This window comes from Zingiber officinale, chromosome 7B (assembly GCF_018446385.1).
Source record: "Zingiber officinale cultivar Zhangliang chromosome 7B, Zo_v1.1, whole genome shotgun sequence".
In the NCBI taxonomy this organism is placed as follows: Eukaryota; Viridiplantae; Streptophyta; class Magnoliopsida; order Zingiberales; family Zingiberaceae; genus Zingiber; species Zingiber officinale.
Window position 1 is genome coordinate 34,631,488 of NC_055999.1, and position 72,089 is coordinate 34,703,576.

Below are 72,089 nucleotides of genomic sequence, written 5' to 3' on the forward strand. Positions count from 1 at the left end.
GGGTAGCAGCTCGGCTCGATCAATTTGCAGCTGATCGAACGCCTTCTTGAATATGATGTTGACCGAGCTCCCTGTGTCAACGAATATGTGGTGAATAGTGTAATTTGCTATTACCGCTTTAATGAGCAGAGCGTCGTCGTGGGGCACTTCAACTCCTTCTAAGTCCCCGGGTCCGAAAGTGATTTTCGGTCCACTTGCCCGCTCCTGGCTGCAACCGACCGCGTGGATCTGGAGCTGCCGGATGCCCGCCTTTCTGGCTCGGTTGGAGTCTCCTCCGGTCGGCCCACCAGCAATAACGTTGATCTCGCCTCGGGAAGTATTGCTTCTATTTTCCTCTTCCCGAGCGGACGGTCGGGATCATTCTCTCGACGCTCGGTGATTCTCCTGCCTTGGAGATCGGTGCCGATCAGGCGTCTGTTGATGTCGCCTCTCGGTGCGGGTCCGGTCGGCTTCATGGGTCCTTTGTCTCCTGTCGCTGGGAGGAGACCGTCGTTCGGCATTCCTAGGAACGGGATTAGCCACGAAGGGAAGACTTCGACAATCTCTCGTGTTGTGCGTATCCGTCCGGTGGAAGGAGCAGAACATAGGGGTCCATCTCTTCTTTGGCTTGGGCCGAGCGGCAGCTACTTCTTGAACTTGGGACCTCACACGAGGGGAGCGGACTGCTTCAGCCCTTGGTCCTCTAGGCGGCTGATGAGCGGCCTGCTGTCTTCGGTCAGCCTGAATAGGCGCCCTCTCGGTTGGAGTTTCCTTTTTCCGGGCGGCTTGCACTTCTTCCACGTTGATGTATTCATTGGCTCGGTGTAGCATGTGATCATAATCTCGGGGCGGCTTTCGGATGAGCGACCGGAAGAAGTCCCCATCCACAAGGCCTTGCGTGAAGGCATTCATCATCGTCTCCGATGTGGCCGTTGGAATATCCATAGCCACTTGGTTGAATCGCTGGATGTAAGCTCGAAGCGCTTCTCTAGGCTCTTGCTTGATGGCGAACAAGCTGACACTTGTCTTCTGATAACGTCGACTACTGGCGAAGTGGTGGAGGAAGGCCGTTCGGAAGTCCTTGAAGCTAGTGATGGATCCGTCCGGCAGCCTCCGAAACCATCGTTGAGCCGATCCCGAGAGAGTGGTAAGAAAGACTCGGCACTTTACTCCATCTGTATATTGATGGAGCGTAGCTGTGTTATCGAACTTACCCAGATGATCATCTGGGTCTGTGGTTCCATTGTACTCGCCGATCGTTGGAGGCACATAGTGCTTGGGCAGAGGGTCTCGTAGAATAGCCTCCGAGAATTGGCGATTGGTCCGCTCGGGGGATGAGTCCGCACGGGGGGCTTTCCCTTTTCTGTCATCTCGCCTTGGCATTTCGTCTGAAGAAGATCCTCTATCTCTTCGAGCTGGTACGGCTTGAGGGGTGCGAAATAAGGCCCGATGGAATGCAACGGTGGCTTGGGGTGCTTCTGCTCGGCCACCCGACGCAGATGTTGCTTGTTGCTCCGGCCGCTCGGCGGCTGCTTTCTATTTTTGCTCCACAAGTTTGGCGGCCCTTATCTCGACTAGAGCTTCGAGTTCTTCCGTCGAAAGCGCCACCGTGTGTTGTCGTCCAGCCTCATCCATTGTTTCCAGTCGGATGCAGGAGCGTTCCCATAGACGGCGCCAAATTGATCCTGTCCGAACCAGGAGTCAACGGAAGCTGGGGGTGTGGCGCTTCTTGCTGGATCCTCGAGTGCTCCGGCGAACCTGCAGCAAAACCGAGCCGGGAGGGGTGTCCCGGCGACGGCCCTCCGACGCTCGAGTCAGGCGAGGAATAACAAAAAGGTGGCCTCAGGATCCAGATTCGCGTACCTCTAGTGAAGAAATGGAGACCTTATATAGACCTCTAGAAGGAGCCTGGGCGCGCCAATCAAAGCAATCACCTGCTTTCGACCATGCCCAGGTATGGTTCTGTCAGAAAGACGTCCATAAGGCCATACCGCTACTGTATCAACCTCTCCATGATGTGACGGCGAGATCCTCCATCGTGCACTTTTGTGTACGGCGTAATCATTAGACATGCCTTTACTGACATCCCATATCCTGAGCCGAACGAATAGGCCACTCGGCTAACCCTCGTACCCTCGCCCTTATCCTGGCCGAACGGACCATCCGCTCGGCCCTTCGGTCCCAACCGGGCAGAAGTCCCGCTCGGCCATTCGGTTCTCCCGCCTTGGCGTCGGAAACCCAAGCCCATGGCTGGGTTATCTTTAGTTCCGCTCGGACCTACTCAGCCGCTCGGCGCGGCCATTAACCGCTTAGTCAGCCCTCCACCTGTCTTCAAGCTGAGACCCTTCAGGAAGTGGGTCCCCCATTCTTACCGCCGGATCAATATGCATCTCGCATTTGTGATTAGTGCTACACCTCTATAGCATCAAAAAAAAATTGAATAAGGGATAAAAAATAGTTGTCGTGAGTAGAAACTAACAATTCACTCCTTTGAGACTGAGTTAGGTTACTGGGGAAATGAATGTTATGTTTCTCTTGATTCCGAGTAGTATCCTTTGAGACCTTGTGTAATTTAAGGAAAATGAACCAAGTGTGTGGCAGGTAAATGTCTATCACCGGGAACATTAGGAACTCAATTATATGACGACTTAACTAAGACAGAGAATTAAAACTTGAAGAATTTGAGTTACTTATTGCACCGAGCACAAAGAACATATGATTAGGCCATACTTAGGTTACTCCACAATCGTGCTTATTGATGAAACTAGTTGATAGATTTAGGTGAATGCACTAGGGATTATGAAACACTGCAGGAACTCATGAACATAGTTTGCAGCGTTTAGCTTGAGGATGAGTAAAGGTTCAAGTGTGGGGGTGTGATGTGCATAAATATTATGATCGTTTATGCATGTTTTAACACACATTCACTTGCTTTATACGTATATATTCTTTGCATGATCATCTCTTTTATCATATACTCATCATAAATACTCTTTTGTTCGGAGATCTGCTCTTTGTTTGGTTTTATGTTGACAAGGATAACTTTCGGAGCAAAAACAGCGATTGTAGACGCACCGGAACGAGATAGAGAACACCGTTGTGCAACCTCGCACGACCGTGTGGCCAAACAGAGGAAGAATAGTGCACGGTCGTGCGGCCAAACAGAGATGGATCCGTGTATGGTCGTGCAAGCCTGCATGGTCGTGCCCCCCATGACCGCAGCCAAGCAATGCATGGGCATTCAATCCTGCATGGTTGTGTCCCAGAAGTAGAGCTCTAGATCCACACGGCTGTGCCAATTGGCACGGTCGTGCAGCGTGGCCAGAAGCAAAAAAGGGCACAGGCGTGCCACATCTGCACGGGCATGCCGTGGCGCCGCGCCCTAGCATATAAAAGGGGTTCTAACCCTTCTCCTCGGAGGACCGAGTAGCCAAAGGGGGAATTGCCTTGGTGTCGTTCCACGCCATTCAGGACATCCATCCAGCGATCCTTCATCACCACATCAACTCCAAAAGTAAAGGATTGGATCCGAAGATCACTCGTCGTCGTTGGATAAGCATACTTTCTCTTTCTCTCTTCTTGTTTGAGGATTGTATGTTTAATTACATTATGTCTTCGGATTTTTCTCCGGCGTCTATAGAGTAGATTCCTTGTTCTAGGATTAGGGAGTAGTTGTGGATTTGTTTTGATGTAAAACTCTTATTTATGCCTTTATTCATTGGATGATTTCGCTTGCTTTGTTTCAATTGCTAGATTTCCATAACGTATTAATTGATTTTATAGGAATTGCTAATCTTGTGGAGAGAGTATCTTAGATTGTATACCTGAGGGGCCCTAGTGATAGGGGTAATCCGTTCACGGACATATAGGGTACTTCCTTGAAAGGAGAGACAACTTCTCCACAAGGAAGTAAGAGACCAAACCAAGCCCTTATTTCTATTCTTAATGACACCAATTAGAGTTATGTTCTTGTGATCTACTGAGGCACCCTAGTGACATGGGTTAACCGTAACAGGATTTCGTAGGGATTTTCTCTATTTAGTGCTTAAGGATGGTTGCTTTAGCTTCCGGCGAATGCATGTCGATGGATAATGAGTAAAGGATAGAACGTGATACATCAACACCACCATAATGAAACCGAACTCCTAGAACTCTTCATAAACCAAGTTAATTACTCTCTCTTTACTAGTTCTCGTTTCCGCTTCCCAATCTCTTTTCTTTAGATAACTTACAACCATCGGTAGTTTAGCTAATCCTAAGTGAACCTTTACTAGTGCTTATAACCAGTCCTCGTGGGATCGATAATCTTTATTACTGGCGATGAATCCGTGCACTTGCGGAATCGTAACATTCACTAAGAATTATGATGCACTATGCCAACACATGTGTCTATATTGCAGATTTTTCCTTAAGGACAAGCAAACGTTTAAGTTTGGGGTATGATGTGTATAGATTATATATATTTTTATACACTATTTGATGCACATTTACCTTTATTTCATGAGCATGATTTACGTTATCACACCCTATTTCATCATCATATCAGTATAATTACTCTTTTTATTTAAAGATATGCTTAATTTGTATTTTTATCAATAGGATATATTTTTGGAGTGAAAATGGAGCAAAAACAAACATTAGAGCAGCTTTAGAGGAAAAACAATAAACGTGATTATACCCCCCTAGTATGATGATGTTTTAAGAACTGACATGGTCATGTCTCATGAGACACAGCTGTGTCTTCCAGGAGCCAACTAGAGCCTATCTAGAAACTTACACGGCACGACCATGTCTCTCTTCAGCCAGACCAATGTCAAGGTCGTGTCCAAGGGACACGACCCTGCTTTAGTCTAGAAGATTCCACGAGTAGGCCTTGCCCTAGAGGTACGGTCATGCCTCCTTTTCCAGAGCTTCCCGCAGCCCGGTCGTGCTCAAGAGGCACGACTATGCCTCCTTTTCCCATGGCTTACATGCCACGATCATTCCCCTTAGGCATGGCCATGTGGCGTGGAGGCAGGGTCGTGTCTCCCAAATATAAAATGGGATCTTCTTCTCCTTTTAAAGGGAGGAAGGATATTACCCTCTAGGGAAACCCACGAGGTCCAGTTCCGCATCAAATTTTGGAGATCCATTGATGATTCGAGGCCATTTTCAGCGATCCATCCATCTTCCTAGCAGTGATCTCCTTCTCAAATCCTCTAATTCATCCAGCTAAGATTTCTCTTCTCTTCTCTCCCATATTTGAGTTATAGTACACGATCATTCATGTCTTTGAATTTTATTTCCCTTATTATGGAGTGGATATTTGAATTCTAGGATATAGAAAGTAATTATAATTTGTTGTTAATATATACACTATGGAATTGCTAATTTCTTAGTTCAATGATATGTTTATGCTTTATTCTTATTTGATTAAATATGTGTGAGTGATGAATGTTGTTATGTCTGTTTGATTGAATGGATGACCTTGAAATAGAGGTCAATTCTCTACAAGGGATTGTATAATTAGAGCTTAATGAGTTTGTCCCTATTCCATCTATTCCATGTTAGGAAGTGATTTGTGTAATTTAGATTATACGACCGTGGGACTCTCATGTGATAGGAGATATCCCTTTAACTGGACTTTCTACGTTACCTCTTCCACTTAATGACATTGAAATTCAACAGGATAAATACTCTGATGCAACTATCATGGGGTTGTACTGGTATTTAGTTAGAATCCGTACAAGAGAATAAACATAGGGGGTAGAAGATGAATAATTCATAGTACATCAATTAGCATTACGATGAAACTAAAATCCTAGAATCATTTCCTAACCAACTTTTCAATTTCACTTATATCTTTCGAACCTCTTGCTCTTCTCTCTCTTACTCACACACACTCTCTCTCACTCTCTTTTGCTTTTTGCATTCGTGACCTCAACTAACTTTCATTAGTCTAGATAACTTATTTTGCAAACTCAACTATTGCTTAATGCGCAATCCCCCTGAGGAATCAATATTTTATTATTTGACGATATAATCGTGCACTTACAGTCATACAACACAACTTTCTTTAATTTGTCATTTCACTAGAGGAAAATATCTTATAGTGCATCATAGCTGGGTTAAAATTTTAGATGTCTAATTAACTGTTGGAGTATCTAACCTCGACACCAAATTGCTGGGGGCAATTCTTATATTTTTTATTTCAACAAAAGGTTCTTGATGCTAATCAAGTAAATTAATTACATTCTATACACAAATTAAATAAGAAAAACGTGTTAGTTTTAAAGAAAACAACTCAAAAATTAATCAAGATAATGCTTGGTTGGAGTGATTAGTTAACTTAGATATCAAACCTCCTGAACTCCAACTCTTGTTAAATTAACTCGGTACGTAGTTTCAAAGCAATTAAACAAAGTGTGATAGAGACGCAGGGGGACCATCGTGTCCCCATATTGATCTCGCTTTCGACCTTCGACTTTAAAGTTGTGGGCATGCTTAAACATTTTTTAAATTTTTTTAATTTTGTTGGTCTTAGACTCTTTCACTTTGATGATGGCATGCACTCAGTGACTAAGCTAAACCACTATGAATTTAATTCAATTGGCGTGCAAGTCTGGACAAGACCTAAAATATTTTTAAGTGTAATTTAATTATAGTTATCTGATTATAAAATATATATAATCGATAATAACAAGATATAGTATTTGCATATAATTAGCTAGAGGTGAACATTCATGCCTCTAACCGACAACTTATTCAATCATTTTCACGTCGACTACACGAATAAACTTTTCAGCGAAGAACGCACTATTTTAAACATACAAAATGCCTACATTTTTAAAGCTCATTTTGGAGATGTTTACATTTCCATTAAGACAATGTATGGTAGCCCATGCCTTGCAGTTTCTTTCTAATTAATTCTTGTAGTGAAGTTTTTTAATTTTTGTTTTTTATTTTTTTAAATTGCCTTTAAAATTTACATCCTACTCGTCTTTTAATTTTGCCAAGTACTTTAACAAGCATCCAATCGACTTCTTCCTTCTTTTAAAAAGTTTTGGTCGATATTTATTTATTTATTTATAATTAATGTCAGATATATTAATTTTAAAGATAATTAGCTTTAGACATTTGTTACTAATGATAAATCAAAAACATACCTATTATTCCAATATTTTTAAATCAATCACATATTAAAAAAAGTTATCTATTAATTCTTAAAAATTGTAACTTGATTCTTAAATATTTTGAAAATCAAAAATATATTCCACCAGTGCACTATCACCTAGGACAGGCTTTAGTGGCCTTCACACATCTTCATCAAGTGAAGAATTAGGCTGAGTAGGAAGTGAGAAGGATCGACAAGTGTTGTTTGTTTTTAAGTTGCAAGTTATACCGAGCCAGCACAGAGACCGCCGGAATTCCTTAATTTGACCCGTTCCTTTCCATCACTTGTAATGTTCAATCCACTAACTATTTTTTAAAAAAATAAATACATGATTTTTTTGCTCTTTATTATATATTTTAATGTGCAGTCTTCTCGTCCCCACTGGCGTGCATATAAAAAGGTCGTAATGAGTTTTGCCATCTTATTTTTATTTACTTATTTTTATAATCCAAGTAAATTCGGAAGGGTCCACGCCCAGTAACTAAAATTCGAACATATTTGAAAGTCTGTTAAATATTTTTGTGGACCTGCCATCTTCTTTTTAGGACTTTAATTAATAAATTTCTTTGCGGCGTCTTTTGTTTTGTATGGACCTGCCACGTATTATAAGAGCACTAGACTTGGAGAGGAGTTTGTTGGCATGAATTGGTAAGTGAATGTAAGAGAGCACCCACTTCATGTTGAGTCGACTAATAGGCAATGGAGCTTCTATTTCACTCATTGTTACTTTGTCTTTTTCATGTTTGACTTACTGGTATATATTTGAATAAGGTTTATTTGAAAATTTATGTTTCTATGATGATTGTTTGTTTAAAAAATAGAGAGCACACAAAAGGTTTAATCTTGGGAAGAAAATATATGAATCTTAATATGCTCAATAAGTGTAGGAGGATAGATAGGTCTTTACCCTTTGAATCTTATCTTGTGGAGATATATTTATTTATTGGTTGATCAATAGATATGATGTTCATAACTATTTATGTCTTTATGTAATCATTTATGTGTTACATGTTTTACTGAGGATTCACCCTAATACAATTTAATTTTCATAAGTGTGTTCACTCTTAACAATGAACGTGCCTAGGTCCGTAAGAAGTTCAAAGAATTTTGCATTTCAAATTTCTTCAAAGCATCTTCACTTATTTCTAACATAGATAATCTCTTAAAAATAATCCACATTACTCTAATATACTTAGTCAGTACAATTAAGTTATCATATTGAACCTGTAACGCCCGCCCTTCCAGGTAGCACTAAGACCACCCCAGAGGGACGGACGTCACTAAAACATGAACATCAATTATACTAATGCATATGGATTCATGGCAGCGGAAGACATATATAATTAATTATTTTTCTTTTTTCATATCATAACATATACCATATGCATCTAGTTCTTTTAACATGGCATGTGAAGTCAAACGTACCAACATAACATGAGTAGGATATCATACTAGCTGAACATTATCATAAGCATAGGTCAAACATTGTTCACATGCACAACTTAGATAATTCAAAACTTAAATAGATCTATCCACCAGCACTTCCACACACATCCTCATTGCCTTTCCTGCTCTGCTCCCCTTAAACAATCCATTCCTTGCCTTTATCTGCAGTACAAGGAAAACGTGTAGCTATAAGCCAAAGGCTTAGTGAGATCCTTGCCTACCCATAAATCCGAAAAACACATAACATAACATAACATGTAGAAACCATAGCATAGCATAACATAGCATGGAGAATCATAACATAGAACATATCTTATCATGTAAAAACCATAACATCTCATAACATAACATGAGGGAAAACAGAACATAATATATCATATCACATAAGGAGCATAACATATCAGAGTATAGCATGTGAGTGTATATCATGATTCATATCACATTCTGTAAGCACATATCATGAAGTCTATCATATCATGTAAACATGTATCATAACTCATACCTGTTCATAAGGGTGCATAAACATAATTTCATAAATATGTGCATGTAGATACACTATGTATATTTTTAAAACATGTATCATGGAATGCACATATGCATCATGCTTCTTTCAAAACATATAGTATACATACTTGAATATCATATCATCATCATGAGAAGGGCCCCGGCTTGTACCACATGTAAACATAAATGCGCGCAATCCCTAGGACAGGGTAGCTAGCCCCGAACCTACTAGGGATCTAGGTCCGTTCATAGTCCGTCGACCTAGGGGCGTACTGAGGAGCCCATCCCTTAACGAGGTCCGTTCATAGTCCGTCGACCCCGGGGCGCTTATGGAGCTCACCCTTGGTACAAGCCATACAAAGTAAAATATCATGCATATCATATCTCATCATATCATACATGTCATAATTCTTGTCATATCATGAAGAGAGCTCTTGATCCCCAACTTAAGGGAATCATCTCTTTACCATAGCATGAAGAGTGCTCTTGATCCCAACTTAAGGGAAGCAACTCTTTTTCATAACATGAAGAGTGCTCTTGGTCCCAACTTAAGGGAAGCAACTCTTTTTCATAACATGAAGAATGCTCTTGGTCCCAACTTAAGGGAAGCAACTCTTTAGGCTTTTCTTCTTACATAAGTCATTCACACATGCATTATATAACATGTTCTTATCATAACATAAAGTATAACATGTTATTTTGTTATCATCAAACTTGGCATATCATCTCATGAACTTAGCATAACATATCATGAACATGGCATATCATATCATGAGTCTAGCATATCATATCATGACCATAGCCTATCATGTCATAAGTCTATCATATCATATCATAAACATGGCACATCTTATCATAAGACATAGAAATGCAACATATCGTAAAGCATATTTTCATCACATCATAAAGCATGAAAGCTTAATCTACTTATATATCAAAGGCTACATATCATGAAAATGCATAAGCATGTTTGGTTAGGTTTAAACTCTTTCCTAACCCAATTAATCCATCTTGGCCGAACCATATCAGTAGGTTTCAACCTCATTTCATTCCATATGAAGCATAGAACTTATCCACATAACATGTAAACTTGATCTAAGCACATACAAGGCATTATACTTCATGAATAAGCATGTTTGAGTTCAAAACTCTAACCTTAACCCATTTATCTCAATTTGGTCGAAACATATCAGTAGGGTTCTTATATCATTTGGTTCCATATGAAGCATAGAACTTATCCACATAACATGTAAACTTGATCTAAGCACATACAAGGCATTATACTTCATGAATAAGCATGTTTGAGTTCAAAACTCTAACCCTAACCCATTTATTTCAATTTGGCCGAAACATATCAGTAGGGTTTCATATCATTTTATTCCATAAGAAGCATAAGACTTAAACATGTAACATGCACATTTAGTCTAAGTACCTATAGAGCATTGTACAAGTACCTACAAGGCACTATACTTCATGAATAAGCCTATTTGAGTTCAAAACTCTAACCCTAACCCATTTATTTTCATTTGGCCGAAACATATCAGTAGGGTTTCATGTCTTTTTATTCCATAAGAAGCATAAGACTTAAACATGTAACATGCACATTTAATCTAAGTACCTATAGAGCATTGTACAAGTACCTACAAGGCACTATACTTCATGAATAAGCCTATTTGAGTTCAAAACTCTAACCCTAACCCATTTATTTTCATTTGGCCGAAACATATCAGTAGGGTTTCATATCATTTTATTCCATAAGGAGCATAAAACTTAAACATATAACAAGCCCATTTAATCTAAGTGCATACAAGGTATTGTACTTCATGATCTAAGCATATTTGAGTTCAAAACTTTAACCCTAACCCATTTATTTTCATTTTGGCCAAACATATCAGTAGGGTTTCATACCATTTTATTCCATAAGAAGCATAAAAACCTTGGTTATAAACATGTAAAAATTCATACATCACAAAGAGGTACAACTAGTATGGTTTCTATCTAAAATTCTTGACCTAAGGCCTTATAATCAATTTTGGCCGAACCATATAGATAGGTATCTCTTTTTTTTTTTTCACAACATGAAGAATGAAGACTTAACTAACAACATGTGAAATTCATATATCATAGAGTAGAAAAATTAAGCATGTGATCAAAGAAAACTTGTTCTAGGTCCTCTCTTCCATCCTTGGCCGAAACATGCAATAAGGCTCTAAATTTCTCTTTTTCTTTTTCTACAACATGAAGCATCTCTTATCACTTGTTAACCCTAAGTGACTACCTATTCTTTATCTTGACCACATTCTTGCAAGAAAAATTTTAGAGTTTCGAAAAACATTTTAAACCGAAGCTACTTGTACTGCAGTGAGGGGATACTCACTTCCTTGCGCTTGTTTTCCTTAGAGATTTAACCTTTGTTGTGGATCCTTCCTAGAGAGGGGAAGCTTCCTTGCTCCTTGGTCTCGGCAAGAAGAGGAAATGGTGAAGAAGAGGTCACGGTGGAGGAGGGGGGAGTAGGAAGGTGAATGAGGAAAAATGCCAACTCATTTTAATTTCCTCCTTTTATTCATCATGAGAGGAGGAAGGAAAAAATATATTTTTCTTCCTCCTTTATTTTACTCTCTTCATAATTAAGAGAAAAGTCTAGATGCATCCCTTCTTGGTGAGTAAGAAAAGAATATTCTAGAGCATCTCTTCATTAGAGAGGAAGAAGACAACTCTCACTTCTCCTTCTAAGAGAAGAGCCTTTTCTTCTTACATTCAATTATGGTTTCCCTCTCTTTTCTAACAATAATTTCTCTTGGTCTAGTGGTTATCTTATTCAGGCATCTAATGAGAGATCTAGAGTTCAAGTCCTAGACCTTATATATTTTTATTTCTATTTTATTTGTTTAAGTGTTCGGCTAGGAGCAAAATTTAACTAAAGCATATATATTTTTTTCTTTATTCATGATAAAATATTCTAGAATTTTGCTAAGGACCCTATGGGTGTTACAGAACCTAGTTCTTAGTATTATATCTACAAATATATATATATATACATTAAAGAGAAGGGTGTAGTTCTAAATTTTAACATATTTTTATTTCTATTTTATTTGTTTAAGTGTTCGGCTAGGAGCAAAATTTAACTAAAGCATATATATTTTTTTCTTTATTCATGATAAAATATTCTAGAATTTTGCTAAGGACCCTATGGGTGTTACAGAACCTAGTTCTTAGTATTATATCTACAAATATATATATATATACATTAAAGAGAAGGGTGTAGTTCTAAATTTTAAAATGTATTGGAAATTGAACATTTTCCTCTTTCCCCGTTTTCTTCTTCCTCTTCTTTTTATTCTGTCCCTAACCTTAATCTTCCTCAACCCACATTTTCTTACCTTCAACCCACATTGCTACTACCACACGCCGTTGTCATTGTTATACAATCTGCAAGTGCATGGTTATCGTCAAGTAATAAAAATATCAATCTCATAGGGAATATTGATTAAGTACCAGTTGATTTCAAATGGAAAATTATCTAGATAATCTGAGGTTGGTTGGAACTTGAAAGAAAGAGATTAAAAGAGAGAGTTGGGAGAGAGAGGGGAAAAAGAGAGAGAGAGAAAGAGAATGATTTGGTTATGGGTGGAGATTTTAGGATTTCAGTTTCATTATGATGCTAGCTAATATTTATATGCATTGTTTATCTATCTTACTCCATGCTTATATTCATGTAGAGTTTCTAACTAAAGTCTAGCACAAACCCGCGAAGATCATATCAGAGAGTTTACCCAAGTTCTAATGCTATTAAGTAAAGAAGCAACTCTGAAAATGTTGGTTGGTCCTAGGAAGATCGTACCGGCTCCACTGTATAAAAATTTTGTACAAGTGTCGAACCTTTCCTGAACAACCTATTGTGTTTGTAGGATCGAAAAGAATTTAGATATCTCCACAATTGCATGATATTGTCCACTTTGGGCCTAAGCCCTCATGGTTTTGCTCTTGGGCTCTCCCCAAAAGGCCTCATGCCAATGGAGATATCTTTTCTCTTATAAACTCATGATCTTTCCCATGGGAAACCAGGTCTTTCTGCCCCTCGGTCCACCCGACCTACTAGGACTTCCTTGCCTAGTCACAACTAGGACTTCCTGCCTGGTGTCTGGTCCTCTTGATCCGAACATAGGAGCCCCCACTTTCTTTGTTCGAGGTCAATATTGTACCCACATGGATCAATCAGACCATAGCTCTTGTGCACAGTCGGGGGTTAAACCTTCTGGCAGTCCGGGCTCTGATACCAATTGTAGGATCGAAAAGAATTTAGATATCTCCATAATTTCATGATATTATCCACTTTGGGCCTAAGCCCTCATGGTTTTACTCTTGGGCTCTCCCCAAAAGGCCTCATGCCAATGGAGATATCTTTTCTCTTATAAACTCATGATCTTTCCCATATGTTTCCAATATGGGACTATGTTTGCAACCTTGCAACCCCAACAGTGTTCTTTAGAAATTAAATTCAGAATCGCAAACAGAACTTAACATTATCGATTCTAAATTTAACTTATCTGTTCTTAATGGTTTAGACTTAGATCGTAAGCGGAACTTAATACTTTTGATCCAAGTCCGACTTATGTTACAAAGTTAATTAAATATTTATTTCTAAAATTGGCTCCCAGGTCAAATATGGTGAGGCACTAGACCTTCTTGGGTATGGGATCATCCAGCACTGCCTCGATAAAACCTTTTATAGAAATTTAATATTTAATTTCCTAAAATAACATTAGGTTTAACCAAAAAGAACAATCGAATCACAAATTCAAAAAAAAAAACACAAACTCGAATCACAAATTCGAAACTCTAGAATCATATGTCTCTTGTGTTTGGAATTCATACAAAGAAAAACTAGTATGATGCGGAAAATAATTACTAGTTATACCTTTCTTTGTAAGCAAATAACCTCTTGATCTTCTACTGTATTCCTCTTCTAATCTCGGACGTTGTGTGGGCAACGATCTTCCGAGACGAGAACCACCAAGCTCCTTCTTCTCCAAGATAGATTCGGCCACCACTAATTCTCCAAGAGATGTAGAGGTCCGGCCAACACCACCAAGCTCCAAGGGATGCTAGAAACAAAGCCTTCTTTCTCTCCTTCTTCTCCTAGCTAGAACCGGCCACCAAGGACTCCTCTTGTGTTGATGCCGCCGGCCACAAAGGAGGAAGAGAAAAAGAGAAGAGCTAGAAGCAATAGGGTCGGCCACCACTAAGGAAGTGAGGGAGGGAAATAGAATAGAGTTGTTAGCCATGAAGGCACCCCTACCCTCTCTTTTATAATCCTTAGTCTTGGGAAATAAGGAAATTTAAATAAAAACTTCCTTAATTCCTTTTGCCATGAAAAGGAAAATTTAATTGATTAAAAATCAATTTCCTTTTCTTTATTTACATGGCAGGCCACCTACAAGCTCCAAACAAGGAAAGTTTTAATACAAGAATTAAAACTTCCTAATTTGTTCCCGAAATTTTTAATAAAAAATTTCTCTAATAATTTATCCCTTCATGATTGGTTATAAAAGAAAATTTCTTTAAATTAAAATTTCTCTTTTAAAACATGTGGATGATTTCCAAAAAGGAAAGTTATCTCTAAAATTAAAATCTCCTTTCAATCTACAAATAAGGAAAGATATCTAATCTTTTCTTAATCCTTTGTAGAAACTTATAAAAGGAAAAATTTATAATTTTAAAACTCTCTTTTAAATCATGAACATGGTTACAAAAAAGGAAAGTTTTCTCAAAATTAAAATCTTCCTTTCAATCTACAAATAAGGAAAGATATCATATCTTTTATTAATCTTTTGTAGAAAGCTATAAAAAGGAAAGATTTAAATTTTAAACTCTCTTTTAAAACTATGGAATCCACTTTAAAAAAATTTTAAAAATAAGATCCTTTTAATATGATGTGGCCGGCCACACCAAGCTTGGGTTCAAGCTAGGGCCGGCCACACCATCTTACTCATCCTAATTGCTTTGGTCGGCCCAAGCTTGGGTTCCAAGCTTGCTTGGCCGGCCCCATTAGGATGGGTATAAGGTGGGTAAGAAGTGGGTATGTGGTGGGTATAATTCTCTATATACAAGAGGCTACGATAGGGACCGAGAGGAGGAATTGGTTTTGGTCTCCCGATGAAATTAAGCTTCCTATGTTCGCCCCGAACACCCAACTTAATTTCATCAGTAATAATTCATTCCACTAAAGAATTATTATTGAACTACCGCATCAATCCCAAATTACATTTTGGGCTCCTTCTTATTATGAGTGTGTTAGTCTCCCTGTGTTTAAGATATCGAATGTCCACTAATTAAATGAGTCACTGACAACTCACTTAATTAATATCTCAATCCAAGAGTAGTACCACTCAACCTTATCATCATGTCGGACTAAGTCCACCTGCAGGGTTTAACATGACTCTCCTTATGAGCTCCCCTTGGGGACATTATCAACCTAGATTATTAGGACACAGTTTCCTTCTATAATCAATAACACACACTATAAGTAATATCATTTCCCAACTTATCGGACCTTTTGATTTATCGAGCTAAATCTCACCCTTTGACAAGAAAGAAATAAATACTAAATATATGTGCTTGTTATTATATTAGGATTAAGGGCACACACTTCCATAATAACTAAGGTCTTATTCTTTTATTAAGTCAGTATAAAAAAAACTTATCTTAAATGGTCCTACTCAATACACTTAGAGTGTATTAGTGTAATTTATTAGTCAAGATAAACTAATACCTAATTACACTATGACTATTCCAACGGTTTGTTCCTTTCCATCTTAGTCGTGAGCAACTGTTTATAATTTATAAATAACTGATAACATGATCTTCTGTGAATGACACCACTCACCATGTTATCTACAATACAAATTAATTGAACAACTATACTTAGCAAATAAATGTAGACATATGACCAATGTGATTCTTTTATTTCAAAATAGATGTTTACAAAAAGCTAGGCTTTTAGTATAAACTCTAACAATTTCCCACTTATACTAAAAGACTATGCTGTCATATATCCTGCCATACATTTGATTCCCAACCCTTCAACATGCTCATCAAAAGCTCTTGCCTTAAGGGTCTTAGTGAAAAGATTTCTCAGGTTATCACCTGATGCAATCTAGGCGGCAACAACTTCTCCTTGTTATACGATGTCTCATATTGGGTGGTATTTGCACTCTATCATGTTTACTTGCACTACAACAAAAACCCTCATAGACATCGGTTTTTCACCGATGTCTATTACATTTTCGACCGATGTCTATGAAGGCGATGTAAAAAGTCTGTCATTTTAGACATCGGGTTAAAACCGGTGTAGTATCACTTAATGACTCCAGTGTTCGAATCGGTTATTAACCTGTGTAGTATCACTTAACGACATTGTTTCATCAACGGTGTAAAACCGATGTAATCTTATATGTTAATAACACCAATTTTGGCAGCGGTATACGACCGATGTAAAAATAGTTAATAACATCGGTTTTGCAGCGGTGGAAAACCGATGTAATATCAATATTGTTTAACGGCATAAATTCAATTTTCAAAACAGTGAAAAACCGATAAAATACACCAATATTATTCTTACAATAGTATCCATAAAATACACAAATATTCACAAATTACACATATTCTTCTTCCAACAATATCCATAAAATACTCAAATATTCACAAATTACATAAATATTATTTTTACAACAATATCCATAAAATACACAAATATTCTTTTTACAATATCAAAAGGTAATAGATATTGTACACATCAAGGTAGTATCCGCAATTTACATTCCATGCAAATGCATGCATCATCCAAAATTTTCAAAAATCAAATATCTTTCCTACTCAAATGTAATCTAGCATGCATTCAGCCCACTTGAACCGCACTTCATCAATTTCAACTCTGGAGTACTTGAGATTTGTAAACTGTAAAAACACATAAATAATATATTAGTAAACCAAGACCAAAAATCATAGTTGAAAAAAGCAGTAAGAGCACTAGGTAACAAGATGACTAATTTGAATGCTTAAAAAGAGAAACATTCATCAATTATCTCAACCACATCATATAGTGATAGATCTATCATTCCTGGGACTTAATATAATCCAAACCAAAAATTTTAATCTAACTACATAAACAACAATTTTAATCTTTCAAATTTAATTCATTAGTAGTCGATCCAAATGGCATAACTGTTTATCACTTAGAGTATATGGAAAGTAAATAAATTCACTTTTATCACTAAGAGTACATGGAAAGTAAATAAATTCCTCAGCAGCAATAAAGATGAGTAACATCAATTCATTTATATGATTTCCAATGATACAATAACATCAAAACAAGTTTTTATTTCAAGGAGAAAATAACTAAAATGCTAACTAGTCAACATGAATTTCAAACCTTATCCTCTTCGAGCTAGGCTTATGAAATCATTTTTAAGAACAAAATCGACAAATTCAAGACTGTTCTTTCAACCAGACAGAAACTTTGTAGAACTAGAGGAAATCAAATGAAAGATCAGATCATAAACCCCAAGCGCAATAACTGGAGCAACGAATATCTAAAAGGGATCTATCTACTTGTTCATGTTTTACCCAAGTTCTGGATGCTCCAAGGAAAAAATGGAGGTTTGAGGGCTAAAAAGGAGCGTCAAGGGTCAAAAACAGTGTCTAACTGGAGTAGTTTTTTTAAAAAAAAAATACACAACATAAACTAAAAAATATCAACTATAACATCCCAGGATCGGTCCTAATCAGTGTTTGACCTTATCAAGTACAAATGTACAATACATTATGTTATATATATCATCTAAGGGGAGAGAAATTCTTAAATATGAGAGAGAATACCAAAACAAAGTAACATGTTGTTATCAAAGAAATGCATTGAAGAAAACCAGCTGACGACACATTCATATACATATTCGGTAGTAGTGAGTGCAATAGCTAAAGACTTGAAAAATGCCCTACCTTGCATATGAACCGGTTAGCTTTGCAACTTCCTCTTCCATCCTAGAGAGAATTGCATTTTGCTCTTCATTGGAAGCACTCACGAACTCCTTCACTAAAGCATCTAAGCTTGCCACAATACCAGCCTGCATTAGTCAAACCAATCTTTAAATACGACTGAAGAACAAAGTTTGTCAATATGATCCTTCACAATCTATCACTCACCTGGAAAGTAAGTTGAGCATTCGCATCACGGCTAGTGCCACATTTCTCATTAATAAATTTAACAAAATCATCCTACTCCCGTTCAGCCTCATAATCTTCACCAGCTTTGTTTTCCTTGGGAAAAAACTTCAAGGTAGGATAACCACTAACTCCATACCTGAAATGCAGAAGGCATCCTGCTTAACAAACTAATTTCAGAATGACAAAGTTGAAAATTATGGTCCTCCCACATAGGAAATGACTAAATAGTCTTTAGTATAGTGAATTTTTAAATGGAATCATTCATATCAAACCAAATTATTGATAACACCCTATCATAGTAAGGATGATATACCCAAAAAAAATGACTAAAGAGGACTTCATCATGATAATTTGAGAAATAATAATGATTAAGCACAAAATATAGTAGGTCATAATGCACATTTTTCACACAATTTTCATGTCAGATGAATGTTGGATAAGGTTGGAAGTTTAGCATTACACTTCTTCTCAAACATCAACGAATTCAAATATTAAATTTGTAGAAAACAAGAATTGTGAGTGAATCTGATCCTCCTCTCAATCAGATGTTGATTCTGCATTTAAGGTATCAACTGACATCACAATACCACAATTCCCCAAATCTAAATCTAGTACATAGGTGATTAGAAATACAAAACTCTCAGTTTGACAACTATTTATCAATATGTAAGTTTCAAAATACATATAATTCAATAACTGATACCTACTTTCAACTTACTCTAAATTAACATCATATAATATTTCTCCAAAATCTAAATAGGTAGCAGAACTAATGAAGCATTCAAGGTACACAATTGACTGAATCCACATCAATGAATCAGGTTAGATCTAGTAATCTCATAATTAAAAACATGGCAAATATGACCTTAGGCTAATCTAGGTCTTAAGCCCTGTCTCAACAAAAATACTCATAGGAGCAAGATGCTTGCAGTGGCCACACCTGTTTGAAGATAAGAAACTTAGTCGTCTACAGTGGATAAGGAAAAGTATCTAATGCTACAAATGAAGAGAAAAAAAAGAACCTCAGCAAATACACTAACCATGGTGCATAGAATTCAACAAGAACATCTTTATTTACGTTGCCTTATGGGCTCGTGGTTCCTTCGAGTTTGCTACTGCACCAAATAATTTTGGGCAAACTAGGAATCACATCTAAGTCCATCATGAGGTTACTGAGCCATTCAGCTTCTATGGCTGCTTCTGAGGCTGCCACATGCTCAGCTTCTATGGTGGAGTCCGAAAAACGCCTATGCTTAACACTCCTCCATAGTTATGACTTCACCTCCTAAAGTAAACACAAAACCCCGAGATTGACTTACTATTGTCCCTTCTGATTTGTAGTCAAAATCCGTGTAACCCACAAGGAGTAAATCATCTACTTTGTAAGCTAGCATATAATCTCTAGTCCCTCTAAGGTACTTTTAATATATACTTTACAGCAGTCTAGTATCCCAGTCCTGGGTTACTTCGATATCTGCTAACTATGCCCTGGGTAAAATAGATATTCAGTCTCGTACACAGCATTACATACATTAGGCTTCCTATAGCCGAAGCATAAGGAACTACCTTCATGTCCTCTTTCTATTTTGATGTCTTCGGAGACATCTCTTTAGATAAAGATTCTCCATGCACAAAAGGTAGAAAAACCTTTCATGGAGTCTTACATGCTTAAACGAGCTAGGATAGTATGAAGCTCGGGATAAGCACGACATTCTTTTCTTGTGATCCCTTTGTTCCCGAGAATATGTGCGCACTCTCCCAAGTCCTTCATTTTGAATTGTTTGGACAATCATACCCTTACTTCCGACAACACTTTGATATTGTTTCCAACTACCAAAAATGTCATCTATGTATAGTACAAGAAATACCACCACGTTTCCATCACACTTCTTGTATACACAAAATTCCTCTAGTCACTGAATAAATCCATAGGTCTGGATTACTTTATTAAACCGGATGTTTCCAAGACCTTGAAGCTTTACTTCAGTCCATAGACCGATTGAGCTTACATACATGATGCTCTTTGCCCTTTGCAATGAACCCCTCTGGTTGCTTCATATAGATGCTTTCTTCAAGACTTCCTTTAAGGAAAGTTATCTTGACATCTACTTGTCAAATCTCATAATCCATATGAGCAACAATAGATAAAAGAATCCAGATAGACTTAAGCATGGCTACCGATAAAAAATTTCCCTTTTTCAACAAGTCTTGCTTTGAAAGTTTCAGCCTTCCCGTCTGTCCTTCTTTTTCTATTGTGGACCTAATGGCTTTTACACCATTTGGTTATTCTATAAGCTCCCAGACTTTATTAGAATACATATATTCTAATTCTATATTCATTGCTCTTTGCCAAGATGCTGCTGTTGGTGCAACATCCCTCAGGTCAAGGTTGACCTGGTTGACCAAGCTGAGTCTTGGTTTGAGTTTAGATGTTTGACAATAAGAAATTGATTGAAGAAGAGTCAAGTAGGTCAAGGTTGACTGGATACTTGACTGGGAAGTCCTAACTGGGATGTTAGGCAGAAGGAAAGTCCTAGTGAGTGAAGCTAGGCAGATTGAAAACCCTAGTGAGTGAAGCTAGGTGAAAGTCCTAGTGAGTGAAGCCAGGCAAGGGAAAATCCAGATGGATCAAGGACGATCGGACATCTGGTGTTGGGAAGTCCAAGTAGGTCAAAGGATTGACTGGATACTTGGCACGAGGAAATACAGATAGGTCAAAGGGATTGACCGGACATCTGGTGGAAGTCCAAGTAGGTCAAGGGAGTGACCAGATACTTGGCATGAATAGAAAAGTCCAAGTGGGTCAAAGGGATTGACCAGACACTTGGTTGGAAGTCCTAGCAGGTCAAAGGAGTGACCAGATGCTAGGCATGATGTACCAACAGGTCAAGGTTGACCGGATGTTGGTTTGAGAGGTTTGGAACTTGGTTTTGGGCAAAAACCAAGTGTTGGATCGATCAGTGGATCGATCCAGGCCTTTTCTAGCGAACAGAGAGCCTCTGGATCGATCCGTGGATCGATCCAGATGTCCCAATCGATCAGTGAATCGATCGGGACGATGCTGCTTCGCGCGATAAGCGCTGGATCGATCAGTGGATCGATCCAGGCGTTACTCCATAGCACAGAGGCACTCTGGATCGATCCGTGGATCGATCCAAAGCCTCCCCGATCGATTGGGAACATTCGAATCGATCGGGATCCGACCGTTAGCGTCGATAAAGGCCGCAGGCGCACGATTCCTTCAAAACTCTTCACCGATTCACTCTAGATCTCTCGCCAGCTCCTCCACAGCACTCACAAAGCTCAGATCGCCAGTTCTTGAAGGATCTTTGAAGTTCTCCAAGTCAAGAGGCGGATCAAAGCCAAGAAGAGAAGCTAGGGTTAGGGTTTATACTCATTGTAAGCTTGTAAGCTTGTATTTCTTGTATCCTTTCCCTCTCTTCTTGTATTGAGTCTTGTAGGGCTTCTCCGCCTTTGGTAGTTACCATAAAGGAGTGTTATTCATAGTGGAGGGTGTGTGCGTTGGTGTGGATCCTTGGATTAGTCACCTCTTGTGAGGTGGATACCAAGTAAACCAACCGTGTTAGCGTTGTGTGAGTGTTTCTTTGTATTTCCGCTGCACATCTTTGAAGAAACAAGCAACGCCGAGCACCGAGCGAACGCGACGAGCTATTCCCCCCCCCCCCCCCCCTCTAGCTACTTTTGGTCCTAACAGCTGCATCTTTATCTTGGAGTGCTTCATGTCCGGGGACTGGGTTCATGTTCACCAGGGATCAAGTCCAAAGACTCTCCCAAAACATAAATCATTCAGGTTGCCTAACAACCCTCCCACTACGACGAGGCACTTTGTGCAATTGTGTATCATTTGTGATACATGTTGCAGTTTCTTGTGGTACTTCATCTTGTACTGTTTGTACTAAATTAGACGTGTCCTTTATTATTTAAGAACAAATTTACTTATGGGCTTTTGGTTCATTACATAATCCTCTTCTAAAAATCAGGCATTTGTGCCAACAATGTCCTTCTGATTTTTAGGACTATAAACCTCCTTTCGTTTTTCTAGGATAACAAGTGAACTCCTGTCCAACTTATCAGTATCTCCCTTCAGTACATGTGCTGGACTATCCCAGATCTGAATATGCTTTAGACTAGGCTTACGCCCATTCTACAAATCTATTGGAGTAGAGGGTTTTGACTTAGAAGGTACTATGTTCACTTCCGTTTCCAGTGTATATCCTTGAAATGAATTTGGTAATTTTAAAAAACTCATCATTAATCTAACTATTTCCACAAGAGTCTTATACCTTCTACTACACCATTCTGTTGGGGTGTACCAGGTGTAGTTAGTTGGGATTAAATCCCGACTTCTGATAAGTGACTCCTAAACTCTCCTAAGAGGTACTCGCCACTACGATCTCATCGTAGTGTCTTGATACTTTTACTTTGATGTTTCTCCACATCATCCTTTTACTCTTTGAACTTATCAAAGTGCTTAGACTTGTGGTACATCAAGTAAATGTACCCACATCTCGAATAGTCGTCTATAAAAGAGACGAAATATTCGAAACTACCTCTACCTGGATAGTCATAGATCCACACAAATCAGAATTCCAACACATCTTTGGCTCCTTACCCCTTAGACTTAAAAGGCTTCTTGGTCATTTTCCTTTCCAAGTAAGACTCGCAGGTTGGAAAGTTTTCCACCACCAATGAACCTAAAAGTTCATTGACTATTATCCTTTGAATCCTACTCAAGTTAAAATGACCTAGCCTTAGATGCCAAAGATATGATTGGTTCATTTTCAAAGGTTGCTTTCTCTTAGAGTTAGAAGATGTGTTATTAATTTTCATTTGTTGCATCGTGGGAGTTATTGGATTTTAAATTGTCAACCAACGTACCATAACAAATAACTTTCATATTTTCTTGATAACAACTTTGTTACCAAAATAGACAGAATATCTATTCTTTAATAGTTTAGAAACCAAAATCATAATCTTTCTAAACTTAGTATGTAAAGACAATTTCTCAAAATCCATGTTTTATTCCTATTAGAGGATAAACATCTCCCACTGCAACAACTTCTATGTTTGCAGCAGTGCTCATGTAGACGGTATTTTCCCTTTCATATAGTTGTCAGGTTTCCTGGAACCCCTGCAATGAATTTCAGACATGATCAGTGGCTCCCATATCAACACACCAGGTACCAGTAGATAACACCACTAAACATGTTTCAACAACTAATGAATTAAATACACTTTTATTGTTCTCATTTCTGAGAGGACAGTACACCTTAAAGTCCAAGTTTTATTTCCAATCATAATTGGGACTACTAAGTCTATTCTATAGTATAACAACTAGGGGATTGACAAACATTTGAAATCCTAAGAATCAAAAAAATACTTGGTCAAGACCAACACTTTAAAAACCCCATGAATTTTGCATGCCACGATAGTGTGGACGTATACAAAATCAAAGAGGAGATTTTATCCATTATTTTTATTATCTCATCAACCTAACTTTATGACAAACAAAATTAATAGTTGGTCTATCTTTGATCAAATATTTGGTCAAAACTTTAAATTTAAAATAATATTGATTCCTCAAAACAATATCATTTAAATTCACCAACACCTCAAACACCGGGAATTATGCATGCCACGATAGTGTGAACGTATACAAATTCAAACATTTGTAAGAGAAAGGTTTTACCCATTAATTATCTTGTCAATAAATCTTTATGACAAATAAAATTACCTCAAACACCGTGAATTTTGTATATCATGATAGTGTGAACGTATACAAATTCAAACATTTGTAAAGGGGGTTTTCATTTTATTAACTTGTCAATCTATTTTTATGACAAATTAATAGTTGGTTTTCCTTTGGTCACACAAATAATAGCAGTGACTCCGATGGGGAGGATACTATTAAATGCGCCTAAGTGTATACCATTACTTGATACTAAATCCATTAAGTAGGATTGTACCCCTTCCGATGGGGAAGATCACACGCTCCTAAATAATTTCCCATAACCATCCATAAAAGAAGTTTGATCCAGTGATCTGCAAACAAACTCATCTGATATGAAGGCACTCAGAGCCAACGCGCAAGTTTGTTTGCATCACTTACAAACCAATAATGGAGACCGTGGAATCTATCTACTAATCCCTCTCCCAATTAGTTATTTAAGGTGAGAAATTTTAACCTATCAAGCATACATCACATGCACACACACATCACAGTAAATAAGAGCAATAAATATGGAAATTAACTTTCCAACTATTATGGTTTCTTCCGTCACTGTTCTTCGTGTGCTCCAACCCTGGATGCTGCCATATTTAGCCACCGCCATCGGGTCCATGTCGTTGGGTCTATCGAGCTTCCTTTTCTGCTGCGCCTCTGGTCCTCTAATAGCACCACACTTCACAAGGATACGATCCGTGATAAAAATATAATTTTACATATATTGATCATATATTCCACAAAGGAATGTACATGTATTCTAGATCGAACAAAAAAGTAAAATTTTAAAACTAATACAGCTCCTGCTGTATTTGATATATACAATCATGCACACACAAAATAATACCCTTGACATGTCCAAGGGATGAGGGAGACCAAGAGTCATGACTCTTGGTATTACATGGAGGTATATAACCTCTCATAAGGTGGTCGACCACTTAATGGTGGGGCATTAAGCATTTTGTGTGGTAATTGAAGTCTTCTTCTTCCTCCTCTCTTCTCTCTTCTCCCTCTCATCCTCCATTGTCGTGACCACCAAGAGTGCTAGCACACTCTAAGTGGTTCTTCTCCACCTTTTGTCCGTGTGGATACTTGTAGAGGAGTGTTCACTTGACACTCTATGAGATACGACATCCTTTTGGACGAGCGGGATAAGCGAAGGGCTTCGCTACAAAGGTATACTCTCTTTTCATGTAGATCTCAGGTAGATCTAGTGTAGAAACATGTACATGATTTAATTTTAAATATATCTTCGCACGGATCCGTAGCTAGAATTTGGGGTTTTCGCAACGCAAAAAGCGATTTTTGTGGCTCGAATTGCTAACAATTTAGGGCTTCCAATTCTTTTTTTTTCTTTTTTATTTTTCCAATTCTGGGATGAATCCAGGATTCATCCTAGAATTGAAAAATTAAAACAAAAAAACAAAAAAAAATAATCGAATGCCCTATTTTTGGACCTATAGATGTTGAAATTTCATAAATTAAGTTTCTATGTATTCGAATTATTCTCCTGATCATAAAAACATCCTTATCTATAATTTTGACCTAATATATTGAGTGTCGTGATTTTTTAACATGAATTAGGTCAAATTCTGGTTAAAAAATTACTACACTCAATATATTATATTAAAATTATTGATGAGGATATTTTTATGATCAGGATAAAAATACAAATATATAGAAACTTATTTTATGAAATTCTAATGTCTCGAGGTTCATATTTAGGGCTTTCGATTCTTTTTTCTTTTTCTTTTTTTTTTTAAATTCTAAGATCGTCCAGGATTTGTCCCAGATTTGGGGGCAAATCCAGGATTTATCCCAGATTTGGTGACGAATCAATGGATTCATCGCCAATTCTGGGATGAATCTAGGATTCGTCCCTAAATCTAGGACGAATCATGGATTCATTCCAGAATTGAGAAAATAAAAATTAAAAAAAAAAGAATTAGAAGCTCTAAATATAGACCTAGAAACGTTAGAATTTTATGAAACAAGTTTTTATGTGTTCATATTTTTCTTCTAATCATAAAAATATCCTTATCTATAATTTTAACCTAATATTTTAAGTGTGGTGATTTTTTAACCCTAATTTGACCTAATTCTTATTTATAAATCACTACACTCAATATATTAGGCAAAAATTATAAATGAGGACATTTTTATTATCAGGAGAGAAATACGAATACATAGAAACTTTTCATGAAATTTCAACATCTCTATGTCCTTAAATAGGGCTTTCAACTTTTTTTTATTTTTTTAATTTTTAAATTCTGGGATGAATCTTGGATTCATCTCAGAATTGAAAAAATAATTAAAAAAATAAAAAAATATTTGAAAGCCCTAAATATGTAGGTATAAATGTCAAAATTTCATGTCACAAGTTTCAATATGTTCGTATTATTCTCCTAATCATAAAAATATTTTCACCTATAATTTTAATCTAATATATTGAGTGTGTTAATTTTTTATCTGAATTTGATAAATTTATGTTAAAAAATTATCGCACTCGATATATTAGGGAAAAATTATGGATGAGGATATTTTTATTAAGAAAAGAATAATACGAACACATAAAAACTTTTTTTAAAATTTTTTACATCTCTATGTTCGTATTTAAGGTTTCGGACACTTATACGAACATGCATTGAACATTAACTTTCTTAATTAGTAATAAACTATATATATTTCATTAAATATAGATTTAGAGATATCAGAATTTTATAAAAAAATTTCTATGTGTTCGTATTATTCTCTTGATCATTATAATGTCCTCATTTATAATTTTGACCTAATATATTGAGTGTAGTATTTTTTTAACACGAATTAGATGAAATTCTTATTACAAAATTGTCACACTCAATATATTAGATTAAAATTATTGATGAGGATATTTTTATAATCAGAAGAATAATATGAACATATAGAAACTTATTTGATAAAATTTCGACATCTCTAGGTCCATATTTAGGGCTTCTAATTTTTTTTTTTTATTTTAGAATTTTGTAATTCTGGGACGAATCCTAGATTAGTCCTAGAATTGGCGACGAATCCTTGGATTCGTCCCTAAATGTGGGACGAATCCAGGATTCATCCTAAAATTGAAAAAAAAAAAATTAAAAAAAATGAAAGCCCTAAATATGGACATAGAGATGTAATTTCATAAAATAAGTTTCTATGTGTTTATATTATTCTCCTGATTATAAAATATCCTCATCCATAATTTTGACCTAATATATTTAATATATTGAGTGTGGTAATTTTTAATAAGAATTTAATCTAATTCATATTAAAAAAAATATCATACTTAATATATTATATCAAAATTATAGATGAAAATATTTTTATGATCAGGATAATAATATGAATACTTAAAAACCTGTTTAATGAAAATATGACATCTTTAAGTCCATATTTATGGATTCTGATTCTCTTCTTTTTCTTTTTTATTTTTTTAATTCTGAAACGAATCCTGGATTCGTCCAGATTTAGGGGTGAATCCTTTATTTGCCCCAAATTTGGTTTCATTAAAATATTAAGTTTTTACGACTAATTTTTAATTCGTCGCAAAATATGCAGCAAATTATAATTAGTTGTAGAATTTGTAACAAATCTCATTTTCATTGTCAAATTGCAACTAATATTTTATTTGTCACAAAATTTGGAACGAAAATTAAATTTCATTACAATTTGATAGAAAATTTTTTAACAAAATATTATTTGTTGATAATTCTAAGACAAATATTTAATTGTAAAATTCATTGCTATTTTGGGATAAATTTTTATTGTCGCTAAATTTGTTGTCAATTTAAAAGGAAAATTATTTGTCTCTAAATTTCATCCCTAATTCATTATTTTTTTTTTCCTTTTTTAGTGATTGCGTCCTTGCTATAATGGTCTTATTCTCCACTATAAGGCATTTGAGCGTTAATTACATGAATCCAATGCTCATGGACAAATCTTTTAATCTCCTGTCCAAATACAAAAAGATATTAGATACCAGGTTTGCTAGAAGTATCTACGTTAATGTGTTTAAGGGTACATTCTATTGATACAAAAACCTCGAGTTAGTAAGTCTAGTATTCCTTCTTGCATAGCTCAATTTTGCTTACAAGAAGCAAGCTTGCACATACTAAAAATATTACATACTGAACCATAACATGGATGATACGACACCAAAGATTTACATAACTTTCACTCTCCTGTGATTTATAATGAGGACACATAACGACATGAAATGCATATAAGAAAGATGAAAATCATGGATCACAAGCATTTTGACCTAATGGTTATCTTGGTCCTGATAACTCAACTGGTCGAAGGTTGTCGGTAGAGTCCAAAATCCACTCATTGGTTAGAAGCCGTGGAGCCATCTCCTCCAGTCGTCCCACTTCAACCTTTAGCCATTCCTCCCATCTCTCCGCAAGACCATCACCTTCAAGCATCCTCACCACCTCTGACATTTTTGGTCGTTCTATAGGTGATCCCTGAGTGCATAGCAAAGCCACTTGTATGAGGGACTCCACTTCAGCCTCCACGTAGTCATTCTGCAGATCAGGATCAACCAACATTTCCAGCTTCTTCTCTTTCAGCAGTCCTTTCACCTGAAACAAATAAGTGGTGGCTTAGTTCTTTAAATAGGGCCAATAATCAAACTAGATGCTCGTAATATCTCAAGAATCTAGGGAAAGTCAATAAAAATTCTGTACATCCTTGAGGTTGGAGTCCAGTATCATTTGCTTTTTCGTAACATACATAGACAAACTCAAAAAAGGACAATTGACCAATATAATATTTTAAACTTGTAGCCTTCTTGAGAAACTCAATTGTACAAGCAATTAGAAATGTGGTTTCTGAAACCATTGACAAATCTTCTTCGTGAGGGGAAAATGCCAAACTTAAATCCACTCTGCTAGCATTTTAAAAGTTAATGATTATTTTAGAAAAAACTGTGAACAGTGCCTACCCAATCAAGTAGCATAACATCATCATCATTTGCAAGCCGGGCAAGGTCAAATGCTCTTTGCCCAGTAATCAGTTCCAAAAGCATGATTCCATAGCCAAAAACATCAGTCTTCTCTGAGGATTTTCCAGTTGAAAGGTACTCAGGAGCTATATGTCCTATAGTTCCGCGAACTGCAGTTGTTACATGGGTATCCTTGTAGTCCATTAGTTTTGCCAAGCCAAAGTCTCCAACAATGGCCTCAAAGTCCTCATCCAACAAAATATTTGCAGCTTTGACATCACGATGTATAATTTTAGGATCACAATGATCATGCAAGTAGGATAGCCCTCTTGCGGAACCAAGTGCAATCTTTCGACGAGTTGCCCACTCAAGTGGTGGCTCAGACGGAGGACGCTCTACAAATAAAGCAACTAAGTTAGAAACTGTAGGAATTTAGTTTCTTAGTAGCCATGGAAATGATTCCTTAAGAAATGTTAGGATTAAAGCAGCAGAATATTAAGTTTCTAGAAAACAAATTTGTTTTGACATTATCAATGAAGTACCTCTTAAGCGTGATGCAACACTTCCATTAGCCATATAAGGATAAACAAGTAACCTTTCAGTGGGAGTCATACAAAACCCTCTTAGCCTAAGCAAGTTTCGATGCACAGCCAAGCTAATCATCTCAACTTCAGTTTGGAACTGAAGCTCCCCACCAGGAGTTCGCTCTTCTTTTAGCCTCTTTACTGCTACAAGTGAACCATCTGCAAGTCGCCCTTTATATACTTTCCCAAATCCTCCTCTTCCCAGAATGTTCTTGTTGCTGAAGTTGTCAGTTGCGACTTGTAATTCCCGTAGAGAAAATCTCTTTAGCTGACCCAAATGAACTTCTGGATCTTCTTCAGCTGCACAAACAGTCCTTGATAAGTGACGGAGATAACCATAATCCCTTTATGTATATGTTTTATACTAACCAGGTACATCAAAGAAATGTTCTGGTGGCTTACGGCGACGCCACCATGCAAACAATATTGCCGGGACAGCAAAAAGCAAAGCAGCACCAGCAGCAACTCCCCCAGCAATTGCTCCAGTGCTGGAGGCACTACTTCCTGTTCAATAACAATCTATTAGATTTAATCCAGACAAGAGTGTAAATCCAACTCAATCTAAAATCAAAGAAGCAAAGAGAAGCATGTAAAGAGTAAAAATATGAAAAGAATATTTCCCAAGTAAGAAACTACCCAAAAGTTGCTAGCACACATTAAAGGAAAATAGTTGGTTGACACCATTCATTCCCCTAATTTGTTTCAACCAAAAAATTAATTAATTGCCCAATAAGGCAACATGAAACTGTATCTTAAACTTAAACTGGAAGCTTAAATAAATGATTGAGATATTAAATTTCAAATGAATTCCATTGTAAATGGAAAGAAAAAGAAAACTGAACATGGTTGGTATCTCAAATGAAATTGTTTAGGTTTACAATGCAAAGATAAATGAGCATATCAATTTTTACCTTGAGATGATGGTGGCATTGGAGGAACAAATGGAGGTGGCGGGGATAAAGGAGGAGCACCAGGACAGGCCTTTGTTGTCCCAGGACCACATAGAAGAGGGTTGTTAGCAAAGCTGCATATTGAGAACATATAATTAGCAAGCTTTATATTCACTAATAAGAAAACAATGTTCGCAATTTCAGTGAATCTAGAAAGCACCTGATTGGAGTGAACAGAGAGAAAGATCCTGTTGATGGAACTTCTCCGGACAAGTTGTTATTTGACAAATCCCTGTATTTCAATAAAACAATATTAGATAATAACAAATAAAATAGTTCACACGTGTCTAACCTATTATATAACCAAGGATCCATGACTTACAGAACTTGGAGGGCAGTGATATTAGTCAAAGACTTGGGAATAGGACCAGATAAGCTGTTATTGTTAAGCCGGCTATCCTTCAACGGAATTTTCCAAAAATAGCAAGAATTAAATGATAAAGGGAAATATTTCAACATTGAACAAGTATATCGATGACGGGAGATCAGTCATTAATTCAATTCTAATAAATAACACCAAGCAGCATGCTCTTGTAGCTAATTTGACAATAAATGGAACACCTAGAAACACACATTTTATAAACAAGTAAACATCAATTAAATCTTCATTTAATTTCCACTAATTTAGCAATGTCATTCACAATCCTGTTTATTGGAAAAGAATAAGATTATTCAAGTATCTTACCTTGACTCTAATCATTTCATACCTCATAATCTATCAGGAAAATTAAGAAATAAGGTAACAACTGTTTCTCTCTTTTCTAGCATAAGGTTCTTCCTCATTTTTATGCATCAATTACATGATTCATTATACAAAAACATACGACAAAGTTTAGAGAAGATGCCTACACTTTTTATGTGCCAAATTCATATCAATGTTTCAACACTGCGTTATAATTTTTGTACATCACGAATTCCCAAGTACATTTGGTTGACATTGAAGACTGTTTATGAAGTAATCTTTAGTGGGTAAAAACAACAAAATTTTTCTCTGAAAAGAGAGCAGACTGTTGATTCTTGGCATTTTTTTCTACATGCAAGTATTGTTGAGATAGCATTAGTGCCGCAGTTCACAATTGTTAACTAATGCTTCAAAAAAATAACCCAAGATAACTAAGTTGCAACAAAATATAAATGATAAAAAAAAAGAGAAAATAACAATATCAGGTATCTAAAAGCCCAATAATCATTCTGAAGAGAACGAAGTCATACAGAAATCGCAGCTTTGTTAGCTTTCCTAGTGAATCTGGAATTTCACCCGTGAAGTTGTTTAGGTAGAGATCCAAGCTGACCAAGTTTGTCAGGTTTCCAAGGTCACTAGGAATTGTACCACTAATGTTGTTACTGTAAAGCTCCCTGTTATTCGAAGAATAAATAAAAATCACAATAAGATACAAAGTGCTGCAATTCTAATAAGAGAATTGATAGCCGAAACACACTTGATCACATAAGATTCTATTTAGATGGAAACTATATATTTGGTACAGAAGCTACTCAAGCATGCCTGTACAATTAGATTCAGTGTGTTATATCTCCAATCTTATTAGGGGTTAATTAACAGCAATTAATTGATATGGTAGATAATAAGGGTTTAGTGGTTAAATTTGAGGTTGAATCCTAGGAATTATAGCTGAGTTGTTTATTTAGGGTGATTATATGTAACTGGATTGATCAGGGTTCAATTTAACATTTGATGGATCTTCGAGGTTGTGGTTAGGTGTGGATCAACTTTTCTTTGAATTGGGCTCAAATCAAGTTTGATCTAACCTTAATTTGGTTGTGTTTAGACAGAACAAGAGATTGCCAGAGTTTAATCAGTTCAGTTCCATGGAGAAAATTAATTGAATTGTTAAATTAAGAATATAGGTTTCTTGTTCATGTACCCTCTGAGTTTCCTTTCACCATGACAATTCATCTACGTCAACAATTCGTTCCTCTTAATCCAATTTTGAACTTCTCCTCTCCTTTCCTAATCATGATCAACTCTTTAGAGAAGGATGATTCTTCTTCTATGCATGCTTTCCTCTCCAATGTGCAGCGAGTTTTCTTTATCACCGTCAATTACTTTCTGAGTTCTTTCCCTCCATGGGCGTCTTTCTTCACGACTTGTCCAATATGTCACATGCATCAGGCATAATTTTGCATGCAGCAAGCAAATGTCAAATGCAGTGAGTAAGCTGTCACGTGCAGAGAGCAGAATATTTCTTTAAGTTGGATGGTCAAAACTTCCTTAGTGAGTATTCCATTATAGATTGTATCTTTTATTTGAGTTAGATGATTGTTCATGGTTTTGGTTGTAGATCAGCTTATCTGATTGAGATCTTGTGATTAATGGTTAGGAAATCTAAACTATTGATTATACCCAACCCTTGCTGTGATTTGGAAGACTGGGTAATTGTTTAATTCTTGTTTTCCGAGGTAATTTATGTAAAATTGTATTAATCCCTAAGATTAGTGACTATGCTTGTAGATCGAGTTTGGAAGTGTCTAGGGGTGTTTTGTGGTTGGCAAGACTTTCCAATCTCCAAATGAGGCAAGATTATTTTAATTGTTTCACTAATCTGTGGCATGAGATTTTCTTATGGCTTTTGATCCATTTGCAAAATTGTATTATGTAGTGTTATTTCTTGCAAGTATTATGGTTAGCAAAAACATATATATCAATCCATGGTACTATTCCTATAGACTCCAAGTGTTTGTTGCAATAGAAGACTTGATGATTACTATTGGATGCATGCATGATACACCTACTATTTTCTTTATCATGTTTATTTTACTTTGCTAGAGTATTGTTCTCATATTAAAGTTGCATGCTTAGAGGTGTTATCTTTATGCATGATGCATATTAAGAGATTCTTTGGTTCTACTAATTATTCTAGAATACATTATGAGACACACACACACACACACACTGATTAGAGAATTGATAGTGTACTTTTCATACATGATAAGAATTATGAATCAGTGTAAGAGAAGTGTGACACATGCAGCTTAGACTCATTTGAAGGGCTTTTAGCTAAGTGAGATATATATTGCTTGAGATAGTTAGGATCATTGATGTTTAACAGACAAGTGATTTTAAAAAAGATATTGTCAGTGTGGGTGTATTATGGTATATTATATATTAATAGCTTATTTAAGACCATATGGCCTTAGTGATGGGTCTATGATGATTTGATGCTATCTAGCCAAAGATCGCACAACTCAAAATATTGTTGGCCTATGATAGTTGGGTATTAATGGCATTTAACTAGATATCATGAGGTCATATAATTTCGGCTATTAAGATTTCCTCTACAGTGTGCATCAAGTTCTATTTCTCTCCATCAGTTACTTGCCAAGTTCTATCCCTCCAAAAGCATCTTTCCCTCATGATTTCACACGAGCAAATGTTATGTGCAACAAGTAGAGTGTCACATGTAGATAGTAGAATGCTATGTGCTTTCCCTCTCTTGTGTGCAGCATTGTTGCATCAATAGAGGAAAATCTAATGGTGGGTGTGACAAGGTGATGTATTGGTGTTATAGCTTGTTTAGTTTGTCCTATAGGTTTTCCTTCATTGACATATTGATGAAAGCCTTTCTTGAGTTAAGGCAACATCTACAAGGATCTTTCATCATCCTTCTTCTCTGAGTTGGAGGTTCAGATCTTTCCTTTATGAATATTCCATAACAGAATACTCTGGTTTTAAATAAAGTTATATTATCAAGAATTTGCAATTAATAGTAAGGGAAGGTTTGACTTTTAATTGTTGTGTTTAATGATAATTTGCATGGTTTAAAATCTTGTGTCATACCAGTAGCATAGGCGAAACATTTCATTCCGCCCATCGACTGGTACAACGCAGAGACCAACACACCCCGCCGAGCCATCGTACGACCTCCGCGGCCTTCGCGGCCATTGTGGAGGGGTTGCGGGACCCCGCAGCTGCAATAGAGGGGTCACTTAATCCCGCGCCGGTTTCTAGTTGCTAGCTGGGTTGGCTGGGTTGCGCCGGCTTCGTAAGGCTGCCTCTTAATTTTTAATTAAAACTTAATCTAATAATTTTAATTAACTCCCCACTATAGTAGAGATTATCTAAATATGTTTAATTAAACCCTAATAGAACTATCCTATTAACTTAATATATATAAAGAGAGAGAGAGATGTCTCATCTGCTGCACGCCCGTGGGTGCTCACCCGCATGCGCGACTGAGAGGGCGCGGCCTCGTGGCACCATCGACCACTGACTACCACGTGGGTGCACCTTCTCAATCGCACACAGGCGCACAGCAGATCTCACTGTTGTATATATTATTTATATTATTTATTTTAATTCTAAAAATATATAATAATCTTATTTATTTATTTATCATAAAATAGATCTCATATTCTTTTTAATTTTTTTTTATTTTTACATTTTTTTTCTTTTTTAAATATTTAAGTTAATTTTTTATTTTTATTAATATATTTTATATTAAAAAAATATCGAAACTATATCGATACAATACAGTACCAAAATCATATCATTCCGATCATAGATCGAAACTCTGATACGGCTTGAAATTGTAAACCATGATAATTTGTGCATAATTCTATTTTGCTAAAGATTAGCAAATATTCTTGTAGATAGAATCAGAGATGTTTTTGTGAGTGGCAAGATTATCCTATCTTCAATAAGGCAAGATTCATTTCCCTCTTAGATTAATTCATGGTATGATATTTTAGTATGTCCTTTAATCCATTTGCTTATTGCCTAAATTATAGTCAGTAGTGATTTTCTTGTTTGTGTTAATCGCTGGCTTCAATGAAGATCATCCTCCCTTGAGCATGAAAGTTAAATGTTATGGTTTGATATATATGTATACGAGAACCAACAATACTTATTATATTTCAAAAAATAAATGACAAAAAACAAATATCATAAACTGAAAACTCTGTGATCTATTGAAGGGCAGTGAGCATGTTGGGGAGAACTTGAATAAATTATATGGATCACTATTTGTGTCTAAGAATGGTCCTCGATATAATAAATTTGATATAAATCTGTATCAGCTTTGAGGTTCTAGTTAAATGTATAGTGAATTCACCTTGAGTTCGAATTGATCTTCAGATGGAGTTAGGTTGTCGAATTAGACCTAAGCCAAATTAATATTGGTATAAATTGGGTCAAGTTGTAATCCAATTTTTAATGCTAGAGGATATAATAAGTGGATCTTGTTATTAGGAGTGATATGATTCAAACAAATCTCAATTTGGACTCAATTTCAATGAATTAGGGTTGAACCATGTTGAATGATTTGGATTAGATTTAGTTATATTCTTAAGTTAGTTGATCTAAGGTTTCTTGATATCTTTATATACGTGAATTTGACCCCTTCTTTATTTCCTTCCTACATTGAAACCCTCGGTCATAACCCCTTGGTGAAACTTAAGGTGGAATAACTATTGCATAAAGACTTAAAGTGAAATAGGTATGGTTAAAACAAATATAAAAAGTAAAATTATTAGGCCTATTATTTTACTAGAGTATTTTGACCACCCATAGAGATGTAGCAATTTGAGTTGCCTGTGGTCTCTATTTATTTGCATGAGAGAACTACATCATTGTTTATCAATGGTGAGGACTTTAGTCCGCATGCCAGATGACACTATCAATATTTTTTTGACCTAGATTCAATGATTCACTTTTTCATGAGTCTATTGGTAATGATTAGAGGAAGATAATTAAAAGTGAATTCAATTATGATACTAAATAGTGATAATTAAATGAAGTTGCTTATAGAGAATAAATGGTGATAAATGGAATGACTTGTGATACTAAACAGTGATAAATAACTAGAATGATAGGTGATAATTAAATGGAATAATGATAAAAGATGACTTTATATTAAAATAAATACAACATTTAGAACTCTAATATTTGGATGACTTATTTGAACTTTTGAATTTTTTAATCAAATTAAAATTCATATGCATCCTACTCCATATTTGCCTACTTAGCAATTTGTGTTTATGCCACAATTTCCTTAGCCTCTAGTTTGGTAGGTGAGGTGATGAGGCTGAGACATTGCAACCCTGGGTATTGGAAGGCAAGGGTTGATTTTGAAGCCTTGATTGGTATATAGAATTGATCAAAGATCCGCGAATGGTTTTACTTTTTGTTTGTTTGTTTGTCTTTTTTGTTGTATATATAGATATATCCTTTCTATACTTTCTATAACAAAGGGAATGAATATATATTTTTGTTGAATATCTCCTGTTTACCTTGAGTTTTCTATTCTTATTAAGTCTTGATTAGTTATTATATTGTCATGTAAGTGGAATTACACCTCAGTCGCTGAGTCATGACATTAAAAAAAATGACAACATTCATGTAATCAAAACATCTAATGAAAAACTTACAGATATTGCAGATTTTTCAATTGACCAAGTTGGGGAACCAAAGTACCAGATAGCTGTGCATTTCCAAGATCACTGAAAGACATTGGAAATGGTCAATTACTAAAGCAACATAATTACCCGATAGCATAGAGAGGTCAGTGAACTTACACTCTGATAACACTATTGTCATTATTGCATGTAACGTGGAACCATGTGCATGGATTGACCAGGGTTGGGTCCCAGCTTTGTAACACATTATTAGGATCATTTAAGTTTGTTTTAAGATAGTGCAAAGCATCACCTGTACACATAATTTGAGTATGTAACACAAGAACATATAGATATGGAAGCACTCCAAGTATTTCTGTTGATAAGAATAAGTTGAAATAGCATTCAACTCATTGTAATAAGACTAATTCAATAGCAATGACACATACAAACCCCCATGCCTTGATCAGCAATCTCCAGACAACAAAGGAGAATAATCAAAAAAAGGGCAGCCAATGACCCATACAAACCCCATGCCTTGATCGGCAATCTCCAGACAACAAAGGAGAATAAAAAAAAAAAGGCAGCCCGTGCACGAAGCTCCCGCCATGCGGGGTCCCAGGGAAGGATCCATTGTACGCAGTCTTACCTTGCTTTTTGCAAGAGGCTATTTCTAAGATTCGAACTCATGACCTTTTGATCACATGGCAACAACTTTACCGTTGCGACAACAAAGGAGAATATGAGAAATTTTATTTATCAATGATTTGTCTTAAGAAATAATACAAAACCCCTTATATTGAATTTTTACAATAAATCCAACCTAATCAAGAATCAAGCAAAATAGTGTTAGTTCATGCAGTTCTATTTTATTGTATATATATATAATCAACAGATATGGCTATAATATTTACACCTTAATAAAGTTATATAAATTGAAAATATTGATAAATGATATCCAAAAAATGGATGAATAGCGTGCAATTAAATGTGGATAAGTTGATATAATTAAATTAGGAAACAAATTTATTTTGATTTCTGTTGTTTATTGTGTCAAATTCTTTTTAGAAGACAAAATTCATGCATATCTATCTTGAACCTCAGTTTACACATCTGGACTTATTTACTATTATTTTTGAACTTACAGTTGCAGGTCGGTTGTCAAGTTGGTTGTGATTTCTCATTAAAGGTATGTTGTTTAGTTATGTCATTTGTTCTAACATTATTTTATACCATCCGCGCTAAGCAAAATCTGCCTTGCAATGGACTAAATACAGGCAGGGTGTGATATGTCCACAACTACTAGAAAGGAATTATTACATAGATTAGTATTGATAATCTCTTAAAATAGAATACATACAAAGGTCTTTGTAAAGGTTGTGTGGAAAAGCCAGTTGTGTCTAAAGATTGAAATTTTGCTTGGCGACTTTGGTCATCTAACACTTGCGACATTAAAACACAAACATTGAAGTAACTAATCTCAAGGATAACCAAAAGAATGTATTAGCCACTAGAGCTGTTATTTTTTTTTTACTTTACCAAAATGATTTGCAAGGTACCTGCATAAAATTCTCATTCCAAAATGTCTAAGGGAAGTTGAGGAATATTTTTCAAAATTTATCAATTCAACTTCAAATCAGGCAAAATGGAATTAAATCAGCCAGATCGAATGAAAATTCACGATAACATAAAATAAGCTTTGGTCTGCAAAAGTTGAATAACCCAAAGTAAAATCAAGCAACATTTTGCCAAAAATTCTGAAAATTATTTTTGTTTAAAGATATTATAAAAATACAGTGAGGTGGTTCCAAATTGACTCCAGTTGATCATGCATGTCAAAGGTTCCAATAGGAATCTAGGTAGATTATCATTGAAAAAATGATATAGGAGCTAATTTAACATATTCCTCAGTTAAAAACATAGTGGAGGGAAATGCATTATCATGCCCATTCCGTTTTGGATAAACAAAATTGTCATAAATTGTCCAAAAGCTGCCACTAATTCATGATCACCAATTTGGAAGTACAATTATCATCCTCCTAACACTGTTTTACAAACTAAAACAAAGGTAAATCAGGAATCACTAGCAAGAAACAAGCTGCCTATAAGGAAGATCATTCACCTTATTTAATTGTTTAACTATTTACCGATAAATAGACAAAAGTTCCAGAAAGACCGAAAATCTGAAATTTAGCCATCTGACCTTGTATTTAACTATGATTGAAGCATCTATAATTTCCTTGTATCAAAAACGCTAGGTGATTGAAGCATCTATAATGTACTTGTAAAAAAAAAAGCTAACCTCAAATTAACTTGATGTAGAGGCTAAGAAACAAAAATCTAGAGCATAATTGACGAAAACAATCGACAAAAAGAGAAGTTTCCCTGAAAACAAAAAACTCCTTATCCAAACTATTCCTTTAGCTTATCTGATAGCTGATTGGATCATCTTTGACAAAAATAACTCTCAACTGATACAGAAAGTGAAGAACTCACTACCAAGTCCACCAACATTTGGAAGAAAAGAAATCATCACATCACCATCGCTCTCTAGAGACCCAAATCTAACAAGGAAATCGACCAAAAACACAAATAAGAAATTAAATACCAAAACAGACTCCAATCTCAATTTCCATATTCTATTCGAGTTTCTACTAATTGGTTAATGGCCTAAAATCTTGTTAGGATCTTGTATTGGTGCAATCTGAGCGCGAGTAGAATGACAATATACCACCGTTTTGGCAAAGTCTAGGCTAGAGTTAGACTCTATCTCTTTAAGACGAATTTGCCCCACACACGGTGCTCACGGAACACGGCAATCATCTCCCAAGATACAACGACTTTATCTTGCGATAGCAACATTACAAATCGCAAGACCTCCGAACCGAAGAAGCTTCTCGAACTCGCCAATGCAAGTATGGAATGCAATGCTTGCTTTGCTCGGAAGGAATTGAGTGATTGAAATGAGGATGTGCGGGACCTTATTTATACTAAATGAAGGGGTATAAGAACCTCTTGGTTCAATTAGATCTCATCCATCCATTTTGAATTGGATGATGTAAATCGCATCATTTCCTAAGAGACACACTACCTCTTCATTAGATGTCACCCTTCAGAAATCAATAAATGAGATTTAGTCATCCAAAGGGCACTTAAATCTTTCAAGTTGAATGAACAAGATTTGTCAATCTTGATCCAACGATCAAGATTTAATTTCTCATTTACATTAAATTTCCAACAATCCCCCACATAAATAAAAATTAATGCATATATGTTATCATCTAAGGAGAGTTCAATCGAAAAATTATTGCATCAGGAGAGGTAGCTTGTGGCTTTGAACCTTCCGTAGTAGAGTACCATCGAATTATTAGGCTGCTTAGTGAACATAATGTCTTGAACTACTCAGTCGTTCATGTAACCAAGATAATGGTACCTACATAATAACTTCTCTCACTTCTTTATAGTTCTCACTATTTTGTCCGTTTTGGCCATGGACAACATCTTGGATTCATAAGTATCTCATTGAAGCAACCCATCTTCATACTTATATAGGTGACCTCCTATAAAGAGTATCCTACCATACTTTACTTTTTCAAGTATAGGAGTTATTAAAAGTTTATAACTTAACCTCACTACATATCATAGGTAGCACTTTTCCATCTTAGGAATGAGAGAAGAACTGGTCCAAGTGCTCACGCGGACTTTCATAATTTCGTTGTCATATTGAACCAAGATCTTGGGATCTCCAATCAACAGACCACTATGAATGTTCTTGTTTGTAGATTTTAATCTCATTCATCTTGATGTGCAGTATATTTGATCTCTATTCAAACCTTTTGTAAATGGATCCGCCAAGTTATCTTTTAATTTGACATAATCAATAGAGATAACACCGTTAGAGATCAACTGCCTAATGGTGTTGTGTCATGACTTACCATTATACAAGTTATTTTGTGCCCTTGCAAATGCCAATTTATTATCACAATATATCATCACGGCAGGCACTGGTTTTTCCTAACATGGGATATCTTCTAAGAGATTATGAAGTCATTCTACTTCTTCTACAACTTTGAGTTCCATAGTTAATCGAGTTATGCAGGTATGTTTCGTGGATTTCTATGACACTGCTCCACCACCAATGATAAATACATATCCACTGGTGGATTTAGAGTCTTTTGTATCCAATTTGCATCACAATAACCTTCTAGTACCGCTGGATATCTCATATAATATAATTCATACTCTAAGGTATATCTTAAAAATTTAAGAACCCTTATTAATGCTTTCCAATGATCATCATTTGGATTACTTGTAAATCTACTTAATTTGTTGACCGCATAGACAATATCCGGCCATGTATAGTTAGTGATATACGTCATACTGCCAATTATCCATGAATATTCCAATTGGGATACAAGTTCACCATGGTTCTTGGTTAAGTGCAAGTTTAAGTCCATCGGTGTTTTTACAGGGGAAAGATCATATATATTGAATTTCCTTAGTACTGTCTCAATATAATGAGACTGTAAAAGGATAATTCCATCTAATGTCTTATTAATCTTAATCCCGAGTATAACGTCCGCTACCCATATTTTTCATATCAAAGGTTTTGGTCGATATCTTCTTAGTGGTCATGATTATATCATGATGACTACCCCTGATGAGCATATCGTCTACATATAGACAGATAATGACAAATGAGTCAGGTGTGCCTTTGATATATATGCATTTATGGCACTCGTTTATTTTAAATCCATTTGCCATCATAGTTTAGTCAAATTTCTCATGCGACTGTTTCGGTGCTTGTTTTAGCCGATATAGCGACTTCACGAGTCTACACACATTATTTTCTTATCTTGGAGCCACAAACTCTTCAGGTTGCTTCATATATATTTCTTCTTCTAATTCACCATTTAGAAAGGTTGTTTTCACATCCATTTGATATATCTCGAGGTTATGTATTGCAGCAATAGCAATGAGTACTTGAATGGATGTGATCATTGTTACTGGTGAATATGTATCAAGGAAGTCAAGGCCTTCCTTTTGTTTGAATCTCTTTGCCACTAGTCTTGCCTTATATTTTTCAATAGTTCTATCAGCATTATCTTTCTTCTTTAGGATCCATTTACATCCTAAGGATTGATTCCAGGTAGAATATCCACCAATTCCCAAGTATGGTTTTGCATGATGGAATTTATTTCACTATTAATAATTTCTTTCCAAAGGGAGTCTCGGGACTTGATAAGGCTTCGCTTATTGTCCTTGGATCATTTTTCAACAAATAAGTCATGAAATTAGGACCAAATAAAGTTACTATTCTGGCCCTCTTGCTGCGTCTTGGGTCTTTATTATTTTCAAGATTACTCACAGTTTCATAAGTTCTTTTATTTAAACTTTCCTCTTTCCTATCTTTGCAAGGAAAGATATCTTTAAAAAATACAACATTCCTTGATTCAATTGTTGTTCCAACATGTACATCAAGGACTTGATTTGTGCACCAAAAATCGATATGCAGTACTATTATTAGCATATCCAATAAAAATGCAATCAACTATCTTTGGTCCTATTTTGGTTTGCTTTGTCTTAGGCACTTCTACCTTAGCCAATCACCCTCACACTTTCAGATATTTATAAGAAGACTTATGACCCTTCCATAACTCATAAGGAATTTTATCTTTCCTTTTGTAAGAGATTTTATTGAAAATACAGTTTGCCGATAAAATAGCTTCCCCCCACAAATTTTAGGGTAAACCCGAACTTATTAACATAGCATTCATAATTTCTTTACGAATTTGGTTCTTACGCTCGGCAATCTCATTTGATTGAAGAGAGTAAGGAGCTGTCGTTTGATGAAAATGTCAGATTCTGCACAAAATTTATCAAATGAATCATCATATTCTCCTCCTCGATCACTTCAAATTTTTTTAATTCGTTGACCAATTTAATTCTCAACTTCATTCTTATAATTTTGAATGCTTCTAAGGCTTCATCTTTGCCTTTTAATAGATACACATAACAGTATCTAATGCAATCATCAATGAAAGTAACAAAGTACTTTTTGCCTCCTCTAGTTTGCACAAATTTTAAGTCACATATGTCACATGAATTAATTCTAGAGGGGTTGTGCTTCTTTCTACTAAATGGACAGACAACTTTGTCATTTTAACTTCAAGACATATTTGTGTTAGATCAACATTAAATATTAGCAATAAATTTAAATTTATAAGTCATCGCAAAGTATTATAATTTACATGTCCAAGTCTAACATGTCATGAATTGGAACACTCGACCAAATAAGCATAATTTATAATTTTATTGTCATTAAATTCACGGTGCACAGTCATTACATTCATTTTGAATAAACCGTTCTCCATAAACTCTCTGCTAATGAATTAACCATTTTTTGTCAATCATATTTATTTGACTCAAACACTAGCCTGAATCCAACTTTGACAAGAGCCGACCCTGACACTAAATTTTTCAGAATGTTCGAAACATAAAGCACATCAATTAGTGTCACTTCTTTATCTGATGTCATCTTTAGTACCACTTTGCCAAAACCAACAATGTTGGAAGTTGTAGAATTACCCGTCATTAGTTTTCTCCCATTAATAGAGGTATAAATTGAAAACTGGGTCTTGTTAGAGCAAATGTGTCGTGTGGCACCAGTATTGACCTACCACTGCCTTGGATTGTCCACCAAGTTAGCTTCAAATACAATGACAGTCAAGTCTAATTCTGACATATCTATTGGCACTAACTTATCTTCAGTGCACTTGAGTGGCTTTCTTTAGACGTCGGCAATCTTTGGCCTTGCGATTTGGTTTGCCACAATTATGGCATGTTTCTTGTAACTTCTAAGCCCTCCCTTGGCTCTGTCCTTTTCCGAGATACTTTCTTTTCCTGCAGTGTTTGGTTCTAGCAGATTTGTCTTTGCAAATATAGGCATTTTTATTAATTCTGATTGCTTGCAATTATCTTCTTCAATCCGTAGTCTTACAATCAGATCCTCAAATCTCATCGCCTTTCGCTTATACTTTAGATAATTTTTGAATTCCTTCCTCAAAGGTGGAAGTTTTTCGATTATCGCAGCAACTTGAAAGGACTCATTCATTGTCATGCCCTCGACATGCAGATTATGTAGGATTAATTGCAACCCTTGGACTTGAGTTATCATAGTTTTGAAATCAAAATCATCTTGAAGTCTAAGAATTTGGCAACAATGAATTTCTTCAATCCGACATTTTCTATTTTGTACTTCCTTTCTAGAGATTCCTATAACTCCTTTGCAGTTGTCATTAGAATATACACATTCTATAACGTGTTATCTAAGCCATTGAGAATATAGTTTCGACATAAGAAGTCACTATGTCCCCAAGCATCATATGATGCCCTCTTTCTTTTATCAGTCTCATCATGAAATACAGAGGGGGCATCTTCACCTAAGAACATTGCAAGGTTCAACGTAGTTAGGTAAAATAACATCTTTTGCTGCCGCCTCTTGAAATCCGTACCTGTAAACTTCTTTCGCTTCTTGCCATGCGCCGGTGGCACAAGAGTCATCGATGAAGAATCCATTAAGATTGCACAGAGAAATTCGTCTTAAAATTGTTGGGATCTTGTATTAGTGCAATCTGAGTACGAACAGAATGACGGTATACCACCGTTTTAGCGAAGTCGAGACTAGAGTTAGAATCTATCTCTTTAAGATGAATTTGTCCCGCACACAGTGCTCACGGAACATGGCAATCAGCTCCCAAGATACGACTTTATCTTGTGATAGCAGCACTGCAAATCGCAAGACCTCCGAACCGAAGAAGTTCTCGAGCTCTCCAATATAAATATGGAATGCAATGCTTTGCTTGGAAGGAATTGAGTGATTGAAATGAGGATGTGAGAGCTTATTTATACTACATGAAGGGATATAAGAACCTCTTGGTTTAATTAGATCTCATCCATCCATTTTGAATTGGATGATGTAGATCGCATTCTTTCCTAAGAGACACTACCTCTTCATTAGATGTCACCCTTTAGAAATCAATGAATGAGATTTAGCCATCCAAAGGGCACTTAAACCTTTCAAGTTGAATGAACAAGATTTGTCAATCTTGATCCAACGATCAAGATTTAATTTCTCATTTACATTAAATTTCCATCAATTCCTTCAGCTCTCGTTTGATGAATAATGTCATATTCTCCACAAAATTTATCAAATGAGAGTCAAGGGATTGTTGAAAATTTAATGTAAATGAAAAATTAAATATTGTTCGTTGGATCAAGATTGACAAATCTTGTTCATTCAACTTGAAAGGTTTAAGTGCCCTTTGGATGGCTAAATCTCATTCATTGATTTCTAAAGGCTAACATCTAATGAAGAGGTAGTATGTCTCTTAGGAAAGGATACGAGCTACATCATCCAATTCAAAATGGTTGGATGAGATCTAATTGAATCAAAAGGTTCTTACACCCCTTCATTTAGTATAAATAAGGTCCCTCACATCCTCATTTCAATCACTCAATTCCTTCTAAGCAAAGCAAGCATTCATTCCATACTTGCATTGGAGAGTTCGAGAAGCTTCTTCGGTTCAAAAGTCTTGCGATTTGCAGTGCTGCTATAGCAAGATAAAGTCGTTGTACCTTAGAAGACGATTGTCGTGTTCCATGAGCACCGTGTGCGAGGCAAATTCGTCTTAAAGAGATAGAGTTTAACTCTAGCCTCAGCTTCGCCAAAACGGTGGTATATCGTCATTCCGCTCGCGCTTAAATTGCACCAATACAAGATCCCAACAATTTTAAGACGAATTTCTCTGTGCAATCTTAATGGATTCATCATCGACGGCTCCTATTCCACCAGCGCATGGAGAGAAGCCAGAGAAGTTTACAAGTATGGATTTCAAGAGGTGACAGCAAAAGATACTATTTTACCTAACCACATTGAGTCTTGTAAGATTCTTACGTGAAGATGCCCTCTCTATATCTCAAGACGAGACTGATAAAGGAAAGAGGGTGGCATATGATGCCGGGGATATAGTGACTTTTTATGTCGAAACTATATCCTCATTGGTTTGGATAACATGTTATATAACGTGCATATTCCATATCCTCAATGGCTTGGATAACACGTTATATAACGTGTATATTCCAATGACAACTGTAAAGTAGTTATGGGAATCTCTCAAAAGGAAGTAAACCAATAGAAATAAGACGGCTATTTCACAAGCAAACTGTCATAAACTAATTTCTCGAGTGAATGAGAAATTAATAGCAATGAAGGGTTGGTCTAATATGATCGGACGAAAGTTTTGCAGTAACCCTTCATCCCTATAAAACAAACCTCATTCCTTCTACTCAACTCACTCAATTCTCAAGTTATAAATTCTCCTCTTGAGTTCTCTTCTCTCTCTCTCCTCTCTTAAGAGTTTCAAGGCTTCGAAAGTTTAACAGAGCTCGAAATTTTGAGTGCTCCTATTTCGAGATACAAGTCGTTGTATCTTAGAAAACGATTGCCAATAAACCGTAAGAACCTGGGCGGGACAATATCATCTTAAGAAAAGAAGGTCTAGCCTTCACCTCGACTTTAATACTCTTATCTTTAAGGATAAGTTTACCCAAAGGGGTTGTGTCGATATCTGAAGGGATAACTCAACAACCGACGAGATTAGGTCAGTAACGACGATACCAAGAAAGGTATGTCTCTGACCTGAAGGGGTACTTCGATAACCGAAAGGGGATGTCAAGAGTATAAATGGGGCAAGATCCACATCACCATATCGAGCTCCACCGGTTAGAGTTATCGACTCATCGTCGACATGACTAACTTGGCCGAACTGTTGGATCTCAATACCACAAATCCATATACATATGCAGAATTTCTAACAATCTTAAGACAATATTTTTGCGACTTTATAACGATCGTGGGTCTCACTCCTATGGATAGAAATTGGAGAAATTCTCCGTAATCGTCTTCAAGTAATGACAGTAAAAGACAAAAGACATTGTATTACTTGAAGAAAATGTATTTTTTAAGGTTACTATCAAAAGATGTCCTAACGCGTCTAAAAGTGAACCTCAAATAATGTGAGAGTTACTCGCAAGGAATAATAGAATTTTCCTATGTGAGAATCATGCCTTAAAAGGATGGACAACAAAATTATACCATGGGTATAATGTAACAATGATGGTCAAGGTTTTGTGGAGGTCATTTGACTAAAGTCATAAAGTTGAGGATAGTCAGTTTAAACTATCAAAAAGAGGGCTAATGAAAATCTTCAGATAGAAGATTAAGTCCACTTAGTAAAAAGCTAGACTTGAGTCTAACTCAATAAGACCTAAGTGGAGGTCAAAATAGATGAGTTAGAAGGATTGCATTACATGTGTTGCAAGTGACTAAGAATTGAGTCAAGTGTCTCACGAAGAATAAATGCAATCAAACGACTACAGCTATGGCTAACAAGATTAGAAGACCAAGGGATGTATACTTCTTGAGTCGAGTATCTCTCAAAGAGTAATATAATCTTGGTCAGCACTCCAATTAGACGACCGTAACTTTGACTCAATAAGATTGGAAGACCAAGGGATGTATACTTCTTAAGTCAGGTATATTTCGAAGAATAATACAATCCTGGTCAGCACTCCAATCAGACGACCGCAACTTTGGCTCGATAAGATTGGAAGACTAAGGGATGTATACTTCTTGAGTCAAATGTCTCTCGAAGAGTAATACAATCCTAGTCAGCACTGTAATCAGACGACTGCAGCTTTGACTCGATAAAATTGGAAGACTAAGGGATGTATACTTCTTGAGTCAAATGTCTCTCGAAGAGTAATACAATCCTAGTTAGTACTCCAATCAGACGACCGCAATTTTGGCTCGATAAAATTGGAAGACTAAGGGATGTATACTTCTTGAGTCAAATGTCTCTCGAAGAGTAATATAATCCTGATTAGCACTCCAATCAGACAACCGCAGCTTTTGCTCGATAAGATTGGAAGACCAAAGGATGTATACTTCTTGAGTCGAGTGTCTCTCGAAGAGTAAATACAATCTACATTAGCACTCCGATCATATGACCACAAGTTTGGTTCGATGAGATTAGAAAACCAAGGGATGTATACCTCTTGAGTCAATCCTGGTCAACACTCTAATTAGACGATCCTACCTCTAGCTCAGTGAAATTGAAAGACCAAGTGATGTATATTTTCTAAATTGAGCACTTTTTTTACAACAAGTGTAATCGTGATCATCATTCTGATTAGACAACCGCAGTTTTAACTCGATAAAATCATAAGATTGGAGTTATAGAGACTTGTTTTTAAGCAAGATTGAGGTCAGAAGTGTTTATAAAACACTAGAAATATAGTTAGAAAAATCAATTAAGCAAAATCATCCATGATGATTGAGGGAGAGAATGCAGGATATTGCTTAAGGAATGTTTCTTAAGGAAGAGCAGCATTCAATAATCGACTATATCACATTCACCTCAATTCAATAATGGTAGCTTAAACATTGAGAAGATGATAAAGCTATGTTGATAAGTTTTGGGTTTATCCTGAAAATTATGGAGGAAATTATCCTCTTGATAAACCACAAGCCTCAGTGAGATAGATATGAAAAATCTCTATAAGGCATTGAAAGGTCACGAACCTTCTAATGAAGCCTATAAATGTGGAGGTTAACCAATATGCCAATATATATGATATATTATGATATCTAAGAAATTATGAGAATGACACTAGTATAAAATGGTAAGTTTTGAAATGACTTAATACCATTAAAAGCAGTAGATCTCTAGTGGTAAAATCTCTATTGAATATGGAGAATTGTGTAGATCCGCTAGGCTTACCAAGAGATGAATTATACTGCATGTCTAGGGGAATGAGTCTAAAACTCAACATTTAAATCGAGTAGTGGTAACCCAACCATGTTGACGGGAGATCCCAAGATCATAGTTTAAAAGGGGCAACTAAGCTATAAGATTCGAGGCACCTAGGAGTAATTACTCCAACTCATTCCTAGAGACAAAAGGTGCAACCTGTAAAATGAGTAAAGGATGAACAAAAATTCTTAATAATTCCTATATTATATCGTAAAAGGTATAATAGGATATTGCAAGATACTCTTAATAGGAGATCACCTATATAAGTATGAAGACAGACCGCTTCACTGAAACACTTATGAATCCCAAGCTTTGTCCATGGCCAAAACGGACATGATAGAGAACTGGTAAAAGTCTGAGGGCTATTGTGTGGATATGATTGTCTGGGTTTACACCAACGGCTAAACAATTCAAAACATAGTTCATTGAGCAACCAAGTAAATCCGATCGTATTCCACTATGGAAAGTTCAAAGCCACAAGCTACCTCTCCTGATGCAATAGTCTTCCGATGAAACTCTTGTTTGAGACGTGAAACTTATCCATAATTTTCATTCATGTGGGGGATTAGTTTTGGTGACCATTAGGAATAAGACAGTTATTTCGCGAGTAGACCATCGTAAACCAATTTCTCGAGGCATGAGAAATTAATATCTAATGAAGGGTTGGCCTGATATGATCGGACGAAAGTTTGACTCGCGTACGAGTTGAATTCATGGGAACACTAGCTCGGGTATGTGAAACTATTTAGGGATATGAAATTATAATTAATTTCATTAATTAATTGATTGATTGATTAAAAGATTAATCATTGTGTAATTAACTGATTAATTAATATTTACAATAGATTAAGTAAATAGTTAATCAAATTAATCAATTAAATTAATTAATCATAATGAAAAAGTTTAAGTTAATTAATTAATCATAATGAAAATGTTTAAGTAAAAAGGTTTAGAGAAAAGACAGATCTCATATCCTTTCACCTCTCCAACAAATCTAAGTTCACTTTGTGTCACAATTATGGTACTCAAACAAGCCAAGTAGTCATGCAAACTGAATAATCCAAACGGATACTAATGTTGGATATAATTATCCCTATTAGATGGGTTTATTTGTAAGTTACACATGTGAATATGATCCGAACCCTTTAAAGTGATCTAACTTATGTCTAGTGGGTTTCGGATAATTGGATGTGGATCTCATATGTGTAGAACCTTTAGTCCCGCATCTATTATCATCTATATGCTGATAATAAATATTCAGTATATATGTGGACTTATAGTCCTGCATCTATTATTATCTATGGGCTGATAATAGATGTCCGCTCCATATATAGGATTAATCCCCAAAAGTTTAAGGAATAATCTTGACAGTGCTTTTGGTTCCCCATTCACCTAAAGGTTTTTGGCGCCGTCACCCCTAAGCCCTTTGGAAGACCTTCCTTTTCTTTCTACTGCATCTTCTTCCACAAGGATTATTTCTAGACGACGCTAAAGACAATGATGGCTCTTCAATCAGGTTCCTTGTCATATTTGTTTATATATTTATTTTCTTATGTCATGTTTAATTGATGAAATGAAGATCCATGCTCATATGTTCTTGTATTTCCTATATATGAATTCTTATACAGTTCTTAGAATCCATGCGGCTTAAGTTTTACGAGAACTATCAATTGGTATCAGGGCCAAGGCTCTATTTCTTCATGTTTTCATGGCAATATAATATATATTTTTTGTTGATTTATTGTTTGTATGTTAGATCAAGTTTTTCCTAGTTAATACAAATTTTTTATCATCGAAATCTTTTGTATAGAAAATCTAAGCAAGGCTTGATCTTCCATTAGTGATGGTTTAATCGATTGATTTGTCGACCAATCGATTACCAAGCCTAAAACATCGAACAGAATCAATAGAAATTGATTAAGAATTTTTCTTAATTGATTTCCCCGTCTTACACTCGCAACTATGTCAATTTTAGTTGGTTAAGTTTTTTTTTAATCGATTGAGATTGTTGATTTTTTTTTATAATCGATTAAGTTTCTTGGAATCGATTAAGTTTTTTAAAATTAAAAAAACTCTAAAATAGAACTTACAAGGAGTTTTAGCTTCTTAAAGGAGGGTTCTATATATGATCATGTAGTGGCATATAATAGATTTTTAAATCGATTATGATAATTGATTGGATAAAACCAATCGACTATCATATGGTATCAATTGATTGATAAGTCGAATTTAGACTTATTAAGGCTGATTAAATAATTTTTGTTCGAATTAAGTTCCTAGAATTTTCTTAAGTCTATCCACACAACATGCTACTAAGTTGAACTAATGTGTCAGCCCAAAAGAAGACACCTTAGGTAGGTTTAGTACATTTTATGTTGGTAGACGTATATCTATGCTAAAGGTAATCGACCCAAAGGAAAGTTACTTTTAGGTCAGATATATGCATAAGGTAGTTTACAACTATGGAACAAGATATTATTTTGTTCAAATCATGCACACAATATGTCGGCCCAAAGGAAGGCATATTATGTGGTTGATTAAGGTTGTTGTGAGCTATGAACTAAAATATAACTCATATAGAGTATCATATTATGCGCACAATGGGTCGGCCCAAAGGAAGGCACATTGTGTGGCCAATTAAAGTTTGAGTTATATTAGAAAGTATCGCTAACAAATAATGTGTCGGCCCAAAGGAAAGCACATTATATTGTACTTGATATCTCATAAAGAACCCATTTATATGCATTTAAAATTTTATTTTATTTACATAATTTGATATTATTTATATGTTCTTGGCTTTAGTTAAATCATGAGCTAATAAATTTCTCTCTTAAATTTCAGTGCAATTTGTAACTACCAGCATTAATAACATCCCAACACTAACTAGTTCGAATTTTACTGAATGGAAAGAATATGTGGTCGTAGTCTTAGGCTGCATAGACTTAGACTATGCATTAAGGAGTGATCGTCCCACACCTTTGACCAGTACTAGTATTATAGAGCAGAGGGCTGGATTTCAGCTGAGAGAAATCAAATCGCATGTGTCTAAGTATCATGAAACTTCCCATACCGACACCAATAAAGGGTTCAATAACAGAGGGAGGAGATGCTAGGAGTTTTCTGGACCAATTAACAGACCAATTCACCTCAAATGAAAAGGTCGAGACTATCATACTTCTTACGAAGTTGGTGACCATGCGGTATAATGGTGAAGGAATCATAAGGGAGTACATTATGGAGATGCCCAATATAGCGACAAGTCTGAAAGCATTAAAATTCGATATGTCTGAGAGTATGTTAGTGCATTTCATCTTGATGTATCTGCCTGCACGGTTCACTCCTTTTAAGATATCGTATAATACTCAAAAGGAAAAGTGGGCATTGAATGAGCTCATAGCTCAATGTGTGAAAGAGGAATGGAGACTAAAGATTAAGACATCTGAGAGTGTTCACTTAGCATCTGGTTCTTAAAGTGCGAGCAAGAAACGAAAGGGGATCAATAACAAAGGAAAAGGAAAACAAACTGCAGATTCTGAAAGCAATGGCCATAAGGAGCACAAGAAGCAGAATAAGGAATCTACTTGTTTCTTTTGCAAGAAGAAAGGTCACATGAAGAAAGACTACCTCATGTACGCCAACTGGCATGTAAAGAAAGGTAAACTTCTCAACTTAGTTAGTTCGGAAGTCAATTTAGCTATTATACCCACTTACACTTGGTGGATAGATACCAATGTTACTACTCACATAAGTGTCACTATGCAGGGTTATCTCAGGAGCCGAATTCCGCTTGATGGTGAAAGATACATCTATACAGGAAATGGAAAGAAGGCTAAAATCGAGTCGATTAGTGTTTTTAGGCTTTGTTTAGGAACCAATGTCTTTCTAGATTTAAAAAATACATTTATTGTACCATATTTTCGACGAAATTTAATTTCAATTTCTTGTTTGAACAAATCAGGTTATTGTTGTTCATTTAGAAATGAAATTTTTAGTATTTTCTTTAATTCAGTGTTGGTTGGCAATGGTGGTTGATAAGTTTTATAAATTGAATACCTTTACTCCTACGGTTGACAACGTAATAATGCATAATATAGGTACGAAACGCAAATTAACTAACGAGAATTCTTCCATGTTGTGGCATAGGCGTTTAGAATATATATCCAAACAACGCTTAGAAAAGTTAATGTCACATGGAATTCTCGATTCCCTTGACATGTCATACTTTGATGTCTGCATAGAGTGTATCAAGGGGAAGACCACTAACAAAAGGAATAAGGGGGCTAGCCGTTGTAGTGATGTTTTGGAACTAATATATACGGAGATTTCTCATGAATAAGGTACAGATAACCAAATCTGGAATAGTCATCTATGAAGCTAATAAAATATGTGTCCATTCTAAGATGCCTTAGGACATGTTCAAATTTTTCAAAGCCGAAGTTGAACTTCAACTAGGTAAGAAAATTAAAGCTGTCTGATCCGACCGTGGAGGTGAATATTACGGTCGATATGATGGATCAGGTGAACAACGTCCAGGACCTTTTGCGAATTACCTTGCTGAGTGTGGAATTGTGCCTCAGTATACCATGTCTGGTACACCCAGTCAAAATGGTGTAGTTGTACGTCGTAATCAAACCCTAAAAGACATGATAAGAAGTATGATGGCTTTCACTTCTCTACCAGAGTCCTTCTGGGGTGAAGAACTCAAGACTGCAGTTTACCTACTCAATAGAGTACTTAGTAAGGCAGTAACTAAAACCTCATTCGATATGTGGACGGGTAAGAAGCCTAGCATTAGGCACTTACATGTCTGAGTTGTCCAGCTGAAGCTAGGCCTTATAAGCCTAATAAAAGGAAACTGGACTCAAGAACGATTAGCTGTAATTTTGTAGGATACTCTGAGAAGTTAAGAGGGTATAAATTTTATGATTCCTCTAATAGATCCTTCTTCGAAACGGGAAATGTCAAGTTCATTGAGGACAGTGAGAGTAATAAAATCAGGGAAGTATCTTTTGAGGAAAGCATTGGCGATCCTCCTGTGGTTACTACTAGTGCGATCAGTAGCGGTATGGCTACCATACCGCACATTATGGGTATCACACATCCAGTGAGCGTAGTGAACCAAGATATTCCCATAACATCTCCAATGCAATTGAAGGAATCTGCCACTGAAATTGAAGTATTGTCTCATATTGATAAACAGGTACCTCAACCACCTCAAACACAAGTGTCTTTAAGGCAATCCACAAGGGAACGGAGAACTACAAATTCTTGTGATTATGTTTATCTCCAAGAGCATGATTTAAGGCGATCCACAAGGGAACGGAGAATCACACATTCTCGTGATTATGTTTATCTCCAAGAGCATGATTTTGACATAGGGTTGGAGAGTGATCCTACATCTTTCTAAGAAGTCAAACAATGCTCTAACCCTGAAAGGTGGATTAACGCCATGCAAGAAGAGTTGAAGTCTATGACGGACAATGACGTTTGGGAACTTGTCGAATTGCTTGAAGGAAAAAAGCCCGTTGGTCGTGAATGGATATTTAAAACCAAGTAAGATTCAAGGGGCAATGTCGAAAAGTATAAGGCTCGTCTTGTTACCAAGAGATTCACTCAGAAAGAAGACATTGATTACAAGAAGACTTTCTCACCTGTGTCAACGAAAGACTCCCTTAGGGTAATCATGGCACTTGTAGCTCATTATGATTTGGAACTACATCAAATGGACATAAAGACTACATTCCTCAATAGAGACATAGAGGAGTCTATATATATATGGTGCAACCAGATAACTTTGAGTCTAAAGACTCAAAGCACCTATTATGTAGATTAAAGAAGTTCATTTATGGTTTAAAGCAGGCATCCATCAGTGGTACTGAAAATCTGATCAAGTGGTTACCTCATTTGGATTTAAAAAGAACCCAGTTGATCAGTGCATATATGTCAAGTTCAATGAGAGCAAGTTTGTTATACTTGTTTTGTATGTGGACGATATATTGCTTGCGAACAATAATAAGGGTATGCTGCATCAAACCAAGTCATTTCTATCTGGTAATTTTGAAATGAAAAATCTTAGTGAAGCATCTTTTGTTTTAGGCATACAGATATATCGTGATCGTTCAAGAGGCATTTTTGGACTTTCACAACAGGCCTATATTGAAAATGTGCTTATAAGATATGGTATGCGGAACTGTACACCTAGTGACACACTTGTGTCAAGAGGTGACAAGTTCAGCTTGCAACAATGTCCACAGCTTGAACTTGAAATAAAGGAGATGGAGCAATTCCCATAGGCGTCAACAGTGGGAAGTCTCATGTATGTACAAGTTTGTACTCGACTAGATATACCATTTATAGTGGCAATGTTAGGCAGATATGTTAGTAACTCAGGATCGTCACACTGGAAAGTGGTAAAGAGAGTGATGCGGTATTTACAAAGAACTAAAGGGCATATACTCACGTATTCGAGATCAAATCACTTGGAGGTGATTGGATATTCAGACTCTGATTTTGCTAGATGCTTGGATAGCAAGAGGTCCACTTCGGGCTATATCTTCATGTTTGCTGAAGGGGCTATATCTTGGAAAAGTGTCAAGTAAACGCTAATAGTCACTTCTACTATGGAGGCAGAGTTGATAGCATGCTATGAAGCATCCAATCACGGGATTTAGCCGCGGAACTTCATCACAGCATTACAGATCGCTGATGGCATTGACAAGTCATTGAGGATTTACTGTGATAATAATACCGCAAAACTTTATGCCAAGAACAACCGTAGTTCGTCGAAATCTAAACACATCGACATCAAGTGTCTAGCGGTTAAAGAAAGAGTTCAGAGTCGTCAGATTATGATAGAGCACATCAGCACAGATTCCATATTAGCCGATCCACTCACCAAAGGCTTAGTGCCTAAGGTGTTTCATGCACATGTTGTGGATATGGGAGTCCTTCTTATGGAAGAATAACTCATCTAGTAGGAGTCTGTATTTATTGCTCTATGTTGATTAATAAAGACAAACATTTGTTTTCATTATCGTACATACTTAAAATTCAAAACATTAATGGGAATTTATATGTTTGTTTGGCACTCTGACTATGATATCATTATTTACTGTTGTTATTTAGCATTTAGTGTCGGTAAATAAGATATATATTCCTTTTAGAATCATATAATTTGGATCATGATTTGCTATTGCAGTTTAGCATAAAGTATTTTGCAAATATGATCTGACCTCTTTTGAGGTCATCTTAGGACCAGTTGAAAATTGGCATGTACTGGTCACATTTCATGTAATTTTCACTCTACACATCTACATCTTGATCTATGTCATTAATGACATTGGTATTGTGATTACTGTTGGGACTTGTTACGATCATATACAGTAGTTATGACCTCTTTAGTCCTATACCAATGAAGTTAATAGACCAGATTATTTACAGGGATATTTTATACCAATAAAGTTTGATATCAACTAAAGTTTTACTTGTATTTCACATACAACTCATATATAGCCCAAGTGGGAGATTGTTGGATATAATTATCCCTATTAGGTGGGTTTATTTGTAAGTTGCACATGTGAATATCATCTGAACCCTTTAAAGTAATCTAACTTATGTCTAGTGGATTTCGGGTAATTGAATGTGGATCCCATATGTGTAGAATCTTTAGTCCCGCATCTATTATCATCTATATGTTGATAATAGATATTCAGTATATATATAGACTTATAATCCTGCATCTATTATTATCTATGGGCTGATAATAGATGCTCACTATATATAGGGTTGATCCCCAAGGGTTTAGGAATAATCTTGACAGAGTTTTTTGTTCCCCCATTGACCTAAAGCTTTTTGGCGCCATCACCCCTAAGCCCCTTGGAAGACTTTCCTTTTCTTTCCGCTACATCTTCTTTCACAGGGTTATTTCTAGACGACGCTAAAGACAATGATAGCTCTTCAATTAGGTTCCTTGTCAAATTTATTTATATATTTATTTTCTTATGTCATGTTTAATTGATGAAATGAAGATCCATGCTCATATGTTCTTGCATTTTCTATATGTGAATTCTTATACGGTTCTTAGAATCCATGCGGCTTAAGTTTTACGAGAACTATCAACTAAGGCTAGCAGTATTTAGATAGCCGTCCAACCATTAATATCCATTTCCAAATCCTGCTGAGCCTGCGGCGTAACTCGTCTGTTCCAGTGGTTAAAACTTCAGGGAGAAAAGGAGCTCGGGGAAACCATAAAAAAAAAATCCAGAATTTCATCACTCTCACAAAGCCCCAAATTTCAAAAACACCCAGTACCAGCACGAGTCTACAAGGAAAGATCGCTCCATACCTTCCATGTTGGAGAGAACCGTAGAGAATGTGTCGAACGTCAGGATAAACCAAAAGAACCGCGGCAGCATTAGCTCCCACACCACTCTCGCCATTTTCACCTCAAACCGTCCCGTGCCTTCTTACAGCAACCTGAACAGGAAACCCATCCCAAACTCCAGAAGGAACAGCTCCAGATGCAAGGACCTCTCAACTAACAACCATCCTCCGGCATTCCTCGAGAGAACTCCGCCGGACACCAAAAATGGAAGCGGGACGCGGTGGTGGAGGCAACCGTGGACAGGATATCAATGCAACTATGAAACGGGATGGGATTGAATCCAAGACCCCGACGACGAGCGCTTATCTGCTTCCCCCTTCCCCGCTTCGCTTTTATTTTTGATCAGAGCTCATTTTTGGAGCTTTCTCTTTGCTCGGTAAGGCACAACCTGGACGGGGTTGCTGTCTCGTAGCGAGCAGGAAGAACGGATTTGGCTCAATACAAAGCCATCAACATCAACATCTGGACCAACTTGACCCCATCCAACGGCCACAATTGCGTTGTGAGTCGGAGTTTCCTGTCCCTGTCCCATTTCCCGTATGCTGATCCGGTGCGTAGTCAAACTAGATCAAGTCAAAACTTTCGGATCTATGCTCGCTCGAGGAACCTAAAAGCATAGCGGTGGGTGTTTGGGTGGGTACCCACACGGAGAGTAAACAAAAATGCAAGAGGGTGGAATAAATGATTAAAGTAAGGGGTGGGTCCCGGTCTCCGGGGTATATTGGCTCAGTGCGGTCACTTTCCTTTTTAGCTTTTATTATTAGGGCAATTTACTCACCTAGTGTACCGATTTACCACTGTCACTCTTCAAATCATTTTTCTTATATTTTGTAGTTAGTTATTTTATAAATTGCAGTCTAAAAATTTAAAGTTTGTAAATATTTTATATTAATTGAAGTGCACATCCCTTGTTTGTGTGACCATGCCTACGTCACTTTCTAAAAATAATGAGCACACGTTCTTTGAAATTGCGAGATTTCCCTACCAAATCTGTCAACGGAAAATTTGCATATAAAAATTCTGTTTATAAATAAATAAATAAGTCATAATGTTGAATAGACGATTAATTTAATTTTATAAAATAGTTTTCTATTAACTGTAAGAATAAAGAATAAATAAAAAAATAAATATAAAGATTCATCGTCAATATTTCCAAATTTATTACTGTAAAGAAAATAATAATAACAATACATTGCAATTAAATTTTAAATATCTGATTTATTATTAAAGGATCTCACGGTGCACAATTCCTAAAATGAGTGCATTTTGCCTTGTATGATAATTATTTTATTTTTAGGAAATTTTAAAAATGAAAACGCAATAGAACTACCACATATTGGTATTTGATGGGCCTGTTATGTAGGTCTACCACTATAAACATGGATTTAGGTACTTTACTTAAATCATGATAACTAATCAAATATTTTATAAAAAAAATTATATATTTTGAATAAATGATATAAAAAATTTTAAAAGGTTACTCTCGTTCTACCTTAAGTCTACAAAGACAAATAGCTTTTTCTAAAAAAAAAAATCCAAAATGCTTTTTGGTTAGTCACAAAAATTATGCAATGAGCAAATGACAAATTATCCTAAACAAAAATCCGTGAAGAAAAATCATGCACGTTTATATTTATTAAACTATAAATAAATCTAGATTTTACCGAATAGTTCACTAAATTCTCTAAACAACTAGAATTAGAGAGAGAAAGATGAATAAATGAAGACCATGGAAATGAACAATCATTTCTAAGAAAAACATAGCAATATTGTGCTTAAAAGTCTTCTACTCTATGTTTTAGATCTTTTGTCATATATAACATTTGATAGCGACCTTTGTACAAATTAAACTACGACCCTTATTAAACTATGACCCTTATCAGATAGATAGATCAAGATATAATTTATTGCTTTCTAAAGCCAACTGAAACACTCAACTTGCATTTTATAATATTTAATTTTATCATGACGAATCTCATATCACATTTTTCAATATTGTCTGATGTAATACTTATTTAGACTCAAGTCATTATTATATTTCAAATTTGAACCATTAGAGCTCAAGTGATGGTTAGCAAAACTATATCCAATGTGTTCGATTTTGATTTTGATTTTGATGTTTGTGTAAAATATTCTATTTTTAGATTTTATATATATATATATATATATATAAAATTATGCTGGGATTTAGACATACGCGGAGTAGGGAGAGTTTATGATTTGAAAGGTCATGGAGATTAAAGTAGTTGCATGATGTAACTAAGGCATGACAGGTGAGAAGCACTAAAGTGATGTTGTAGGCCCCTTATATCACGTGGATAAAAATTGTTATCATCCAACACTTAAAGAATGAAAAACCAATTCTAGTATTTGTGCTCATAAGAAAATATGTAAATGGAGAGTGGGGACAAGGGTTGCAAGAAGAGATATGAGGGAAGAATAATTAATTTATAGAAAATAATTTAAATTTTAAATATTGTCTTTATTTTTATTTTTTTAGTGTGAAAAGATTCTAATATTTTTATAATTTATACATCTCTAGAGATATTTACACAAAATTAAAGTAAGGCAGCTACCCCCATCAAACCAAAACGTGGCTTCGTCCTTGCTAGAGCATAACTTAGCACACTCAAATGGACAGTTAAAAGTCTTCTAGTGGGTAAAAGGTGTACTGTCAATCTATCCCAGAGTCAATATGGAGGAAGTAAATTATGGATGATTACTAGTCCTTGGAATAGTGACTGGTGCATGAAGGAGACATTTACCTCGGCTATGTCGAGATTCAAATCTTAGACCTCAAGTTGACAGTATCTCATGCGTTAGCTACTAAACCATCTTAAGGAGACCAGTTCACAGTGTTCTAAATTTCAGATTAGGTGGCCGCTTAGATACCACCTCATCACTAAGTGATTGTTAACTACATCGAAATGATAATAAGTGGTTAGCTTAAGCAGTCCAACCATCCATATAAATTAAAGCCCAAATTAAACTCTCTTTGAATCTTTATCTGCCTCTCATCTCACCACCGCGGATTCTACTTCTTCGATCATCTCTTCCTCTTCAATCATTTGAGATAATCTTGTTAATTTCTTCCAGTTAATTTCTTTGTTTCTTCTTCAATCATTCGAATCACCATGGGACACCTTCGACGGCACCGGAGGTGTCGCAGTCACGAGGCAAGCCACCGGTAACGATACTGAGCATTTCTCGTAATTTTCCTTAAGTTCAACTTATGTATATGTTTAATTAATTAATCAACTAATAATTTAAATAAGATAGTTCTAATAAACTTTCAGAAAATCTAATTAAATTATCCCAATAAAATATCTAAAAATATATTTAAAATAAAAAAATCTAATAAATTTTATTAATTCATGAAAATCAAATTTAAATATATAAAAATATATTTAAAATATTTTTTAATAAATTTTATTATTTCATGAAAAAAATATATATATAAAAAATAAATTTAATATAAAAATCTAATAAATCTTATTAATTCATATAAATCAAATTTAAATATATAAAAATATTAAAATATATTTTAAATTAGAAAAATCTAATAAATTTTATTAATTTATATAAATTAGATTAAAATATATTTAAAATTTAAAAAATCTAATGATCCAGTGATAAGGACGGAGGATCCTCATTGGCGGAAGGTCAACGGCACGTGGAGGTTAAAGGTTAAGAGATTCAACCCTGAGATCGGCCGACCGGTCGACCAGAAGACAACACAGGCGGGAGCAGCCTCATCCGAGCATACGACAGAGGCAGAAGTTATATGCCTGCCGAGCGGCCAACCCACTCGGCCCTGGAACAGACAGGGAAAGCAAGAGGACAAAGGAGACAGGGGATAACATCATCCTCGAGACGCCTGCCGCCGACAAGCAGCAGAGTTTGCGGCCGAGCCGTACACAGGATCATACGGCGGAAGCTTCCACCGTCACATCCGGGATATGCTCGAACGGTTGCGGAATGGCGCCAGAGGTACTTTTCTGACTGAGGCTTGTTAAGGTATGTTTGGGGAAACGTGCACGCATAGAGAAGCGTGCCCGCGCCTCCCCGGGGTCCTATATAAGGACCCCCAGACGTCGACGAAGGTATGCGCAACTCTTTACTTTAGCCACATTACGCTGCCTCTCTCGTTGCCTGACTTGAGCATCGGAGGGCCGTCGTCGGGAAACCCCTCCCGGCTTGGCTTCTTTGCAGGATCGTCGGAGAGCTACACCACCAGTCGGAGACAGCGGAGCGTGCCACGTCCCCAGCGTCCGTCGACTCAACGCTCGGACAAGATCAAATTGGCGCCGTCTATGGGAACGCACCTGAATCCGAGTCGAGAAGATGGAAGAAGCTGGACGTCAACTTCTAGTAACGCTCTCTCCCGAATAGCTCGAAGTACTCGTCCAAGCGCGAGCAGCAAAGATCGTGGAGCAGTAGCAGAAAGCTCAGACATCTGAGCGGCCCAGGAGGAACGACCGAAGAAGCATTAGAAATGGGGGCAAAATAAGGGTCCGACCAGCACTCAAGTGGGAGTAACTCCTGCCCCGATATCGGTCCGACGAGGAAGCCATGATGAGTCGACAAGGATCTATCTTCTTCATCACTCCACGGGTATTCGGGAGTCGAGAAATTGGATCAACCGACAGTTTTCAAACGCAATTCTTCGCGATCCACTACCGAAGCACTATGCGCCCCCCGCGATCGGGGAGTACAACGAGACAACCGACCCAGACGACCACCTGGGTAAGTTCGACAGCACCGCCACTCTGCATCAATACACAGATGGTGTGAAGTGCCGAGTGTTCCTTGCCACGCTTTCGAGATCGGCGCATCGGTGGTTCTGGAGATTGCCGGATGGATCCATCACAAGTTTCAAGGAATTCCGAACGGCATTCCTCCATCATTTTGCAAGCATCAGGCGCCACCAGAAGACAAGCGTCAACCTATTTGCCATCAAGCAAGGCGCGAGGGAGCCACTTCGGGCGTACATCCAGCGCTTCAACCAGGTGGCCATGGGCATTCCAACGGTCACCTCGGAGATGATGATGAACGCGTTCACACAAGGGCTCATGGACGGTGACTTCTTCCGCTCGCTCATTCGGAAGCCGCCCAGGGACTACGACCACATGCTGCACAAGGTCAACGAATACATCAATGTGGAGGAAGCCCAGGTGGCGAGAAGAAAAGAAGCCCTGAGTGACCAATCAGTTTCTGCCAAGCGGAAGTTGCCCATCAGTCATCCACCACCCAGAGGACCGTGAGCCGAAGCCGCCCGTCCTCATCAGTACGCTCGACCGCACGCTGTCCAGCAAGTCGCGGCTGATCGGCCCAAGCCCAGGGGGAAGGTATGGACCCGATGTTTTGTTCACTCCATCAGTCGACTACCCACAACACCCGCGACTGTCGGAGCCTTCCTCCCATCGCTCATCTCGCGCCGAGGAGTTACCACCGCCGATCGCCTTCACTAGATCGACAACATCGATAACGGAGCCCCGTTCAAATGATAGAAAGGAGATCCCCTGAGCGGCATCATCGTCAGTAGTCCGGAGCTCACCATCGGGCATCACACGAACGGCCTCGACCTTCCGCTCGGGAGGAGGAAAATAGGGGCAACGCATCTCGGGGAGAGATCAACATCATCGCCGGAGGCCCGACCGGCGGAGATTCCAACAGAGCCAGAAAGGCACATGCAAGGCAGCTGAGGATCCACGCGGTTGGCTGCAGCCAGGAGAAGGCGGGCGGACCCGAGATCAGCTTCGGGCTCAGGGACCTCGAAGGAGTCGAAGTCCCACACGATGATGCCTTAGATCATCCGAGCGGTAATAGCTAACTATACTATTCACAGCATTTTCATTGACACAGGCAGCTCGGTCAACATAATATTCAAGAAGGCCTTCGACCAACTACAAATAGACCGAGCTGAACTCTTGCCAATGACGACCCCCCTCTACGGGTTCACTGGGAACGAAGTATTGCCGGTCGGCCAAGTCTGGCTGGCTATCTCGTTGGGCGAGGAGCCGCTCAGAAGGACAAGGACCACCACCTTCATCGTGGTTGATGCTCCTTCTGCATACAATGTTATTTTGGGACAACCGGCGCTCAACGAGTTCCAGGCGGTCGTCTCTACCTTCTGCCAGAAGATTAAGTTCCCGGTGGAAGATCAAGTAGAGGAGGTGCGGGGAGACCAACTGGCGGCTCAGAGATGCTATGTGGAAATGGTCCGAGCCGAATCTAAGTCCGCTCGAAAAATGTCGCGAGTCGAGGTAAATGCTATTACTGAGAAAACACCTTCTCTAGTTTATGAAGAAAAGGAGGAGGTGCAGATTGACCCTTCTCGACCGGAGGCCACCACCTTCATAGCATCCGATCTGGAGGAGAAGCAGAAGAAGAAGTTGGTCAAATGTTTACGGCGAAACTGCGACGTCTTCGCTTGGTCGACCCATGAGCTGCCAGGGGTCTCGCCAAGCGTGGCTCAGCATGAACTTCACGTCCATCCGGACGCTCATCCGGTGAAGCAAAGGAAGAGGGACTTCAGCGCGGAGCAGAATGTAAACATCCGGGCGGAGGTCGAAAAGCTTCTAGAGGTCAGCCACATAAGGGAAGTGCAATTCCCCAGTTGGCTTGCCAATGTGGTTCTGGTCTCCAAGCCGGGCAACAAGTGGAGAGTCTGCATTGACTTCCGAGACTTGAACAAGGCATGCCCGAAGGATTTCTACCCCTTGCCCCGGATCGATCAACTGGTGGACTCCACGGCCGGGTGCGAGCTGATATGCATGTTGGATGCATACCAAGGCTACCATCAAGTGCCTCTCGCCCGAGAAGACCAAGAGAAGGTCAGCTTCGTCACGACGGATGACACCTACTGCTACAATGTAATGCCGTTCGGGCTGAAGAACGCAGGAGCCACCTACCAGCGTCTGATGAACAAGGTCTTCAGGGAGCAGATAGGACGCAACTTGGAAGTGTATGTGGACGACATACTTATCAAGTCCTTCCGGGCGGCCGATCTCTACGCGGACATGGAGGAAACCTTCCAAACATTGAGAAGGTATGGCGTCAAACTTAACCCTCAGAAGTGTCTGTTCGGCGCAAAAGGCGGGCGTTTCCTGGGCTACATTGTGACCGACCGCCTCCCAGGAATCTCAGAGAGGTACAGCGCCTCACCGGTCGGATAACGGCGCTGTCAAGGTTTATCTCTAAGACCGCCGACCGGAGCTTGCCATTTTTCAAGATTCTCCGTAAAGCCACCAGTTCCAATGGGACGAGGAGTGCGATCGGGCATTTGAGGAATTGAAGACTTACCTGAATTCCTTGCCTGTGTTGGCGAAACCAGCCGTAGGTGAGCCGCTCCGCATTTATTTATCTTCAACTGAGCATGCTGTGGGCTCAGCATTAGTAAGGTCGAGCGGCGAGGAACAGCCAGTGTACTTTTTAAGCCATATCTTAAAGGATGCTGAGTCTCGCTACACCGGTCTCGAGAAGTTGGCTTTCGCCTTGGTCCTTGCCGCTCGAAGGTTGCGCCCTTACTTTTTGGCGCACACCATTATTGTGATGACGAATAGCCCGCTAGCAAGGGTACTCCTGAACCCTGAGGCATCCAGACGACTCATCAAGTGGACGACGGAATTAAGCGAATTTGACATCCAATACCAACCCCGCTCGGCGATCAAAGCACAGTCCTTAGCAGATTTCGTGATCAAGGTACAAAAGCCCGAGCCCGAAACCACATAGAAAATCTATGTGGACGGATCGTCCACTCGGCTCGGAAGCGGAATTGGGATCATGCTACTTTCGCCTCAGGGAGAGCGGATGCATTTATCTGTCCGGTTGGATTATCGGGCAACAAATAACGAGGCAGAGTACGAAGCTCTCATAGCCGGATTGCAGGCCGCATGACATGTTGGAGCCAGTCGAGTGGTGATCCACTCGGATTCCCAGTTGGCTGCTCAGCAACTCAGGGGCGCTTTTGAGATAAACAATGCAAGACTCAGATTATACGCGGAAGCCTTTGAAAAACTCAAGACCGGCTTCACCGAGGTAGTGGTCCTGAAGATACTCCGAGCGGAGAACCAGGCGGCAGATGAGTTAGCCAAACTCGCAAGCTCAATATCGTCGGTCGTCATCCAGCAACCAATCGAGCAAGTATCTTTGGTGGCGCACGTGGACCGGATGGATGGCCTCATATTCCCGAGCGATTGGAGAACAACGATCACGGAGTTTCTGCACTCGGGCGCCACGCCATCCGATCGGGATGAAGCCCAGCTACTTAGGAGGAGAGCTGGCCGGTTCACGCTCATCGGAGATCAACTTTACAAAAAGGCGTTCTCCCGACCTTTGCTGAAGTGTGTCAGTTCGGAAGACGCCGAGTACATTCTCCAGGAAGTGCACCAAGGATCTTGCGGAGGTCATCCGGGCGGCCGGTCTTTGGCTAGGAAGATCCTGCTGGCCGGATACTTCTGGCCAACGTTACACGAGGACGCTGCTCGGACCGTCGCAACGTGTCTTTCTTGTCAGAAGTACCACAGTTTCTCGCATAAGCTGACGGAAGAAATGAAAGCGTCCACAGTCTCCTGCCCGTTCAACCAGTGGGGCATGGACATCGTAGGACCCTTCCCTATGGCGACCGGACAACGGAAGTGTCTATTGGTGGCAGTAGATTACTTCTCCAAGTGGGTGGAGGCCGAGCCATTGGCCAAGATAACCGAGCAGATGGTCAAGAAATTCATCTGGCAGCACATTATCTGTCGGTTCGGCATCCCGCGTCGGCTCGTCTCAGACAACGGGCGGCAGTTCGTCGGAAAGCAGCTCGAGGAATGGTGCAATGGATATAGCATTGAGCAGCACTTCACGTCCGTGGCGTATCCCCAAAGCAATGGTCAAGCCTAAGTAGCCAACCGGGAGATACTCCAAATTCTTCGGACTCGGCTCGACCACATGGGAGGAAGCTGGGTAGACGAGCTGTCGGGGGTCCTATGGGCAACCGCACGACCCCTAAGGAGGGAATGGGAGTAATACCATTCCACCTGGTGTATGGAGGCGAGGCGGTCGTCCCAGTCGAAGTCGGCCTAGAGTCCGTCCGAATCCAGAACTACGACAAAGATAATTCCGAGTGGAGGCAACTAGAATTGGACTTGATCAACGAGGAGCGAGCCAAAGCGTCCGTCCGGCTGATGGCCTACAGGCAGAGAATGAAGCAGAATTACAACCGCCGCGTGATTCCTCGAGCATTCCAGGTAGGCGACTTGGTCTGGAAGAAGGTGAAGTTAGTCGGGGACGTAGGCAAGCTGGAGGCTCCCTGGGCGGGACCCTTCAAGGTCGTCGAGAAGCTCCGATCTGGAACCTACTACTTGGAGGATGAGGATAGACGGTGGCTGGATAGGCCATGGAGCGCAAACCACCTCCAGCCCTATCGGGCCGGATGAAAGGTGCGCCGATGTAACATATCTTCATGAATATTCTGTTCGGATGTATCTTTTGGCTGCAGGAATGAAAGTTATAAGAACAAAACAAAGGCACGAGCATTGTACGACCAGCAGTTATCTGTATGAAGACACGGCGAACACTCTGTGCCGTTTGGCCGGGTGTATATTATCCGAGCCAAATGCTCAATGGCGAAGACCCCGTGCCATTCGGCTGGGCGTATATTATCCGAGCTATAAGCTCATTATTGAAGACCGTCGAGCAGCGACGTTAAATCTTAGAGTCGGACCGGCGTCTATAAACCCTCCGGCTTGAAGACCGTCGAGCAACGATGTTAAATCTTAGAGTTGGACCGGCGACTAAAACCCTCCGGCTTGAAGACCGTCGAGCGGCGACGTTAAACTCTAGAGTCGGACCGGCAACTATAAACACCCCGGCTTGAAGACCGTCAAGCAGCAACATTAAATCTTAGAGTCGGACCGGCGACTATAAACCCTCCGGCTTGAAGACCGTCGAGCGGCGACGTTAAACTCTAGAGTCGGACCGGTGACTATAAACACCCCGGCTTGAAGACCGTCGAGCAGCGACGTTAAATCTTAGAGTCGGACCGGCGACTATAAACCCTCCGGCTTGAAGACCGTCGAGCAGCGACGTTAAATCTTAGAGTCGGACCGGCGACTATAAACACCCCCAGCGACGTTAAATCTTAGAGTCGGACCGGCGACTATAAACCCCCCGGCTTGAAGACCGTCGAGCAGCGACGTTAAATCTTAGAGTCGGACCGGCGACTATAAACCCTCCGGCTTGAAGACCGTCGAGCAGCGACGTTAAATCTTAGAGTCGGACCGACGACTATAAACCCTCCGGCTTGAAGACCGTCGAGCTCCGACGTTAAACCCTAAAGTCGAACCGACGACTATAAACCCCCCGGTCGGAAGACCGTCGAGCAGCGACGTTGAATCTTAGAGTCGGACCGGCGACTATAAACCCTCCGGCTTGAAGACCGTCGAGCTCCGACGTTAAACCCTAGAGTCGAACCGGCGACTATAAACCCCCCGGTCGGAAGACCGTCGAGCAGTGACGTTAAATCTTAGAGTCGAACCGGCGACTATAAACCCTCCGGCTTGAAGACCGTCGAGCAGCGACGTTAAATCTTAGAGTCAGACCGGCGACTATAAACCCTCCGGCTTGAAGACCGTCGAGCTCCGACGTTAAACCCTAGAGTCGAACCGGCGACTATAAACCCCCCGGTCGAAAGACCGTCGAGCAGCGACGTTAAACCTTGGAGTCGAACCAGCGACTATAAACCCTCCGGCCGGAAAAAGATAATAAAAAGGTCGACCCGTAAGTCGAGAGGCTGATCGGCCAAGTTACCAAAGGTACTTCGCGAACATCTAACGGTTCCATTTAAAGTGGGTATGTTCAGACGAACGACCCGATTATCAAAAATACTTCGCGAGGGATTCCTTTGGAGAGCAGGACGAGAGACGATTAACTAGAAGGAAAGGTAGGGGATGTGAACGGCGGCAGTACGCGATTCGATCGGAAGACACAGGTATGGGCGATTTAACGGAAAAAGAAAAAAGAGTAAGCTGACAAAAGGACGGCATATCTTCATTAAAATTCAGGCCATTAAGAGCCGGTCGGAAGGATTACAAAAAACACTACTCAAGAAATTCATAAACGATCTTCGGGATGGAGGAAAGAAGCGCCATGTAGTCTTCGGCCGCGATGGTTGCAGAGTCGGGAAGCTGGCCCTTAGACTTCAGATAGTCCGTCGTGACAGAAATGGCCAACTCAAAGACAGTATACATCCGCTCGCAGACATTCTCAGAAAATTCGTTCGAGCGGATGTGCTGCAACTTCAAGGCTGCGACCCGGCCTGGCTCGGCCTCTTGATATTTCTTGAAGGCAGCTTGGGAAGCTTCAAGGGACTCCTGCAAGGTCTTCAGTTCGTCCTTATGTTTAATCGCCTCCCCCGAGCGGCTCGTCTTCTTGCCATCCAACTGCTCCATCAACTCTTTGACTCGTTGCTCCAGGCCCCGCGCCTCGACATTCTTCTTCTCCAGATCGGCGATGGCCGTTTTCTTCCGATCGGTGGCTAGGCTTATTTTTCGGTCAAGTGTCTTGACCTGTCGTTCGAGTTCGGCCAAAGTATGGGCCTGGTCGACCGTCTTCTTTTGCTCAGCCTTCAACAAATCTTGGGTCTTCTTGAGTTCTTTCTACAGCTCGGTATATGAGGGGCCCTGGGAGGACGGGCCACCCGAGCTCTTCAGCTTCTTCAACTCTTCGTCCACCATGGCTAGCCGATTGGCAACCGCGATCTCCTCCACCCATCTCTGACATAAACAAGATTATTAATAGCTGACCGGAAAGATGACGTAAAGGACTTCAGAAGAAAATACACTCACCCCAGTGGCCTGCTGTATTTGGCTGTTGGCGAGGTTGGCGAGCGAAATTAACGCAACACGAGCCCGAGCATCGGCCCATATCTCGGCGAGGGGCCCCTTCATGGTGATCATATGCTCGGGCGCGGTCGGCCGATCAGACTCGGGCAAAAGCTCCTCGGTAGGAAGGTGCAAGGTAGCCCTGATGGTGCGGCTCCGGCCGGGAGTCGTGTGAGCCGAGGCAGAGGGAGTAGAGGCCGGGGCGGAGAACTTGGACAAAATCGTCGAGCGCTGGACCCGGTGGGAGGCAGGGGGAAGAGTGCTGACCGGTACAGCCTCAATAGGGTGGGCAGGCGAGTTTAGTTGAGACGGAGTCCGATCGGAGGATAGTGCCTCCACCATTGGAGTTTTTCCACGAGAACCGGATCCCGCCCGCTCGGATACACGAACAGCAGAAGTAGCTGATCGCAATGGTGTCTCCGTCCGACGCCTTTTTTGTCTGAGCGGGCGCTCGTCTTCCCGACCGGAGCCTTCCTCAGGGGCGGCCGGTTCCCTCTCCGATGTGGCACCTCCCGTCACCTCCACGGGGGAGGCTTGAGCGACCGACTCCTTCCCGTTTGTCTCACTCTCACCCTCGTGAGAGCCGACCGGAGTGATGCCCAGTTGCTCCATCTCTTTGGCGGCTGCCGCCTCGAGCGCCTCGGCTTTCTTCTTCAAAATATCGAGCATCACGGACTCCATGACGATATTCGCTGCAAAGGAAAAAGAAGAAAATCAGTTAGCACTCAAAGTACATGTGCAAGTGAAATTCTTATCGAAGCTGCTCGGAAGTGGAGTGCGGCTCGGACTCAAGCCGAATATATACAGCACGCCTTCGGGCAGAAGCTTGTTGATATCGAGCTTTAGACCGGCCAACATGTTCGCGGCCTTGAGATAATCCGGTTGGGTCTTAAATCTTTTCATCTCGGGAGAAGTAGGCGGTCCGACCTGCCATTTGGTTCGGAAGGGAGCCCGCTCGGGGAAACAAAGATAAAAGTAATACTCCTTCCAGTGTTTATTGGAGGAGGGGAGTTTATCAAAAAAGACAAGGCCAGGCCGAGCCTGGAATAGATAGGTGCCCAGCTCGGACTGCTTGGGATAATAAAAATAGTAAAAAAAATTCGGTCGGAGAGGGATGCAGTGTATCTTGAACAGTACCACCACTCCACACAAAAGTTGAAAAGTATTGGGAACTAATTGGGCGAGCGGAAGACCAAAGAAGTTGCAAATGTCGGCGAAGAAGGGATGAAGAGGAAATCACAGACCGGCTGTGAATTGGTCGTCGAAAAAACAAATGGCTCCTCTTGGCAGTTTGTGAGGCCGAGCGATTGGTGAGGGTAGAATAAGTTCAAAGTCAGATGGAATGTCAAAACCGTCAAGCAAGGCTTTGGCGTCACGCCGATCGAAGCGAGATTCCATGGTAGTATACCAGGGACCTAAAGTGGGTTCTACGGGTCGGGATGAACTGGCCATTATCCGATCGGGCAAAAACAACAAAAGCCAAGAGAATAGAAAATGACACACGGCAAAGAGACGATGAAAGGGACAGCGACCAGAAGATGAGAACTCGACAAAAAGACGAGGAAAACAAAGAGGAAAGGAGGAGGAACCTTACGAAGAGGCTGGGGATCGAAGGAAGACGGTGGGGAATCGTCAGAAAACGGTGAAGCGAAGTCGCTGGAACGCTGAAGCACTGAAGAAAGGCGGCAGACACGCGAAGGCAGAAGTGTGATAGAGGGGGGAAGATGACGGCTTTATAAGGTCGGGCCCGATCGGCCTTGACCTTCCGATGCAGGTCACAGGAACCAAGGCCCCCATCAGGCCGTTCATTTCAAACCGTCGATGTCCCATCGGACACATCGCCGAGCCGTACGGTGACGCCAGCGGGGGCGCCACGTGGCACCGGGTCATAGGGGCGCATTTAATGAGCGCCATTACGGCGCACAGCGTGCGTGCTTGGTCTCAATGGCGAAGATTTGCACGAATCCTGAGGAGATCCGAAGGGCGTCAGCAATGGCGATCGGCACGGCAGCAAAGCCAGCGCTCGGAGGAGGCCGAGCGACCGAGGGAGGAACATTTCAGAGGGACAGTGCGATGTCATTCAGGCCGACCGGCAGTCCAGTCAGTCGGACTTAACGCCTCCTTTGACTAGACTTGAAGGGGAGGCATGTGATCCAGTGATAAGGACGGAGGATCCTCATTGGCGGAAGGTCAACGACACGTGGAGGTCAAATGTCAAGAGATTCAACCCTGAGATCGGCCGACCGGCCGACAGGATGAAGCGGGTTGACCGACCGGGCGATGCAGACTGACCGGCTATGAATCTCCCGAACCGAAGGAAGACAACCCGACTGGGGGTCAGGTTTCCGATGCTCAAGGTAAACCCGCTGGGCCCTGGAACAGACAGGGAAAGCAAGAGGACAAAGGAGACAGGGGATAACATCATCCTCGAGACGCCTGCCGCCGACAAGCAGCAGAGTTGGTGGCCGAGCCGTACACAGGATCATACGGCGGAAGCTTCCATCGTCACATCCGGGGTATGCTCGGACGGTTGCGGAATGGCGCCAGAGGTACTTTTCTGACAGAGGCTTATTAAGGTATGTTTGGGGAAGCGTGCACGCATAGAAAAGCGTGCCCGCGCCTCCCCGGGGTCCTATATAAGGACCCCCAGACGTCGACGAAGGTATGCGCAACTCTTTACTGTAGCCACATTACGCTGCCTCTCTCGTTTCCTGACTTGAGCGTCGGAGGGACGTCGCCGGGAAACCCCTCCCGGCTCGGCTTCTTTGTAGGATCGTCGGAGAGTTACGCCACCAGTCGGAGACAGCGGAGCGTGCCACGTCCCTAGTGTCCATCGACTCAGCGCTCGGACAAGATCATCTAATAAATCATATTTTAAATATATAAAAAATATATTTAAAATAAAACATCTAATAAATTTTATTAATTTATATAAATCAGTCAATCAAATTTAAATATATAAAAATATATTTAAAATAAAAAATATAACTAATTTTATTAATGTATATAAATCAGATTTAAATATATAAAATATTTTTTTTTATTTCTTAGACTTGTTATATAAT

At 38.6% G+C, this 72,089-nt stretch overlaps 1 protein-coding gene across 1 annotated transcript; it reads right to left on the minus strand.

Moving 5' to 3' along the window:
• Positions 1–28,063: 28,063 nt before the first annotated feature.
• LOC122005654 (LRR receptor kinase BAK1-like) lies at positions 28,064–57,507 on the minus strand. Its single transcript, XM_042560772.1, has 11 exons — positions 57,116–57,507; positions 37,076–37,208; positions 36,929–37,000; positions 31,757–31,900; positions 30,867–30,938; positions 30,705–30,776; positions 30,506–30,618; positions 29,964–30,098; positions 29,553–29,894; positions 29,011–29,405; positions 28,064–28,648 (listed from the first exon to the last, which is right to left on the minus strand). The coding sequence occupies exons 1-11, from the start codon at positions 57,207–57,209 to the stop codon at positions 28,334–28,336; spliced, it is 1,887 nt and encodes a 628-aa protein (XP_042416706.1). The 5' UTR covers positions 57,210–57,507; the 3' UTR covers positions 28,064–28,333.
• Positions 57,508–72,089: the final 14,582 nt, after the last annotated feature.

What these genes read in the sequence shown, in the direction of transcription:
- LOC122005654 (XM_042560772.1), bottom strand. Translation starts at nt 57,209, where the DNA reads ATGGCGAGAGTGGTGTGGGAGCTAATGCTGCCGCGGTTCTTTTGGTTT. An exon ending in TTGAAAAATCTGCAATATCT is followed by an intron (nt 31,901 to 36,928) that starts GTAAGTTTTTCA and finishes TTCGAATAACAG; the next exon opens with GGAGCTTTACAGTAACAACA. An exon ending in TCTCTGTTCACTCCAATCAG is followed by an intron (nt 30,619 to 30,704) that starts GTGCTTTCTAGA and finishes CTCAATATGCAG; the next exon opens with CTTTGCTAACAACCCTCTTC.